General features: G+C 52.0%; 15 protein-coding genes across 15 annotated transcripts in view; 6 read left to right on the top strand and 9 right to left on the bottom strand.

The window, feature by feature from the left end:
• Positions 1-1,304, top strand: part of BDW70DRAFT_153509 (uncharacterized protein) — a gene marked incomplete at both ends in the record, with an annotated part of 1,650 nt that extends 346 nt beyond the window's left edge. The window contains 4 exons of the mRNA XM_073739654.1: positions 1-99; positions 216-450; positions 518-631; positions 717-1,304. The exon at positions 1-99 is cut by the window's left edge and continues 134 nt beyond it. Of these exons, the coding sequence (XP_073592053.1) occupies positions 1-99; positions 216-450; positions 518-631; positions 717-1,304 (1,036 nt within the window). The remainder of the gene's footprint in view (positions 100-215; positions 451-517; positions 632-716) is intronic.
• A 1,807-nt stretch (positions 1,305-3,111) lies between these two features.
• On the bottom strand, positions 3,112-4,419 carry BDW70DRAFT_163722 (uncharacterized protein; the record flags this gene model as incomplete). Its single annotated transcript, XM_073741350.1, has 3 exons — positions 3,112-3,501; positions 3,610-3,780; positions 3,844-4,419. The coding sequence occupies 3 exons, from the start codon at positions 4,417-4,419 to the stop codon at positions 3,112-3,114; spliced, it is 1,137 nt and encodes a 378-aa protein (XP_073592052.1).
• A 486-nt stretch (positions 4,420-4,905) lies between these two features.
• Positions 4,906-6,704, bottom strand: BDW70DRAFT_114359 (putative C2H2 finger domain protein). Its single transcript, XM_073734610.1, has 2 exons — positions 5,318-6,704; positions 4,906-5,251 (listed from the first exon to the last, which is right to left on the bottom strand). The coding sequence occupies exons 1-2, from the start codon at positions 6,464-6,466 to the stop codon at positions 5,174-5,176; spliced, it is 1,227 nt and encodes a 408-aa protein (XP_073592051.1). The 5' UTR covers positions 6,467-6,704; the 3' UTR covers positions 4,906-5,173.
• A 2,348-nt stretch (positions 6,705-9,052) lies between these two features.
• Positions 9,053-10,791, top strand: BDW70DRAFT_143690 (dienelactone hydrolase family protein). Its single transcript, XM_073738134.1, has 6 exons — positions 9,053-9,076; positions 9,134-9,331; positions 9,394-9,516; positions 9,566-9,636; positions 9,686-9,733; positions 9,805-10,791. Exons 3-6 carry the CDS (start codon positions 9,488-9,490, stop codon positions 10,413-10,415), a joined length of 759 nt encoding a protein of 252 aa, XP_073592050.1. The 5' UTR covers positions 9,053-9,076; positions 9,134-9,331; positions 9,394-9,487; the 3' UTR covers positions 10,416-10,791.
• Positions 10,792-14,383: 3,592 nt separating this feature from the next.
• BDW70DRAFT_114288 (uncharacterized protein) lies at positions 14,384-15,320 on the top strand. Its single transcript, XM_073734609.1, has one exon. It carries the CDS (start codon positions 14,612-14,614, stop codon positions 15,146-15,148), a length of 537 nt encoding a protein of 178 aa, XP_073592049.1. The 5' UTR covers positions 14,384-14,611; the 3' UTR covers positions 15,149-15,320.
• BDW70DRAFT_163719 (uncharacterized protein) lies at positions 15,170-15,810 on the top strand (the record flags this gene model as incomplete). The annotated part of the gene is made up of 2 exons (XM_073741349.1): positions 15,170-15,543; positions 15,600-15,810. 2 exons carry the CDS (start codon positions 15,170-15,172, stop codon positions 15,808-15,810), a joined length of 585 nt encoding a protein of 194 aa, XP_073592048.1.
• Positions 15,811-18,333: 2,523 nt separating this feature from the next.
• On the top strand, positions 18,334-19,564 carry BDW70DRAFT_163718 (putative C6 finger domain protein; the record flags this gene model as incomplete). The annotated part of the gene is made up of 2 exons (XM_073741348.1): positions 18,334-18,451; positions 18,513-19,564. 2 exons carry the CDS (start codon positions 18,334-18,336, stop codon positions 19,562-19,564), a joined length of 1,170 nt encoding a protein of 389 aa, XP_073592047.1.
• Positions 19,565-27,947: 8,383 nt separating this feature from the next.
• On the top strand, positions 27,948-31,087 carry BDW70DRAFT_114173 (nitrogen regulatory protein area). Its single transcript, XM_073734608.1, has 3 exons — positions 27,948-28,004; positions 28,069-28,701; positions 28,762-31,087. Exons 2-3 carry the CDS (start codon positions 28,262-28,264, stop codon positions 30,950-30,952), a joined length of 2,631 nt encoding a protein of 876 aa, XP_073592046.1. The 5' UTR covers positions 27,948-28,004; positions 28,069-28,261; the 3' UTR covers positions 30,953-31,087.
• A 1,743-nt stretch (positions 31,088-32,830) lies between these two features.
• BDW70DRAFT_171513 (permease for cytosine/purines, uracil, thiamine, allantoin-domain-containing protein) lies at positions 32,831-36,544 on the bottom strand (the record flags this gene model as incomplete). Its single annotated transcript, XM_073743240.1, has 5 exons — positions 32,831-32,926; positions 33,685-34,428; positions 34,553-35,187; positions 35,254-35,440; positions 35,777-36,544. The coding sequence occupies 5 exons, from the start codon at positions 36,542-36,544 to the stop codon at positions 32,831-32,833; spliced, it is 2,430 nt and encodes an 809-aa protein (XP_073592045.1).
• A 1,428-nt stretch (positions 36,545-37,972) lies between these two features.
• On the bottom strand, positions 37,973-40,435 carry BDW70DRAFT_114035 (putative G1/S-specific cyclin Pcl5). The gene is made up of 2 exons (XM_073734606.1): positions 39,773-40,435; positions 37,973-39,720 (listed from the first exon to the last, which is right to left on the bottom strand). The coding sequence occupies exons 1-2, from the start codon at positions 40,200-40,202 to the stop codon at positions 38,072-38,074; spliced, it is 2,079 nt and encodes a 692-aa protein (XP_073592044.1). The 5' UTR covers positions 40,203-40,435; the 3' UTR covers positions 37,973-38,071.
• Positions 40,436-43,579: 3,144 nt separating this feature from the next.
• On the bottom strand, positions 43,580-44,957 carry BDW70DRAFT_114151 (uncharacterized protein). The gene is made up of 2 exons (XM_073734607.1): positions 44,739-44,957; positions 43,580-44,672 (listed from the first exon to the last, which is right to left on the bottom strand). The coding sequence occupies exons 1-2, from the start codon at positions 44,754-44,756 to the stop codon at positions 43,965-43,967; spliced, it is 726 nt and encodes a 241-aa protein (XP_073592043.1). The 5' UTR covers positions 44,757-44,957; the 3' UTR covers positions 43,580-43,964.
• A 437-nt stretch (positions 44,958-45,394) lies between these two features.
• Positions 45,395-48,129, bottom strand: BDW70DRAFT_153500 (uncharacterized protein; the record flags this gene model as incomplete). Its single annotated transcript, XM_073739653.1, has 2 exons — positions 45,395-47,299; positions 47,359-48,129. The coding sequence occupies 2 exons, from the start codon at positions 48,127-48,129 to the stop codon at positions 45,395-45,397; spliced, it is 2,676 nt and encodes an 891-aa protein (XP_073592042.1).
• Positions 48,130-51,401: 3,272 nt separating this feature from the next.
• Positions 51,402-58,004, bottom strand: BDW70DRAFT_163710 (putative tRNA-splicing endonuclease; the record flags this gene model as incomplete). Its single annotated transcript, XM_073741347.1, has 4 exons — positions 51,402-51,509; positions 51,575-51,670; positions 51,727-57,904; positions 57,982-58,004. 4 exons carry the CDS (start codon positions 58,002-58,004, stop codon positions 51,402-51,404), a joined length of 6,405 nt encoding a protein of 2,134 aa, XP_073592041.1.
• A 980-nt stretch (positions 58,005-58,984) lies between these two features.
• BDW70DRAFT_113972 (uncharacterized protein) lies at positions 58,985-63,941 on the bottom strand. The gene is made up of 4 exons (XM_073734605.1): positions 63,310-63,941; positions 60,292-63,240; positions 60,012-60,241; positions 58,985-59,959 (listed from the first exon to the last, which is right to left on the bottom strand). The coding sequence occupies exons 1-4, from the start codon at positions 63,757-63,759 to the stop codon at positions 59,083-59,085; spliced, it is 4,506 nt and encodes a 1,501-aa protein (XP_073592040.1). The 5' UTR covers positions 63,760-63,941; the 3' UTR covers positions 58,985-59,082.
• Positions 63,942-65,519: 1,578 nt separating this feature from the next.
• Positions 65,520-66,384, bottom strand: BDW70DRAFT_143659 (uncharacterized protein). Its single transcript, XM_073738133.1, has 2 exons — positions 65,729-66,384; positions 65,520-65,664 (listed from the first exon to the last, which is right to left on the bottom strand). The coding sequence occupies exon 1, from the start codon at positions 66,358-66,360 to the stop codon at positions 66,145-66,147; it is 216 nt and encodes a 71-aa protein (XP_073592039.1). The 5' UTR covers positions 66,361-66,384; the 3' UTR covers positions 65,520-65,664; positions 65,729-66,144.
• Positions 66,385-66,689: the final 305 nt, after the last annotated feature.

Genomic DNA, 66,689 nt, shown 5'->3' with positions numbered 1-66,689 from the left:
CGTCGGGGGTTCCAAGACGCAGGTGCTGGGGTGGTCGCTGTATACGACACTGTTGTGGCTGCTCAAGGCTTGTATGGCGGTGTTTTATTCGCGGTTGACGTGCGTCTACTCTCCCCTCCAAAGACTAAACCCCCCAGCCCCCGGTCCTACGGCCGGGGGCGCTAAGGCGGAGAACCAAATATGAGACTTTAGTGTGCTAACGAGGCTGGGTGCAGAGCTGGACTCATCAACATGCGGATCCGTGTACAGATCGCTTATGCCATCATCGGCGCCACGTATATCGCCGTCATCTGCTCGATTCTGTTTGGGTGCCATCCCATGCACAAGAACTGGCAAATCTACCCGAATCCGGGCAATTTCTGCCAGCCTGCGGTATCGAAGATTGACGTCTACGTGACGGTGACGCTGAACGTTGCGACGGATATGTATCTGTTGACCATTCCGATGCCGGTGCGTTTGGCGAGCCCTCAAAAGAAGGAGACAAGTGATGATGGCTAATGCTGGCTTGGTACTGTAGATTCTATTCAAAGCGCGCCTCCCCCTTCGCGAGAAACTCGAGCTGCTGGTCCTCTTCTCCGGCGGAATCTTTGTCATGGCCGCTGGCATTCTGCGCTGCGTGCTGATCGTCACGGTACGTCTGGTCTTCTAGCCCTGCCTTTTCTATCCCCCCTCCTCCCGTCTCCTGTCATAGGCAACACTGACGGTGGAATATGTAGGCCGGCGCGAACGGCGCCCAGCAGGCAGGCTCCTGGGCCTGCCGCGAGACCTTCGTCGCCGTGATAATTGGCAATGCACCCATGATATACCCGTTCCTGCGACGCATCGCAAAGCGCGCGGGCATTTACATAACCACATACACCCATCGCACGGGCCAATCGCAGTCGTACCCGCTGGGATCGGCCGACGACAAGATGCGGAGCGCCGGAAACGGGCGCAGCATTGGGATGTCGCAGACGTCCAAGAAACGGCGGTTCAGACACCCCCTCAGTATCCCGGATACGCAGTGGCGCGACGACGGCGAGACTGCTTTGGGGGATGAGGACGGCGATGAGATGGCGATGTTGAGCAAGAAATTTAATCAGACGCAGGGTCGGTATGGAGTACATAAGCAGATGAGCCTTGAGGCTTTTCGACGGGATGCCGGTGCTGCAGAGGCAGTGGTCACGAGTGGGAACGGAAGTCCCGGTTCGGGGACGAAGGGGAATGGACTTGGAAGTCTGGGGAGTAGTCTGGAGTCGGATCATGGGGAGTTGAGTGGGATCAAGGTGGTGCGGGAGACGATTGTTGAGAGGAGGAATGTTTGACGCATCTCCGTTCCTTACCCATTTATTCATTTTTTCGGGGCCGTCTTTTGGTGCTTCTGGTGAGCATAACTCTCTTTGCTTTTTCTCATTTTCTTCACATCCTTTCCTCTTTCTCTTTCTTGATGTCGATATCTTCTCTATGTCTATATCTATGGCTAGGGCCTGTAGGGTGGGTAGGCGTGCATTACGGTAGGATATGGATGGATATTTCGGAACATTTATGGTTGCTATGCACGTTTTTTACAGTCTATCAATCAAAAAAGCGCTATTGTCCGCTGAAATTGCTCCGTCCAGTCCCTTGAGTCCTAACCTACAGATTCATCGAATCCTGGCTGCACGAGCGCTCCGGAATCCATTCAACCATCTCATAACAGGGCCTTCCTGTTCACCCATGAGAAGCCCATCTGCCTTGCGATGAAAAGCCTTCCATGCACTTTCCAGTGCCACGTGGTGAGCAGGCTCAAGTTCAGGCAGAGCTTTCCGTAAACATTCCTTTTAGATAAGGGTGGACCGATAGAATGTTTACCTACCCACAAACCTCCCCCATCCATTTTCCTTGCTAGTAACCACGCATTCACTCTACAAGTGCATCTTAGGTGACTCGGCTCGCTCGTCTGCTCGTAGCCACACTGAGTCCTGCTTCCTTTTGTATAGACTGCCACAGTCCAATTGTCCATCGAGCCGGAAGCTTAGGGCTCCTTCCCGCCTGAACAATAGCTACCTAACTCCCTACATTACCCATCCTTGATTCTTGAAAGATATGACGGTGGTTAGGAGTTCAAACAGGAGATTTACCCCACATCACCCGGTGTCTGGCCCGAAGGTCCGGATTGTACCTTGTCTCTAAGTATCCCCAGCCCTGGATATCTGTGCGGAGCCACAGCTCATCTAGTGGTCGCCCCCGCAATTACGCTTTCTGCGTAACATTTGTGCTTGTCCTGATTCCTGATCTCTTCAGCTGGTATGGATGCGTGAGTAAATCGCCGTCGTCAGGATAGGGGCCGGACATGACATACCTAGGTCTCCTGCCCCGGCCATTAAGCATCTAGTTACCGTACTCGCTCAAATACTTTTGGACTAGATGGTCCAGCCCAAGAGGCAGAACCATACATATGAAGCCAAGGGCTAGGCAGCGGTCTGTATCAGACTAGAGCAGACCAAGAGTGCATGTAGTACGCACATAGTCATTCACGGAAGAACAACTCTAGTTGAGATCTCCAATTCCGTAGGCACTACGACAGCGTCATAACAATGTTGTCCTCGGCGCAAATATGAGCAAATACTCTTATTTTGATCTTGATTAGGGCCCTAGGAGGAGGTCGCTGCGGGTCAGGTAGATATAAAGGTATTATAGTCTTCAGGCAAATAGGTCTCAAGGCACGTATATGTCCACTCATAGGCTAGAACAGCACGAGCTATAGAGTTTGTTTAGCAGATTGTTCCCATTGTATGCAGAGAATAAGTATAGGTCCAGGTCTAGATACACTACGGAAAGCCCCCCCAGACACCCGGCCCAGGAAGCGCAAAGTACTTCGAATATTGGGTATGTCCGTACTTGTACATATAGGCAGGTGAGTAGGTGGATAGGTAGATGGATAGTGAGATAGAGCACCTACAAGTACAACTACCTAGGTTTGCCCGGTCAAGTTCACGTATTCTATCCTATCTACTCCCCTCCTCTGGTTTCTTTTCTCCTTCTTATAGTCCGTCTTCCATCCTAGCTTCTACTCGCAGACATACCAAAGTACGATGCAGTCTCTCCTCTCCCTTCCCTCCTTTCAAAGCGATGTGACCTCAGTCATTGCACCTAGTACTCAAACCTCTCGAAGATCGCACCACCCTCCTCTTCATTCCCCTCCAGCATCCCCCTCGCCCGCCCGACCCATCGTACATGGCCTCCATTGCTCTCACTTTCCTCCATATCCGTCGCAACGCTAACTTGCGCCCCCGGGAACGCAATCTGGAACCCACTGACCGGCCCGCCCTCAGTCTGCTCAGTGCCAGGGTTGATTCGGACAGAGCCCGCTTCACACCCCGCGCTCACTGTCGTCCCATCACGACTCAGGAATGAAGAGACAATTTGCGCATTAGAATTGGATGGCGTGTAGGAGAGCCAAAGCAGCGAGTACAGCCCCAGATGCGCGCGGCCGCGGGTCAGCGATTTCGTCGATGAGGTGAAGGGCTTGGAGCTCCATATCTTTTTCCAGAATTTCCATGGTTAGCATGAATTGTACCTTATCACCTATCTTCCTACCGCCAGAGAAATCCTATGCGCTGGGGTTGGGGGGGGCAAGGGGCAACATACTTTATCATGATACCCATAACCCTCAAACATCAATTTCTCACCGTTGACGCTGACGTCGACATGCGCAATCGCATCGGGGAGGATCCCCACCCATCCGAGTCCCTGGTTACCAAGGGCGAGATTCGTGCTGAAATTTGCAGCGTCGGAGCAGAGCGAGTGTGGCGGCGTGATCTTTATGGCCATATCAACATTAGCCACCCATCAGGGTTCACGTGCAGGAAGGGGAGAATATACCCGCTCCATACTGATCCGCCCCGTAACATTCACCTTCTTCTCAGGCTGCTGCATCCCAATCTCAACTTCGTACCCCTCCTCGCTCCCCATCCATCCGCCAACGCCATGCCAAATAGCAACAGACGAGTCACCAGACCCGTGGAGACGTGCAGAGTCGGCACGCTGCGAGTGGTGAAACTGCCTTCCATCAGGAAAGGTGATCCAAAGATGGGCCCAAAGGGCGTGGTCCTCCTGCTCTTCCTGCAGGTGCGCCTCTGCCGCACCGGTACCATTACCGGGGAGAGAGTTGTTGGTCGGAGGGTAAGAGAGTGGAAACCCGGCCGGCCCGCCGTTCGAGAAGGTAATGGCCACCGAGGCGTTGGTGTTCTCGAGGGCGATGGCATCGAAGTGCCACCAGTCGAAAGTGGAGGCGTTGCTGTGACTGAGTTTGGGGCTGTCCAGGTCGGATTGGTCGAGGCTAGGGGTGATGTAGTCGGCCGTTACGGGACCTGGAGTAAGCTTTGCGGGGAGATTGGCTGTGTAGCGTGCAGACGCTTCTCCTATTGTAAGGAGAGCGGCGGCCAGAAGGGGAAGCATTTTGGGTCGAGTTGAAAGATACTCCAGTTGCTGAGCGAGCGGTTGGTGAGCGGTTGGTGAGTGGAGAGGAAAGGGTGGTGGGAGGTATATATGTCTCTATGTTGATAGTATCGTAGAGAAGTGTATGTAGTATAGATTGGAAAGAAAAAGTAATATAACAGTGTAGTGCAGGAGACTTTGTCCGAGGTCATACAGACACAGAGACTGAAACACAACATAGGTAGAGTCAAGGCAAACAAATCCCAATTCCAATCCCAATGCCAGTGCAATGCAGTATTACTGCAGTTGCAGTGCTACAGGTACATACATGCGTACAACAAACATAGATAGAAAAGACGACACCAAACACCAACCCAGCCCATCGCAAACTAACAAATCGAATCCGAATCTCAAGTTATAGTAATCCCCGCCGTTCCACGTGTGGAATCAAGCAATTCGTCTTTGGAATAAACGCCAATCGAACAAACATGCCATCGACTCGGCATATCGACAACTCCGTGTGCTTGTGTCTGTGCCTTTTGCCTGTCTTTAACCGCCGTGCCCACCGACCCCTGTCATTGTTTCCATCGACGGGTTGCGGCTTCATCTCCTGCGGCCTGCGACCTGCTTCTGTCCTCTGTTCTCTGTCCTGTCGTTTCCCCTCCGTTGTAGGCATGGTGCAGTTTCACTTTGAACGTGGGGATAGCCGCGTCGTGTTCCGAGCGGGCACGGAGTCGAGTTCCGAATCTCGTTGCGTACAAGTGAGGAGAGAAGATTAATGCTCGCCGCTCTCGATCTTGACCGATTTCTCTGGCTCGTTCGCGTCCTTACAACCCTTAACCAGTTGATGGCGCTAAAGCGCGTTAGTTCAGGCAACGCTCTCAAAACCAATACAATGAAAAGGGAAAAATAAAGGTACCTTCAACGCATCCTTTCGCGAAAACTGCTTGTCGCAGCTATGACAGGGATACGGCTTGACGGCAAGATGGATCCGGCTGTGTCGCTTCAGGTCGTGATTCCGGTTGAAACTTTGCCCGCATTTGTCGCACTTAAACGGGCGGTCGTTGGTTGGGCCCACGCCGACGCCTACACCCACGCCCATTCCGTGCATCGCGTGCGGCGGATGCCCGCCGTACATCTGCTGCATGCTAGCCACCAACCCGCTATTGAAGCCTGGCAGGAGCCCAGACTGCGGCGGGCCCATCAGCGACATCTGTCCGCCGGGGCTGTGGACATTGGACATGACAGGGCCGGTCATCGCCGGAAGGCTATATGACGGCCAGGGCTGGCGCTGATGGGGATAGGAAAGGTGCGTTGGCGGCGGCGGTGGAGGCGGAGGATTCGACGCGACTCGGGGCGGATGGTGCATGGCAAGCGGTGGCGGTGGTCCTGATGGCGCAGCCGGCGGGTATTGGTAGCCCGGCGGGCTGGAGAGGATGGCTCCATAGGCCGGTGCTGAGCTGGACTTGGCCATATATGGATCGTTCGACGGGACGGACGGGTGCGGATTTATCACTGGATGGCTGTGGGCAAGATGCGCAGCTGGCCCCGGTGCTGTTGCTGCTCCTCCCAGCTGCTGCTGAAACGGAGGGAGCTGGTTCATATCGTATGCTGACGGGATCGGGTCGGCGCCGGGGGTCGAGGTCGCCGGGTTACGATGGAGAGACGGATTGAAAGAAGGCGAGAAGGGATCTCGATTTGAATATGACGAGCCCAGGTTGGGCGTCCAGGATTGCCGGCCGGTCCCAGCGCTCCCACTATATGAGCCGGTGGCCCAGTACGAGGTGGATTCCGGCGACGAGGTGACAGCGGTCGCGGCGGTCGTAGTCGGCGCTGTGGCCGCTGCCGCTGTAGATGTTGTTGGGGGCTCCGGCTGGGATGCAATGACCGTCGGATTGGGAGGAGGGAGATGCGGATGGTGCAGCGAATACGGCAGCGGATGCGCCTGCGCCGGGTTCTTGCCCGGGGCCGCAGTGAACGTCGGCGCAGGCAGCTCAAAGGTCGGCAGTGGAGGAGCGCCGGGCCGTCGCGCGCTCAACGGTTGCTGGACCTCGAGGCCCGTCCCCATGCCCGGGGGGATCGCAAGGGTCGCCAGGTTTGCAGCGGCCGCGTCTCGAGTGGCCGCGACGGGCAAGACCGAGACGGGGACGCCGGTGAGCGTAGTGGGAGGAAAGGCAAGGTCGCCCAGCCAGAGTCGGTTCCCAGAGAGGGCGCCAGAGAGGTCAGGAGGATCCAGGGCGAGGAGATCGCGAGCGCGATCTTGAGGGCAGGCGGGCGAGGAGCGATCTCAAACCAGGAGACGATCTCAGGGTAGATCTCTGAAAGAGTAAAGGATCGGCCAGAGGGGCGGGAGAATGGAGAAGACGAGTGGCAGCTGGAGCTGGCGCTGGAGCTGGGCTGCTCGGCTGCTGGGCTGCTGGGCCGGCTAGGCTGCTAGGCTGCTGGGGTGGGGGAGTGGACGTGGATTAACACACACAGAGCATACCCAGTGATGACAGGAGCGCGATCAGGACAAAGGCATGGCGAGATCGGTCGGTCAGAGAGTCAGATCGCCCATGGACGACAGCAGACAAGAGCAGAAGCCAAAGAGCAGAGCAGCGAAGCAGAGGGGCAGCGGAGTAGGGGAGCAGAAGACCAGGGAGCAAAGAGCAGCAAGCAAGAGCAGAGCAAGAGCAGAGCAAGAGCAAAGCACGAGCAAGGCACGAGCAAGGCACGAGCAAGAGCAAGAGAGCAAAGAGAGCAAAGCAGAGAGACAAGCAGAAAGCAGAAAGCAGAAAGCAAAAGGCGAAAGGCAAAAGCAGCAGACCAGCGAGCGGTCAGATACGAGAGGAGACCGGCGTCTGAGTGTGAGGTTTGAGTCTGGTGCGGTCTGGGTCTGGCCAACGCGGGGGTGAAAAAATGAGAAACGAGAAACGAGAAACGAGCAACGCGAAATGGGCAATGGGCGAAAAAGCGAAAAAGGAGTCGCAAAAGAAGGAAAAAGAAACGAGAGGAGCAGGGCGACGGACGGGGTTCGCTAGAGAGTGATAGTAGGTACCAGAAGAGACAAGAATAGACCCCCATTATTACGGACATTAATCCATCGACGCTGAGTAGATAGTCTATCTTACTGCAGGACAGCGGACTGTCCATGATCTTGAGATCCTCCGCCGCCGTCTCTCTCTCTGGATTTTTCCCTGATGATCACTCGGCAACGTGGTTGACAGGGTAGTCCCACCGTTCACGGGCCTACGGAAGAATCGATAGACCTCGACGGTTGTGATACCAGTGATACCAGTGATAACAGCGACCGCGCGACGCTGCGACCGCGCAATGGCCGCAATGGCCGCAATGACTGCAATGACTGCGAAAACTCGAACGACGAGAATACCCTGACTACGTGACTACAGTGACCGCACCGCATTCCTGGCATGCTCGCAATGAGACCCGACAGCTGACCGAACGCAGGGCCAGTCTCGATCGATCAGCCAACGCTCGTATCCACGGTCAGACTCAGCGCGAACCAGGCAGGCCCAAAAGAATGGCATTCCCGCACAGCGAGAGAAACAAAGCGAGTGGTGACTGGCCGGTCAGGTGCCTGCCTGTGGGGGGACCATCCCGTGATCCGCGAATGAGCCAATGGCGGGCTAAGCCGGTTCCGGCTTAGCCCGCTTGGCCTTGCTCTTCTGGGCGGAGTGCATGGTTGGTTTAATCGGAGAAATGCGGGCCTGTCGGGTCTCGCCCGTCCTTCGAAGGCCGGCCATGATCCTAGCCCGCCAGACTCCCAGCCGGTTCAGTCTTCAGCCAATTCTCACGACCAACTCGAGAGTCTAGACCAGTTAACGGCAAGGCTCGCTCCGGACCATTCTGTCGGTGCCGGTGGGTCATGGCGGCCATGACAGCTCCTTTCTTTCAGGTTTCAGTCTCATCCCATGGTCGGGCCCGTCACTCCAGTCGGTGGTCGTCTTGGGTCGTCTTGTAGAAGGCGCCTGACTGCGCGACCCTGATCGGTCAAACTCTGTCGGTCGTTGTCTGAACCTTTGCTGGGGATACTGGTCGTGCCCGGCAGCAACGCAGCGCTGGCTGGTCGACGGCCGTCGATGGCCAGTCGCTGGCTGGCTGCTGGCCGGTTGCTGGTTGGTTGCTTTGTCCGGAGCTGAGCAGGCATTCTGAGACCCCCAAAGTTGAGCATTCCTGCACGTCGGTCTAGACCTGCCGATCTCCCCTTACTGAGGCGCGGCGAGCCTGGACCTCGACCACGGGACCGACGCAGGGAAATAAGATTAAACAAGGCCATGGCGGTGGCTGCACTGGGTGCACTGAGTGGCTGCGCTGGGTGGCTGTCTCATGGACTTCTGGGACGGCGTGGCGGTAGTTTATTTGACATTGGCTATGGGCTGGGACTGCACGTTCGACGTTCAGAGTGGGAGGCGTATAAGTACGCAGTGCGTAGTACGCAGAAGAACGCAGTAGTACGTAGAAAAGTACCAGGATAAGTACGAGGATGAGTACCAAGGTAAGTACTAAGAAGTACTCAAAAGTACTGGTACGTGAAGAGCGCGGTGCTGACGATCGCGGTAGTAGTTCTTCCTGGTCGGATCGAAAATATATATATCTGACAGCGGACAAGACTGTCAAAGCCAGCATGTCGATTGGGGATGTCGCTTTTGGAAGAACACTTTTTCTTTTATATGCTTTTGTATGTTTTTTTTACTAGAATACTGAAATATGATCGATATTGATACTAAGATCTGAGACCTGAGATACTGACGGCAATTCTACTCCATTGCGAGTTGTCGCATGCTAATGGACTGACTCCCGATAACCGTAGCCGATGAAGCCGATGACATCAACACGGGCTCTGATCGACCTCTCCTCTTCTTTCTTCTTCTACCACTTTAGCTTCTCTAGCTTCACTTCACTCGACTCACACTCACTCACACTCACAGTTCTCGTACGTCTCACTATTCGTCTTGGTCTCATGTTCTCCCGTCCGCTTCTAACCTACCCGCTCAGTAGGTCCATTCTCGCCTCGCTGAGACAACGTCCACTCCCGAGCTTCCCGTTCCAGTTCCAGACACAGTTCCAAGCAATTCGCTGCTCTTCCGCCATGTCCGGTGTTAGCAAGGCCTGCTGCTCGTCCGTCTCCCCCCAGATTCGTCGTCGGCTCGCTGACTCGTCTCGACAGCATCCCCCCGATCGTTGCCAAAGGCTACCAGCCGAAAGGTGAATACAAGACCATCAATGGCCTCAAGACATGTTCGTCCAGTCATCCAGCATGGAATCCGAGCATAGCTGACGAAAGCAGACGTGACCGGCCCCTCAGATGCCACTAAGGCCATCCTCGTCATCTACGGTACGTAAACCTTCAACCCCAAACCCCAATCCTTCAAACTCCAGGATCTCTCAACTTGCTAACGGTGCTAGACATCTTCGGCTTCTTCCCTCAAACCCTCCAGGGCGCCGATATCCTCGCTACCTCATCGAAGCAGAAATACCGCATCTTCATGCCCGACTTCTTTGAGGGCGAGCCCGCAGATATCACCTGGTTCCCGCCCTCCAACGAAGACCAGAAGAACAAGCTCGGCAACTTCTTCCAGACAAAGGCGGCGCCTCCCAAGACCCTCTCCAAGATCCCCGGCGTCGTGTCGGAAGCAAACTCCTACGCCCCTTCTGGTGGCGCCTTCGAATCATGGAGCATCCTGGGCTACTGCTGGGGCGGCAAGATTACCGTTCTCTCGTCGGGTTCCGAAAACAAGACGTTCAAGGCCGCCGTGCAGTGCCACCCTGCCATGCTGGACCCTAACGATGCCAAGGGCGTGAACATTCCTATGGCGCTGTTGGCGTCCAAGGACGAAAAGCCCGACGACGTCAGCCAGTTCGGCGCGAACTTGAAGGTGGACCACTATGTCGAGACTTTCCCGACACAGATCCACGGATGGATGGCCGCTAGAAGTCAGTTGGAGGATGAGCAGGTGCGGAAGGAGTATGAGAGGGGATATCAGACCGCGTTGGACTTTTTGGCAAAGCATGCCTAGACAGGTTGTTCTCCACTCAGCCTGGTAATAGGTGTAGTGCGCAGTCTACGTAGGCTAGTAATTGATCTACTGTCTATCGATCTGCATTGGTGAGAGACATGCGTTCAATGGCAATGCATGATGGACATTCGCTCTTCCATCGAGATCTGTGTATGGAGTCTGTGTACGGATCCAATCGAGCCTTTCACAATGACGTGATGTGTGAAACATTCATCAGAGATTGGAATCGGACAGACCACTTAAGCAAAAGGAGCGTCATGCCACGTCGACAACATGGTAGGCTCAACCTACCAGCCCTATAGATTACTTCCAAGTTACCTGGGGCCAAAACCTAAGCCTATCTGAACCTCGTTACGATGCTTCTCCAGCAGCTCCCAATGATTCTACATAGACTTAGGTACATCAAACTCCTGCAGTAGTTAAGCCGGTCGAGAAAGTTGGAAACTCTATCTAGCGCCTACCCCATCCAAACTCTTTCAGCGCCCGCTATCCTATGACAAACGTCAGCCGCCGTCTCCCCAAGACTAGAGATTGACGGTGTCAGTAGGCGTTTAAAAACTTGATATCAGCCTCAATTGACATGATACCAAAAGTCTATCTTCCAACGGTGGCCAACCCTGGCCTAGCCCCCCCCTACGAAAAATCATGCCTAGATCTAAAAGAGGGATCAGAGGAATGTTGTTGTGATTAGCATAACATCGAAAGAAATCGGGGAAATGCTAATCTGAAGGCTCCTGGTTGAGTATGAGATAGGGCAAGGGCGCGGTCAGCCCTGAGGTGCCACAGACACTGCCCGCCGGCCCTGCATGTGTTCGTTGGATTGAAGTCATGGACAGACGTTCGCATGCCATGCATATGCAGATGCGCATGCACATACGTGACCGTTGATGTTCGGTTGGAAGGTTGTTGTATATGTACGAGGACGAGGTGAGCCTGTTTTCTAAGTCGAGAGTTTACTATGGAGTATGGTATCATAGGAGGCAGCGACGCGCGAACAGCCTACTATGCCCTCACTCCTGGCTCTGCTCTCCGTCTAGTCCTGCCTGGCACCTGCCTCCTACATAAGTATCACAAGTACCTGGTCTTATGTGTCACAACCCGGCTCGGAACACTGCCGACTGCAGGTCCGCTTGAGACCGCTGTCGCTGGCGTCTACAGAACATTACGTCGCAGGCACAAGGGAGGACAGTTATTCCTGATTGAACAGGAAATGGGGGGATGAACTTTATGTCGTGCGTCATAAACGCACATTCAAGGCTATGCTATGTTATCAGACGCGTAGCGTCCCTTTCACCGGAGCATCTATCAGCAGCTCGAGGCCTTGCCACGGGTAATGCGTTGCTGCGTGCAGATATGGCACCAGTTCTGCTAGATTGCTCGGTCCTTGCTTTAAATATCTGAACCTGATAGTATGGCAGGTGAATGTGAGGGTGCTGCAGACTTCTCACGACACTCACATAGTTGAGTATCTTTGAATACAGACCAGGCCTTAGGTGAGAGACTTGAACTCAATCTCTGGAGTGGTCGATTGGAGCGAGTTAGTGAATACGGAAACAGTCTTACGACGATGCGCCGGTTGACCACCCAACGTCTCCGTACTAAATGATGAACGGTGCAAAAAGAACTGCGCGGTAGGGAGCTTCCAGCGCATAGAGTACCCCTGTAAAGGCATCGCATCCGTCCCCAGAACCGCGGACCGAACATTCGCACGGGTTATGGGTTGAGGTATCGAGCAGGTGCGATGGGACCCAGACAGACATTGCGTCTCTGACAGCCACATAAGCAGCGGAGAGCTGTGAAGCGGATCTTCAACAATTTTCTCATTCCAAGCACCCTTCCTGTACCCTGTTCGCCTATGACCAGCAGAGGGGCCCTGGCCGTCTCGCATCGTTATCTGTTTTGTATACATGGGAACCTCTCGCTATGAAGGCCAAAGTATCTATTATATGGCCATCGACAATCGTACCAGAGGGACAGGATGACGACGAGGGGCGGGTTTGTGGTTCTCATGAGCTGGAGGGACTGATAGACTGCCCGGGTGGTGACATCGTGCAGGGCCGTTGTGTAGTGTCGTTAAAACACGTATACGCAAGGCTAGCGGAGGGTTAGACGCTTGGAATCGCTCGTCAATTAGACCTGGGCTGGCTGAGATTGATTTTATGCAGCGACATTCGGGTCCAATCTATCCATATACCCGGTCCAAACAGCCTCGCATTGCGCTGAGCAGGAACGGGGTAAAAAATCAACTCGACGCTCAGCAAGTAGGACGGCAATCCCGGCGACGCCAGCGGCTAACTGACTGCAAGCCCAGATGTCTATAGGCGAACGCGCTCCGGCATTTCATTGCTGGTAGATCTCGCAGTGTACTGACTCCATGTCGCAAGTCGCGCGACGACACCAGAGCCTACCAGATTAGACGTCGCCTGCCGGCTGGGGCTGGAGCAAGGATTCCATGAATTGGTTCACCCCATCAAGAAGACCACTAGAGTCAGTCGAGTCCGTCGATTCAGTCCGGCCTCGTCTTCTGCCGTTTCCGCAAAGCACAACGAACAGGTTCGTCCATTCAGCCGCCGACACCGTCCCAGCGAGCCAGCCGTTCTAGTCACCTCGCGCTGTCGAAGCAGGACATCTGTGCCTTGATCGCTCCACTTCCGACCGGCAGGCGACCGACCCGAGTTGAGAGCAGACAGCTGGCCGTGCACCGTTCAGCTAGGGCAAGTTCATTTCAACGACCCTCTCCCTGCAGTTGCCATTACTTGAAAGCCAAACGGCTACTTATCGGGCCCACTGTCTGCTCCTCGCACGAGATCGCTCGAGTCTGCGCTATTCGGCGTGGTCCTGAGTCAAGCAAGTCAAGCAAGCCGAACAAGTCGAGTAAGGGCGCACTGGCCAGGACATGTAGTCACTCGTCGCCTATCATGATGGGGACAGTCGCATCTCGAGTGAGACAGGCTGTATGAGAGTGGGACGACGCGGCCGCGATGTCTCAACGTTTATCCAACTTCGAGTCATGGACGAGCCTGAGAACCCTGAAGATTCTTCGACATCAATAATTAATTGATTATGGAGTCACTCCAGTCAGTTAGTCCCCCAATTCATGCAGCGCAGGTCAGTCCCATCTGCCGATGCGACATTCACGTGTCCGGAAAAAAAATGGGGAGACGACTCGGTTAAGAGGAGTTGAAGACCAGACGCATCTTCACCACAGCTAGCGAGGAGTGTTCGCTACCAAAACCAAGCATCAAGATGGACAAGATCGACCAAGGCTCATTTCGGGGACTGCAAGCGGCGCAGTATGATGAACGCCGTTTACCTACTCGAAGAGGCGAAGGCTGACAAACCTGAACCCACAGCAGTGGACGGTTCCCACGGCTTCTCCACAAAGGATACTGCCGAGTGTGAGAGAGTTCTTTGAGTTTTCCGGTCCAGGGCCACAGGCGATGGGACCAGAACTTGACATCTTAGCAATCAGCGCATCGAGACTAGCCCAGAAAGGCCGCCACGACCGAGGTGAAGCACTGAAGAGCCACAGAGCGCGCTCGCGCAGAGCCGTGGAGCTCGCCAGAGCAGCGAAATTTCCGAACAGGATGCACAGGGTCAGTATTCGTGAACGTAGTTATACTGCCTCCCAGTCCATTCGCACCGGGGATTTGCCGGAGAACAGGAGCCAAGAGCGCTGGCAAACGAACCAGGACCGCATCAGAGTCAGCACAGTCAAGTCAGAGTGTGATTCAGATTGATTGCTTGCGGGCATGGCTACGCGCATGGCAACGCGCACGATAGCTATGGTACAGTACAAAGAAGTGAGCAATGCTACTACGTATGCTAGACTGTCCGAGTCAGTCAGTCTAGGGCCCGGCAGGACGCGTAAGATCGGGTCGAACCGTCGGGTTCAGGCAGTGGAGCACCACATGGTGAAGCTGAAACAGCAGTGAAGCCGGGGGTCTGACCGTCTCAGTCAGGGCAGAGGATAATACGACCAGGACCTCGCTCCCTGGGCCTCCTGGGCTCTTGGGCTCCGTCCACTACACCGTAGACAGTTGGGCCTAACCGATGGTCCTCGGACAGACCCTGAAACGGCAACGGCTGCGAGGCGAAGGATCTCCGCTTGGCTGCCAGCCACGGAGATTATTTTCTGCTTCGGGGTCTGGCTGTTATCAGATTGCTACCTCGATGGTACTCCATAAGAACGTTAGATGTCACGATCTGGCGCGTCCAAGCACCCTGGTTCCAGACTCGCTCGGCTTATCATTGCAGGACACGCTGTCTCCTCGTATGCTCCGTATGCTCCGTATGCTCCGTACGCCTCGTATGCTCCTATACGCTCTGTATGCTGTGTATGCTCTTGGATGCTCTCGTGCGCTCGGGGAGGACACGCCTGCACTTGGTGCTTCCAGAACGGTACGTCGGGAAATTGCCGGTTATACCGGGTTTACTGGCTTTCCTGCTTCCTACTTCCTACTTCACTACTTCACGCGAAGCTGGCGAGTCGTGCGAAACATGCCGGCAGAGAGAAACTGCTAGGGATCGCCGCATCAGCATCCCAGATCTCGCGCCTTTGGGTTTCGACTATGGACGGTCACATCGGCTTTCGCCTTCCGGGGCCATTGGGGGAGGGTGCGGGTACAGTTTCTTCACGTAGCGTACTAGGACAGTCTGGAAATACGCGATCATCTAGAATCTGCGCAAAAGTGGAGTTATGCAGTTATTATGCATTTGCCTGTCGGGGTTAGTTCGAACTCCAGTATGGGAGAATGGGGATGAGGACCGAGCAGAACGGTAGCGGGTCCGCCGACCACTTGCCCTCTGAGAGCACCTTTCCGAGAGAGGCTACGGCTAAAGCTGCGAATGCGACGGGAAGTGCCAAAAAGGCGCCAAAAATGTCCAAAAAATGCAAAAAAAGTGCCAAATGCCAATGCAAACTCAAACCCGTTTCCAGACGCCCCGAAGAACAAATGCGTCGGTCGGCTGTCGGTGCTGGACCCTGGATTCATGCTGCCCGGTATGCCAGCCTGGCCAGGGACGCCGTCGCAGCGCCGCCGCAGCGTCGACTCGACCTGTCAGAGAACCTCACCTTCAGGCACCGTACCAGGGCTCATATTCCCGGGATCCGAGACGGTGGCTCCCAGTGGAATGCGCGGGTTTCATCGGATCCCATTCAATCTCATTTGCTGATATAATTAGGCCTGACGGTGGCCTGGCGCTGACTGGCGACTCGTCAGCCAACCCACTGATCGTGACCTGGGACACCGACTCAGCATTGAGGCGACAGATCGTCAGGCTGATCTCTCTGGTCGACGGTCGCCCAGAGCCAGAGCCAGAGCCAGAGCCAGAGCCAGAGCAGGCTCAGCAGGCTAGCCAGCCCTGCATGTATCTGCAAGGGGAAGTTGTCTGAATCTGCCCAGCTGCTGGGCCTGCTGAGCCCAGGCGAGCAGCCGGCCCACTAGGATGCAGAAATTGCAGAGAAATTGCAGTTGACCGAAAGCTGTCATCCTTAATTAAACCTTCCTGATGGCCCACTGACAGCTCGGCTTGTCCACCGGCGTCCCCACGATGCATCGCGAGATATTTCATGCGGCGTCTTGTACTCGATTCGTCAGTTCTACTTTCAGTAGAGAGCCACTAGATGCGATGGTATCGTGCTCCTCGAGGGCCTGGGGATGCCGATGATGGCATCATGGTGTGATGGCATGGGATCGCATGGATTGCATCAGAACATGGGTGGAGACGCTGACGAGTGCAGCCTTCGAGAAGACTGGAGGGTCTGTTTCATGTTTGCGCTAAACCAGATCGGGCTGCTTCTGCTTCAGCAACGGCTCGTGATTGGTACCGGCTAGCATAATTGCCCCCACTACCGGTGTCCAATCAGAGACCGTCACTGTACTCTCAAAGCACCGCAGCGAAAATCGCAGGAATAGTCGCCTCTTCAAGCCTCTTCAGGCTCCTGACTTGAGCCTGACAGGTCATGCCCTGAGGGGAAAAAGCACTCGGTTAATGTAACCCAAGTCCCACGGAGGTTCGCCCTCATCTGCTTGCACATCTTGCATCTGCATATTCTGCTACTTATACCTGCATACTCTAAAGATAGGTAAAAATAGGTAAAGATAGGTAAAGATAGGACGTGATGAGAAACGGTAGGAACTGGTAGGACAATGGTAGGAGGTAGAGGTAGGAGGTATACTCAAAGAGTAGCTACTCAGTAACTACTCAGAGAGTACTAGACTGAGATGATGACATCCAGTCAGTCATTCAGGGATCCCCCACGCCCGCTAGCCGAATCCAGTCACGTCACAGATCTGGATCCATGGACATGGCGATGGTTGGGGATCCCAATTATCCTCCGGATGGATTCGCTGCGCCAGCTCCCAGTCTGGCGTATGTAACTCGGTCGTATGTCGTATGCTAAGTCGGGCATAAGGTAGAATAAGGATGGGGGAGAGAGGGGAGAGAAGTAGAGTCAGATAGACAGGGAGAGTGTGAGAGCGAGTGAGAGTAAGAGTGAAAGCAAATAGGTCACTTCTGCCACGCGGCGTTCAGGGCGAACGAGCATGCGATTCATGGTTCCGCGGTAAACAAGCTCGCTGGGTCGTCCCTGCCGCATGTAGAGATACGGAATCGCTATCTATCTGGCGGTTCTAGCAGTTCTAGCAGTTCTGGCAGTTCTGGCAGTTGGCAGTTGGCAGATGGCAGTCCATTTGGCAGTGGCAGTGGCAGCCCGAGGAAATTACCTGGCAATGTCGTCCTGCGGTATATGCAGCGCCTCAACTACCGGAGCCATGCATGATCATCCCCGTTTCGTTCAGCATCCTCTTAAAAAGGCCAGGATGGAGCGCCAGATTCAGTAAGAGCACTGTAGCTGTGCTCCGTACCGGAATGATAACCTTCCTGTCGAGTCCCTAGTCTCGTCCAGCGCTGCTACCACTATCCACTTTTTTTCTGTGCTCTTTGATGTCATTTCACAGCCTTATTTCTGCCAATTCTGCCATTATTATAATTATTATTATCCTGGATTTTATTTTTTATTTTATTTGGTCATTTCCGGCCAAGGTGTATTCGTCCTGATCCCACCAACCAGCCTAAACCCCCCTTTCCCACGCAGTTCCTCACAGAACCGCCAAACGCAACAGAACCCAATCTTAATCGTCTTAATCTTAAATATATAGAGAGATTGGTCTGGCAGACGGACTGAGAAAAGAATCCCGCGACATTGTCCTTCCCTCATCTCTTCTCTTCGTCTTCGCTTCCTCGCCCATTCCTTCCTTCCTTCACTTTATAGACCTAATTTATCTGGTTTTCCCGGTGGATTGCTGCTGCTTGTTTCATTTTTCATTTTTTATTCCTTGGTTCTGATTCCCAAGACTCCAATACTTTCTAATCACTCCTTACTACATATTCTATCTATCTATCCTAATTAATCCTCCGCCAACACTTTCGAGTGAATTTCTCCGCTGGACGTCCGATAGTGGAATCGGCCACGACGACACGAGACCACTGCAACCAACCAACAACGACTGGAATCGCGAAAACAATATAGACTGCAGTCCTGTTCCCTAGTGCCGGGTCTCGACTTAATTCGGTTGAAACACCTGCGCTGCCCCTCGATTTGAGAGTCAGTCCATACAGTCGACGCTCTTACTGCATCGGAAGGGTGGAGTACCACTGCTGAAACGAGTGCCAACGATCCTCACGCCCACGCCCACGCCCACTCCCACCTCACCAGCCATCGCGCACTCGTCTTGATCGATGCGCGACTTTCTGTAGTCGAGACGACACCGATTATTACCCCTCGTCCGTCATTTCCTTGAATGGCGGCTTCGCTCGCCCGCTCTATCCTCCAGCTCAGCTCCCGCTCCCACATCTCCCCGATCCCCGGCCTTTTGATGCGCCTGCTCTAGGGCTGGTCGACTTCCCCAGAAGCATGACTACGGCTGTTGAGTGCATGACATCGATCACCGTCTCTCAGACCGCCGTCATGGATCCCTCCGCCGACAAGAAGCGCAACAAGCTGGGATACCATCGCACCTCTGTCGCATGCGGTCAGTGGCCCTCCCTCCCCCATTGTGTCCCCTCCATTGCCCGTTGCTTATCCTGCTCCAGTCCACTGTCGACGGCGCAAGATCCGGTGTCTTGTTGCCGCAGACGACGCCCAGGGCCGATGCGAAAACTGCATTCGTCTGCGCAAAGAGTGCCAGTTCTTCCCGGTGGACCAACAACCGCCGATTGAGAAGAAATCCCGTCCCAATTCCCGCATCGAAACGATCTCGAATGATCCGTCAACGGCTTCATCGTCGCCTCCGACTGTCTCGGGCGAGCAGACGGACGCTTACTACCACTACCAGCATATGCCCTTGAGCGCCGGCCAAGACGTCGCGGCGTTCAATGCCGCGCCGTACGCGAATCCAATGGCTCCATTCGCGCCAGGTGGGTATCATCAGATGGAATCAGGGTCAAGTGTCTCGCCACTGACGAGGTACGGCGCAGGTGTAGATGCGACATCGACCCCCAATCCGATGGACCCATCCGTCCCCTGGGACGAGTTCACCACCCTGCCCTCAGACCCGCAGATGCTGGCGACGATGTCTGCCGCAGGGAAGCCCATGGTCAGCGTCAACATGCCTCACCAGGCTCATGTCTGGAGCCAGCCTGCGACCCCGATCGCCGCAATGCCGCCCAACACCCAGCTCCCAGGCGCGCCCACCGTGCCCTCACAACCACAGCCTCTGAGCCCGTCGTCGCCCTACACGGTGCAACCCGACGGCTCCGTCTCGGTCTGGCAAATGGCGCAGACTCCCACTCGATCGATGACGTTCCCTGCCCAGCCGAACATGCCCGCGCAGTATCCCAGTCCCGGCGGCTTCGCACAACCCATGCCGCCCGACCTCAAGCGGCGAGTGACCAGTCCCGGTCAAGGGTACCCTATGCACCCGCAGAGCCCCCCGGCCGACCTCCAGGGCACGTCGGTTCCAGTCACATATGCCGCGCAGCCGGCAGGTATGGGATACCCCGGGTGGCAGGATATGAGTGGGGTAACACCGGTGAATATGGTCCCATACCCGGTATACACGGACGCACAGCAGGCACAGGCCGCGTACGGCAGCCCTCTGATGGGGCCTGGCGCTGGACATGGACACCCGGGGCAGCATCAATAACATCCGTGGGAAGAACAACATCCAAAAATCGGACTTAGACGAAGGAAGGGGACAATTCAGCGAGGAGCGACGGTTTCTATTCGGTTCGGTTTGGTTCCATTATACACTATCACCATCTATACCCGTTGGATATCTTGCATTATGCATTTCTTTGGGTTTCATACACTTCGTCTGGTGGGTTATCTATACACTGGCTGGCGGTTCTACCAGCTAAGCATTAGCGGGCGCAATGGGGTTGGTTATGTTTGGGTGGCTTTTTTTCCATATCCACTTCCATTTTCTGTTTCATATCATTCAGGTTTTGATTGTCATCTGTCTTGTCGGATTAGAGTTGCATTATGTTTAGATCTCCCTGTATTGGATCCATGCTATGCCGGTCTCTCTTTCCTTGCGGGTTTCTCCGTCTGATGGCGGTCTTATGAGCTAGAATGGAATTACCTTGTCAGCAACGCAAGGTGGGTCGTTAGTATGCTACTGCTCCTGTACTTACAAGCTCTATCTACACCATGCAAAGAACCCTATCTATTCTGTACGGTTAGCACCAGCTAGCGAGTATCCACTCATCCGAGCAGGTCTTGGGTTTCCTGTAGCACGAACATGCAATGTGGCAGGACTATATGGTATCTATATATGTGAAGGCCGTACCTGACACAGTCAAGTCATGTGAAGACTTTCACCATCCACCATGCTATACCTATCTGCTTCTCATTTAGATCTAACCCCGGGGCCAATACAAGATTGGGTCGTCCGCTGGATGCGAACGTGAAGGGCGGAATAGCTGAGTCCTGGTCCTGGAACTTCTACGTTGGTTCCAGGTAGGGCCCAGTCCGGCTCAGACTAGGAGTCAAGACAGGGAGTTAGGGCCGTATGTACGAAACAGGCATCTGTAAGCTCTGATTATATAAGGGTGCCACTGTCAGTTCTCCCAGCACAGTGTAAGTGCCTTCGAGGTCATGGATGCAGTGACTTGATGAAGACAAGACAAACTAGAAATAAGAAGAACATATGGGAAAACTAAACTAAACTAAACTAAAGTAAAATATTATTGCCCTGCTGGGATTTACTCACCTGCGACTGCGTTGTATCTATCTGCTTACCTACCTAAGCTCTCGTGGTACACCGGTAGAGACCATGAAAGTTATTGAGGTAGTGGCTTAGCAAAGGTAAAATCTCAACCCAGCTCAGCAATAATTATCTGGGCTCCTGAGATGTCGTAAAGGACACTAGGTATTGAGCACTGAAGGCGCAGCCGGGATACTTGATAGCTGGCTAGAAAAGATCGGTTAACCGCCTACGGTAAGTACCAGTAGTACTATCGTTCTCGGCTCAGACTGGTGCAGTTACTCTGTTTTATTCTTGATCTCGATAAAGTATAGACGAGAGGGTCGCGAGGCCGTGGGGGGTTACTGAAGGGTAATGCAGATAAGTAGGTCTCGTCGTACGTACATGTATTCTTCAAGGTCAGAATATAGTCTCGATAGTCATCCTCGCCGTCCCCAACATCAATGAATCTGGCCTTATCGACCCATAATCCCACTCAGCTTAGATTTTACACCAGTCGGGAAAATCAGGGCCACGGTGAATCGACAAAGGGCGTCTTGAGCACCGGTCGAAAGAAACCGGCACTGTCGAACAAAATCTAATCTAGCTCTCTGGAAAGCTTTGCGGTGGGAGGTGTAGGTCAATACTATGCTCTATCTTCAAAACACTTGTTATTCTACAGGGCACTACACTCTCAATTATTATTGAGCCGTATGGGCGATGGCCACGGCGGGATAACCTGACTACTACGGTGGATTTTCACTGCTCTAATATCCACGGACTCTCTATTTAAACATTCCCATATATTACGGGGGGAACCGGCAGCCAGCTTCCAATCAAACTCCGTAGGCTTGGATCAGACAGGAGGCATGGTCGTGTCTGGGAGTAAAGAGTGCATCTGGCAGGTGCAATATATATGCCCCGGGTAATGCTCTCCTGTCGAGCTCTCAGGAGATTGGACCAGGCACTACTTAGTCCCAAGCCTTATAGGAGGACGCATTAATGCTGTCTCAGCTATATGGACCTTTACTCTTGAGCAGATCTACCCTGTCTGATTTACAATAATGGTAGTTGCAGGGTTTAAGCTTCAGTGAGCACCTGTATTTCATGGATGTTGTGCCGTTCAAAAAAAGCGATATAGAGCACCAGATGGGAATAACTGTGCATTAGCAGACGCAGCCGGGTAGGCATCCTGGATGGTTGTATCATCGTGTACATGGATCACATACTTGATAAGCGATAAATCACGTAACCCATTCATGAATACAGAAACAGATACATATACAGATCAGTACGTTTGCCTCGGCCTGGTTACTTCATGTTCTCTTGCTCACAGGTGTTCTCGGTCTCAGTTCCTTACCCATCTTGAGACAAAAAAGAGCAAGAGCATATCTACAATACGATAGTTGGGCGGAACCTACTTGTCTCCTAATGGTGGCTCCCGGCTGAACCCACCGAGAGATTACCGCGTTCGCTATGAAGTTTTCCAGTGCTCTCAAGACGAAGCTGAATCGTATGCGTATCGGTGTAGCATAGTGGACTGGGCCACAACCACAAACGCAGTGCATGTTGAACTTAGCTTAGTCAAATGCCAGGAATCAATGTTTCCGATCCGTTGGGTCGAGGGGATGGACAGATAACCAAAAATGGTACAAGACATTTAGAGGTATAGATCCTCTTGGTGCCCAAAGGTGGCCGCGTCATTGTGCTTAGTGCGCCGAATCAGTGATTCTAGAGCCATTCAGCTCGAAGTCGAACTCCCGTCTGAAATCCAACTCGACATGGCATATGGTGATTGAGATTTGTCGAGTGAACAAAAAGTTGATGACCGGAGAAGCTCTTCAGATAATCCGGCTAGGTTGCTGCTGATTCTCAACATCATCCTGCTATCGTGGTCTTCAATATATCAAATCTTGAGCACCGAGTCGGCAACCCAATAATAGCGCAGTTGAAGGAGGGCCAATCAGGAACAAACAGACTAAGAACTAAACGCGATAGACCCTCTGACGTCGGCTCTACCAATTGGAGAGGGCAGGTCGAGATGTGTTGATCGCTGCGTTGGATCCGACCCCTGCTTATCTTATAACAAGCAGGGATGCTATGCCGGATGGAAAGACGGAATGACCACGTTTCTCCGCGGTGAAAGGCAGTGATAAGAATCCGAAAAAGGCAGGTGAAAAGCCTGAAGAGAAGGAGCCCTCAATGCAGCGATTCCCAAACGAGGAAACGAATGTGGTTTTGCAGTATTGAACAAAGGCACTGAGCTCTGGATGTCTGGGGTACGATTGCGGAGAGATCAACCCAACCGCCCCTACGCAGTCCGATTGGAATCCATCTCGGTACCATTGGTAGCAATTCGATAGGCCAAGATTGAGATTGAGCATAGATAAACATGCAAAGCATATCATGCACGTAATCGGCCCTGACGGTTGCCTCCAGGTCTTAGCAAGGGTCAGAGGGACTAATCTGACGTGGATTTGCTGAGGCTTATCTTGACGCTGCCGTTGGCAAATGAAGATGTCGAGTTGAACCGGTTATCTCGATAATCACGTCTTCAAAACGAGGGGCCGATACGCGGCTAGATAGATAGGTCCATCGCTCGCAGGCTTTGATAGTGATTACGCTGTCTTTCTCTCCCTGAGACTGCGGTTGGTTAGCGTTGCTTCTCTGACAGCTCGGCAGCAGTACAAAACCCGGGACATTCCCATTGGATTGGCGAGCGTTGGTGCGAGATACCAGGAGGGGATCTCTTCGTCCTCTTACCAGATCCCTGCGGGAGTAAAGGGCGAGCCGTACATATAAGGTCGCTTGATGGCAATGAGAGACACGAGCGACCTTCATCCTAGCTCAGATTGACGCCCTTCAGCAATCTGCTTTCTCCACCGTCTCCACGGATCATCCGCCAGAAGGACAGTCCGCTGTCTTTATACTAGGCAAGTGTTCACGCATACGCTACTCTATCTCCACGGCCTTCGGCACTCCAAGCTCCCACTGCAGCTTAATCAGGATCCTGGGCTCACCAACGGCACCGACGGCATTGTAAGACAATCTCGGTCTCCGGCTACCGTTACGAGAGCGCTTACAAAGGCGTTGAGGCTATGGCTCACCACGCCAGCGCCGTCCGTCCAGAACCCAGCTCAGATCTCACACTCGGTTCGTCGAGGTGCGCCTGCCCTTATTACTTTATTGCTGTCGTCTGCAGCGTTCTGCGGCCTGCTCCGAGATCCGGGCAGGGATGTGCCGTATTTCGTTTAATATCCGGCTACCGAGCTTTTTCCCCATACCCGCCGCAGCCGCCAAAAAAAAAAAAATCCCTGTACTCGATTTCGAAAACACTCCTGGTCGCCTCATCGAATCTGCAAGGCGCTCTGGTCAGGCAAATAGTGTGGGGAGTATCTTCCGTCGAGTGATCATGAAGAGGAATACGCTGTTGGCGAGATGCATTTGATCTTGGGGCGAAGATAATGCTTGTGATGACGATACTCGGTAGCCTACTGGAATGATTCTTCCCCATGGACAGCAGGTGGTCCAAGTGACGGCCCGCGTCAGATCCACTCCATTCGCATCCGGGGAATACGGTTCAAGCTGAGCCAACCCATCATAACGAAGGATTAATCATCCTGCTCCTGTTGGTGGACGTTGAATCTTGAAGGCAAAATACTGCCTGCGGGGTATGCGCCAAGGCGACCTCTCCAGGTATGGTCTATGATCTATGGTGGTCTGAGCCTCTCTATGGGTATTTCTGAGGGCTTTTCTTGCGGATGGTGTCCGCTCAAGCTTGCAGCGACACAGCGAGGCGGATGAGTCTTTGCGAGTCCACCACTTAAAGGTGCTTTTTGATGGTGGGACAACTTCGCCGCATAGCAGGAGGGATTTACACCGGCGAAGTTTCAGGCATGCGCACAACTGCTTTTTCGGTCGGTCTTGTTCTTGAAACTTAGAGAGCAAGATCAGCGTTCGGCTGGGGAAGGTAAAGTCGACTAGAATCCTGGTCCCTGAATCAGGAGACGGGTCGTGAAGGTACCATGTGGCGCCGTCGTGCGGCGGAGGAAGGTCATCAAAAGAAACGAGTGCGGACAAGCCGGAATCGCTACCGCTTGATCTTAATACCGCGATTCTGCGAAGTACTCCCCCCCTCCCCCCCCCCGGGCTGATATGGGCGATCGCGACCGCCACCTCATCCACTTTTGGACGTCTTATCGAATGCGCGGACTGCGTCTATTTGCCACCCGGAGCCTGGGAAATGGAAATTTGCCTAACATGATTCAGAATCTGACGCGTCCCTCTGCCGATGTCTGTCATTCCACCCCGTCCTGCACTTGTCCGGGGTTAGTCTTAGCGGTAGACAAAGTCCCCGGCCTGAACAGCTGCACCGTCCGGTTTCCTTCGCTGGATGGTTTTTGAGTCGTTGACCAAGGGTAATTACGCCGAGGTCCTTTTCCTATCAGCTTATCAGGGCGCCAGTGGAACCGCCATTACAACCGCGTGGGATAAGGTTGCCTGGCGAATGATCGAGTGTGGATTTTGACTGTGGACCTCATGCCTGGCTCCAGAGTGTGTATTTTGCGGGGCCGCCAAAGTTCGAAGGCTGCGATTTTGGAGTCGAAGACGGGCTTATCGAATTGTTCTTCCGAGGCTAACTTCTCCTGGACTGCAGTGCTTCACGCGCGGCTCGCCACCAAGTTTGTGTCGCAGGATAATAATATCGAAACGCCTCTAGCACTGTCAGCACGGACTGTCTCCGACTCATTTGCCCAGGTCCATTTCGTACTTTAGTGGCTAGTCGTGGGCCTGATGCTTCCTGGCTAACCTCACTTGGCCTTGGCAATCGCACTCTGCGCTCGTTCATTCGACCCCGTCACGTTGCCACAGCAGGAGCCGTCAGCCTGAGGAAGTATGGGGAGGCTCTTCCTGACGCGGTCGTGAATCCTCACCGGCTCAGTTTCCTCGAGACGGAAGAGGGATGGAAATCGCCGGTTCGGTATGGATGGACACTGAAGCAATCGTCCTGATACGACGGGATTACTGAACCCGGTACGGCTGACAAACACTGCTGGAGGACCCCAAGAATAAAACGAACCAAAAAAGGATGGAACAAGGCTGGAACAAGACTTGAGACTGTTGAAGCCATCAGTTCACTACTCAAGCTGACAAGGCACCCGCAATCCAATACGACTACTGTCAGCCTTGTTGAGGATTCGAATATGGATGAAGTTGTGGACTGTCAAAGCTAAAGCTCAAGGTTGGTTGTGTTGGTTGCTGAAACGGACTGACAGAACGGTTGTTACTGTACTTCATTACGGTTTTGTACAGATCTCGGGTAAGATAGGAACCGACTTCACTACCAACTCCATCAGAACCCAACCTCTGGCAAGCCTCTTCGCCTTCGAACACCAGAACATCCTTGAATAAACATGGTTCGATGATGATGTTACCTGCGACTCAAGGGACCAGCGATCAGGCTCCGTACCGTCTCCGCGAAATCGCCGTTGCGCGTGCCATCAAGGCGTCATCCATGCCTGGCTCCGCACGGTTTCGAGACTCCCGGGTCTACAGTCTGGCTGCCGGAGCCTTCGGGCATCAACACTAGCTCTGTTCATCTCGGCATGCCTCCGGACCAGCCGGACTGCCCGATATCGTCCGCCCCGCTGCGCTCTCTCAGAGTTCTCGAAGCCATGTGCCGTGTGGACTCTGTGCCCGTCCTATATCGGGAAGCTGGGGCGCAGCTCGACTCCGAGACCGCGTGCTCTCTGCTTGCCTAGCTCTGTCGTACTCTATACTACTTGTAGTTGACAGCCAATATATTTCAGAGAAGTGCCGGTTTCCTCCTGCATCCAAGTTTCACCCAGAGTGCCGGCTTGTCTAGACTTCTAGGGCATTGGGTTTCCAAGGGAAATGTGTGCATTAACTCAGGGTCGGAGCCAATGGAAGTAATACGGCAAAATTGCGGCTAATGGACCAAGCATTGACGGCTCAATCGCACGAGTCACAGACCGAGTCAGTCGACAGCTAAACTGTCAGTGCGCTAGCCTGAAATACCGTAGCCGACATGCAACTGCAGAGGCTTGGATCTGCTAGAGTGCCAGAGACAGCGATTTGCTTTGGAACGATCTAACGCCATTGGTGGGCCGTCCCCCATTGGTACCACCACTAGCAGGGGTAAGGCTGGGTACTTTTTGGTACTTTGAATCAACAGCGGAACACCAGAACACCAAGATGCTCGTGTACGGCTACGGAGTACAGATGTGCGGAGAACGGACCCAGACACAAGCATAAGGTACTGCGAGTTGCAAACGACCTAGACGACCTAGACTATGTTCGGTCACCAATTGGAGACGTCGGTCTGGGTATATATTAAGCTCGAATTAAAGTGGAATCGAACCCTACGGCGTCCACTCGAGTGCTCTCCGTCCGGGACGGAACCTTACAGCGCTCCCGGTCGCGACCGCTGTATTTGTATTACATTTACATGTTTCACACGGATTTATATCTCGTCAATAATGTATTGATGTCACTTCAGTCTTTTTAGTCCTTCACGAGGAAGAACGGTAAATGTGTACTCTGTATGTAGAGACAGACAGGTTCATCGATCGATCTATTAAGGACAAAATCAAGCGTCTGGTTCAGCATTAGCTTGGTGTCGGTGCGGCACTGACGAATTTCGCTTTCTTACGGCGGGAAGCCAAAAAAGAAAAAAAAAAAAAGACCGTCTGGACAAGAGAAGAATCCGGAGTCCAGTAATGCAACCAGCTGCTAGTACTGACATGGGTCTTTTTCTATTATTTTGTCTATTACCTGAATCCATATTTCATCTGTTTATCATCTGAATGTGATCCTCTCTGGCTGGCCGCTGGTCAACCACTCAACCACTGCATCATCCATCCATCCTCCAACTTGCTTCCTAATTCCCTTATTCCCTTCATCCCCGTAGTATAGACTACCCCTCTCATTCTTGTCCCGTCTCGCTGCCTCGCGCGAATCGCGATCGGTTGATTCAAATACATCGCAAGCCCAATGCGCTCCGTCTGTATCTACAGGAGCCTTGTTCGCGGTCCCGGCACAATCAACGCCAGAGCTGGAGCTCGATCCCATCCCTGCAAACCCCCCACCAAAAAAGAATAAAAAGAAAAGAAAGGCACAGATCAGAAGCTGATCAGAGGCCCCGAGCTGAAGCAACTGCCGAGATATACGACAAGAATTATCCCAAAATCACCGTGCTGCTGGACCAGAACTGGGGTATGCATCCTTTCCTCTGAAAGGGCTGTTAACCGGCCGTATTAATATTAATCATCGTGATCTCAGACTCGATCCTAGCTTCCGCTCCTGCACCTTCTTCGCTTCTTCCCTGCATCCTCGACCTTGCAACGCTTGGAGCCGGCCTTCTGGTCGTCAACGGCGGGTAAGCTGAATTTATTCCCTCTCCAGGCTGTCCGAGCTGTCCAGGCTGACTTTCCTCCGCAAAGGGGCCAATTACTGTGCTTCCATTTCCCCTCCATTCCTTCCATCTCACTCTCCTCGTCGCTCTTATCTACCACCATCCCCTTCCCTGTCCTATCTATCTCGCTTCCTTTCCTGGCCTCTCCCCTTATCTATTTCTTTTCTTCTGCCTCGTGGCCTTCCAATTAGAGGAGCCCACGAGATCTCCAGCCCACGGTCATGTCTGGGTTGACTCTCGGGGGTGGTTCTGGCCGTGTGCGACCGACACAAGCCGCTGCCGCTTTTCCCACCTCGCATGATTTCGCCGACCCTGATCGCTCGTCCGTCGCCTGCAATGCCAACCGGCCCTCCCGCCGTTTCGCTGCACCTCCGCAGCTGTCCGACGACTTCTCGCTCGAGTCACCCACCGATTCCGCTTCAGTTCAAGACAACCTCCTCAAGGACTCGTTATTCCCCGAATGGAAGGCCAATTCTCCTCGAGGGTTCGACAGCCCTGATGAGATGCAGAAGAAGGATCCGTTAGCGACTCAAATATGGAAGCTCTATTCTAGGACGAAAGCTCAGTTGCCCAACCAGGAGCGCATGGAAAATTTGACCTGGCGGATGATGGCTTTGAGTCTGAGGCGTCAGGAAAGAGAGCGCGCCCAGCAGCAAGCCCGGTACGTCATCATTCCGATTGGGGGTGTTTCTTTTCTTTTTCTCTTACTGATCTTCTATAGTGCCTCCAGCCAAAAGAGTCCTGTTCCTGGCATGAGTGGCATTGCCCAGCTCCGTCTGTCTGATCGTTCCTCCAATATCCCTGCCACAACTGCAGATACCGTCTCAGATGCTATGAACCTTGACGACTTCATCATCCCTTTCTCTCCATCTGACCACCCATCTCCCTCCACAACGAAAGCAACCGAAGCCACTACCGGCGCTATACCTATCAAAGCCCGCAGAGATCAGTTCACGTCTGAAGCCACCCCAGTACCTGCGTCTTTCCCCCACCCGGCCCAGGATCAGCGGAGGGAGAGTGAGTTTGGATACGTGCCGCGTCGAGTGCGCAAGACGAGCATCGACGAGCGTCAATTCTTCAACCTGCAGATTCCGTCCCGCAAGCGGCCGGCCGAGTCCTCGCCTCACGTACCGCCTGTGTCCACCAGCATGCTAGCTCATGACCCGGATTTCTCACATGCTGTACCGGAGTATACCTTAGACACTTCACATGGACTGTCTCTACACAGTCAGGTGAACGCTCAGCAACTCGCCAATGCTCAGAACCACACCTCCCCGAATATGGCGTTCGCACTGGATACTTTCAACCTAGGCGACGATCCCATCCTTCCATCTGCTGGTCCCTACCAGCAGCAATTCACTTTCTCGCCCAGCGAGTCGCCGATGACCAGCGGTAACCCGTTTGCCAACCTCTACGCTCAGACGCCAATTGCCTCTTCACTCAACTCAACCGACTTCTTCTCCCCTCCGCCGTCCGGCTATCAGTCGACTGCGTCGACTCCTCAGCCTGCGTATGATGGCGAACACTCCAAGTATTTTGATATGCCTGTCGACGCGCGGTCACAACGCCGAGTTGTTCCCGCTTACATTACCCAGCGATCATCTAACTTGTCTGCCTCGCTGCAACCCCGATATATGTACAACCAGGGTGGTTCGTCCCAGGATATTTCACAGCAGAATGCCCACATGGGGCCTCAGTCTTCTTCCATGCAATCCCCTGGCTTTTCTATCCCACAGCATGTCGATCCAACGCAAGTGTTGAATCCGAACGAGTTTAACGGTAACCACGCCGCAATGTTCAGTTTCGGCGCCGACTCGGATAATGAAGATGACGATGGAAACCAATTTTCGGCCGGAGGACTGGCAATGCCAGCCGAGTTTGGCGACGACACTATCGGTGACATGAATGGCAACATGGCGTGGGAAACATCATATCCCAACTCTTTCCAGTCGCTGCCTGCCTTTGCTGCACAGCACCGAAAGCATGTTACCATCGGGTCTGCGGACATGATGGATACCCCGAGCGAGTGGAACCAGGGCGGAAGCCTAGGTCGAACTCACGGGTCGGCTGCGTCAGTCAGCGAGGTACGCAATCGGGATCAAGATCCTCGACGGCAGAAGATCGCTCGCACCTCGTCTACTCCAAACACAGCCCAGCTGTTACGCCAGAGCATGCAGAACCCATCGTCCCACACGTCTCCCAACACTCCGCCCGAGTCGGGCCTGAACAGCGCTGCTCCATCCCGGCCCGCCAGTCCAGGTGGGACCAAGAACGGAGAGCAGAATGGCCCCACCACCTGCACGAACTGCTTTACGCAGACCACACCGCTGTGGCGGCGTAACCCTGAAGGTCAGCCGCTGTGCAACGCCTGCGGTTTGTTTTTGAAGTTGCACGGCGTGGTGCGGCCACTGTCGCTCAAGACCGATGTGATTAAGAAGCGTAACCGCAACAGTGCCAATAGCCTTGCCGTTGGCTCGTCACGGGTATCCAAAAAGTCAGCCCGCAAGAACTCGGTTCAGCAGGTAACTCCGACTGCGCCTACCTCGAGCCGGGCCCAAAGCAATACGACATCCGAGTCTCCCCCAGCAATGCCGGGTAGCTCCGGCCGAGGCTCTGGAGTCGTCCCCATTGCGGCTGCCCCGCCTAAATCTAGCTCAGCGGCGACAACGTCTCCGGGCACAAACAACGGTCGTGGTGCAGTACAGGTGGCCCCCAAGCGTCAGCGTAGGCTGGAAAAGGCCTCTGATGTTGATATGGCGGAAAGCCCATCCAGCACCTCGTCCGGTGGACGGTCCAAGGTTGTTCCATTGGCTCCGGCTATGCCCCCAGCGGCCGTCAACCCGGCCAACCACAGTATCGCTGCTGGTCAGGGCGCAAGCCAGGAATGGGAGTGGTTGACGATGAGTTTGTAGGCTTCCGAAGGGGCCAACTCGCGTGTGTGATCTCTTTTCTAACCCCTTTCTTTTGCGATGATATTTTATACGACATAGACCTGATGACTACCACTGAGCTGGGTTTCTCGCTGGAGCAGGCGTTTAGTGATCAAGCGGGACAGCTGGTCAAAATGGCTTCACGATGCTAATTGATGGTTACGAGTGATGCGCTTTCGGTTCGGTTTCGTCTATGGTCTACGGTCTACGGTCTTCGGTCTTCGTCTTTGTCTTCCGTTCTTCGGGTCTTATTTATGTCTTAATCTGACTGACGATTCGAGATATGCAACGTTTGTCAGGATCGTCACGTCTATGTTTTGTGCTTGACTTGTGATTTTTGCTTGATACAACCGCGTCTGTCCGGTACCTGGCCTTCGTCTGTCTGCTTTTTTGTTTGTGTTTCATGTTTTTATTTTTGTTGTTGCATTCGAGGTCAGGCCGGGCAGAAGTGCGCATCTCCTTGCTTTAGTCTAATAGATTATGATTGTTTATATTCGATCATCTCCTGAATCAATAGTATTGTAGTGTGTTGTAGAGAGCTGAGCGCCTACTGCTTAGTCACGTGGATCACGTGACAGTATAAAAATTTCCGGCATCTCGATCTGAGGAAATCATTGACCAACCAACTCAAATTCAAGATTCTTTAATTGAACAATCACCTCCATAACCATTACATTGGTCTGTTTATGCGAACTTGCTGAGTTTGTGGGTTCTCGTTTGCAGAAATTATTCTGAAAAGCTAGCCAAAATGGGCGCCAGCACCAAGAGAAAGAAGGAGAAGCAGAAGGACTTCCAGGTACGTTGTCTTACCCATCTATAGAGCTCGTTTCTAACGCACCGCAGAAACCAAAGTTGAAGGTCGGCAAGGCAAAAGCCAAGCCTGAAAATTTTACCGATACAAGTTTCAAGTCGAAAGGTATGCTCGCCTTTTAAGGCTCTTTCCCATATCCGGGCCGGATCGACTGTACTGGACTGGTGGAAGAGCATAGTACAGCATAAGATACAAGCCTAGCTGCTGTCTAGCTGCTCGCCTACTTCAGTCACAAACATCACCTTCATCTTGGGCCGTGTACTAATGATCCCAAAGCAATAACCCTAAACCAACAATCTCTAACCCTAACCGCCCCATCCGCAAACACCCAGTTCAACCACCACCTGTCTCTGCTCTCCTCAAAATCCGACTCTCAGCGCCGCGACTCCCTTGCACACCTAACAACGACTCTCATCAGTCAACCTACCCGCCTGCCACCCCCGCAACCAGTAAGTGTGATCCTACCGTCTCTCCTCCCCCTCATCCTAGACTCCAATGTATCAGTCCGCGCAAATTTGCTTAAGCTCCTCCGTGCGCTGCCGCAACATGATGTGAAAGACCATGTGGGAACACTCATGCCGTATATAAGAGCCGGTATGACGCACTTGGCGGCTGAGGTGAGGGTTTCTAGCGTTGAGGTTTTGGGCTGGCTCGTCTCTATCGCCGGGGAGGAGGTCGTCGGCGTTGCGGGGGGGTGGGTGAAGACGTTGAATTGTTTTCTGAGCGTGCTGGGGTGGCATGTTGCTGCGAAGAGCAAGTGGACCTCGCTGGCGACCTCAACTTCAACATCCGCGTCAGGTTCTGGCAATGGTACAGGATCAAGCACAAGCGGAAAAGCAAGTTACGGCAAAGCTGGCGCAAAGGGTCGGCCGCATGTCCGTTTCCTAACTATCCTAGCGGACTTTCTTGATGCTGGTATCGGGTCTTCCAATTCCCCATCCATGGACACAACCGCCGACTCTGTTTCCGAGTCTGAGAGCCAATACCACACTTTTCCCATAACGACATTCGCCTCACACCTGATACCCAGCAACGTCGCATCGCCGTATCTAACGCTGAATCTCTTCGGGGCACCGCGCGATGAGGAAGGCGAGATGTACGAGACGCGCGAAGACCGGTGGCGCGTGTTTGTGGCGCGCGGGTTTCTGGGCGCTGTGGAACGCGGTCTTGAGACGGCTAGGGGAGAGGGAGGAGAGGTTGGGCGGGCTAGTGCGCTTGCTGCGAAGGTGCTTAGGAATGCGAGGGAGGACTTGGAGGGGGATGGTTCTGGGGATGAGTTATAGGTAGGGCTAGGTGGCTTTAAGGGATAGATGATAAATTGGTTGCACCGGTTGTTATGTCTGGATTCATAGGTGTTTAAGGTTTCTGTAAGCAGGACATGTTATAATTATGTAGCATCAAAGGAGATTACAGGGTTTGCGCTCCTATGTACGAATTTTGTTTCCGGCAAGCAAGGCAGAAGGGCTGGCTAGGTAATGAACTCCGGCGGCATATCTCATGCCCTAGATAAAGGCTGTCAGCCTGCATGCATTCTGGCACTGGGATAGGCACTGGACTGGGCAATACATTTCGTGACCAATTCAGATATGTAGGAATCTCGTCCGCTTTGCATAAGGCAGGGATTGCAACACTGCGGAGGTACGTCTGCCTAAATCAAGCTGATCGACGCACACTGGACTACGGAGTATCTGCGAGAGTAGCCTATTACTGTCATATGGACATGGAATCAACCAAAAGCCAATATATACTGTCCAAATCACAACCATATTCTGGAATATGAAACCAAAGACCTTCTAGACTTACAAGACATCCGTATGTATCCCACTCAGTAAACCGCAAAGCCCTTCTCCTTCCCAACGCCCTCTCTCTTGCCCTCCTCCAACTCCTCCCTCCCTTCCTCAACACCCTCACCTTCTACCTCCCTGCCCTCATAAACCTCATCCGCCAACACCGCTCTCTCGATCAACGCCTCCCTTACTGGGAAACTATAACTCAGGGCAATATAAACAAGACTTGTGCCCACAAACCCAAGCAACCAGCCAAATTGATAAGGATGAATGCCCACGCCAGCCTGAATCCGACTATTCACGGAATTACTCAACCCCGGCAGAGACGGGATAACACCAACCAGAAACGCAACAACAGCGCGCCAATTTACCAGCCACGCGTTGAACCGGTAGATCGGCATGTCAGGCTGATACAAAGCAACGGTATCGTATTTCCGGCTCTTGATCAGCCAAAAATCCCACAGCATGATGGCGGCAATGGGCCCAAGGAAAATGGCATATGCAGACATGAAGTTCAGGAAATTGCTTGCGCTCTCCAAAATCTTCCAAGGGACCAGAGCCCACGATAAAACGCCGCAGATAATCTGGCCGCGACGCAGGTCAATATATGTGGGGAATAGAGCCATGAGGTCGTTTGCGGCGGAAATCGAGTTCGCGCTGATGTTCACGCCTAGCGATGCGAGGGCGAAGGAGAACGCGCCGAAGAAGCGCGCCGCGCGCGAGTCCCAGTGGGATATCAGCTCGATTGGATCCCAGGGGATGGAAGGCGTATTGTAGCGCGTCCATCCAGCAGAGGAGGCGGCGATGCCGATGAACGAGATGAAGGTGAAGATCACAGGGAGAAGAGGGATGTACAGGAGCTGCCATTTTGCGGAGACCCGCGAGTAGCGGGAAAAGTCGCTCTATAGATATAGGCATGTACATTAGTTTCAGGCCATTACTGTAGGATTAGGGGGTAAGAGGCTTAGGGTCGAGGTTCGGTACCTGGTTAACACTAAGCGTGGCATAATTCCCCAGCACGCTCGTCATACTCGCGAGCCAGACCCACGAGTACTGACTCCCAGACACGGTAGCCTTCTGCTCAAAGAGAGCGCCCTTCCCCTCTGCCACGAACGCCCAGATCAGTATCGCAATCCAAGCTGCAGGGACAAGCACGCTCTTGGTGACGAACAGCCAGCGCACTTTGTTCGGGTGGATGCAGAGGAACGGCATCTGCACGATCCAGAAGATCAGGTACGCGATCATGGTATTTGTCTCGATTCCCTGGTCTTGAGGGATGGTATTCTTCATGCTAAGGAAGGAGGGCCAGATAGCGCCGATCATGGCCTTGACGGCGTTTGCACCGTTGACATTCTGGATCGCAAACCAGAAGATGGCCAGGATCACGCGGGAGATGATTGCAATGTAGGAGCCCCAGAAACCCCATGAGGCGCGCGCAATTACGGGGAAGGGGATATGGTAGATGGAACCGACGGCGCCGTTGGCTGCGATGACGAAGGAGATGATGAAGAAAGAGAGGGCGACGATGCCGAGGGATTCGCGCCACGAGAGGCCTACTGCAATGATGCTGGAGGCGAATTGCCAGGTCGCAGCGTTGAAGGCGTCAGAGATCCAGTATGCTGTTCTATCAATCAGTTCTTGCTACATTGCGAGTATAGTGGAAGGTGGAGGGCAGTGGTGGGTACAGATGAAACTGAGCGGGCCCCAAACTCGACCGGCGCGGGGAACAGGGTCAAGATCGAGATTCGTCCAGCGTGCGTTGCCAGATGCGAAAGCGGACCGGGACTGCTCAACGCGGAGATGAAAGCGACCGAAACGCATCTTGGGTATTTCTTGATGAAGAGCGAGCAACAGGCAAGCACTCAATTGCGGCTGGAAGCCATGGGAAATCCAGTGAAGGACAGACCAAGTATTGTATGTCACTGCATGGAGATACGGAGAGATAAGCACAGATAAGAGAGCTACAGATACGAGACCTGGCGCCCGCGGCCATTGGACGCCTTATCTCGTTATCCTGGTGCAGTGGAATTTCCTGCTATAACTGTCTATCATAATATACGGGCAGACAAGTGGAAATAAATTCTTGGTCGCTAGCATATGCCAAACCCCGCTGTGTACAAGCCACGCGCCATCGTTCGCACAACCTTCACCCGCAAGTGTATCAGGTCGTTGCGGAGTACTCCGCTAATTCTCCCCTGGAAGCCTCACGTCCTCCCATCCCCGTCCATCCCCAACGCCAGGCAGACTCCCCTTACGTCGAATGCCTTTCCACTGATCCATATCTATCCACCCAATCTGCTGCAAACCACCAAAGCCCCCAATCCAGTAAACCTGCGTAACGACCATCTTGGCCCAGAAGCTCGAATGCGGCGACCCCAGCCGCCCAGGTAGCCAGACCTTCGAATCCGGGTGAGCAGCGACATAACAATCCGTCAGTGCTTTCTCTGTTTCCGATGGGATCGGCGTCTCGAAGGGCTCGATATACCCGAACAGCGTGGCCCGCGGAAGACCTGCTGCGCTGAGCGGGAAGCCAGGAAAGACGGGCGTTGTCTGGTTAAGATGATCCCACCAGTCAATAGATAGCGAGATGTTGGAACCGGCAGCGGTGTTGCGGAAGGTCGTTGCCACGTGCAGAGCGAGGAAGGTTGGATTGCCGTCGCCGCCGTTGCCAGACCCGGCAGGGAGTGCTTCGTCGCAGTCGGCGAAATATTCTTTCAGACTTACCGAGTGGCCGGCAACGGTGTCTGGAGTGCGGCTATAGGGTGGTAAGTGGTCAGGGAATATTGTTGAGGCCACGCCGGAGGTGGAGAGGGCGAGAAGTCGTCGTGCCATAAGAGTTGAGGTCCACCAAGAAGGCGGGAGGATCGACTCTGCATCCGTGTTAACGAATACAGCATCATCGCTTGGGGCGTCTACCGGCGAGTCATGGGATTCAGCGAGCGGAGCTTGGTTATATTCCTCGTTAGCCAGGCTCATCAGAGGAGTAGCCAGACTGCCTCGAGATAGGGTCCCGAGCATGCAGAGCCCGTAGGCCAACTTTGCGACCAGAGACATGTGTCCTTGGAGGGCGAAAGGGACGCCAGTTTAGGTAAGAAGCACGGAGAATACTAGAGAACAGACAGCTTGAGCAAGAAATCGATATTCTTTACTCCCACTGTTTACGAAGGAAGGAAGAAAGAGAAATGGTAGAAGAGAGGGGAAGCGGAGAAGCACCTGCCTCCATCCGAAAACACCCAGGTCATTACCCCTTTCGTCCTAGTGCCGTTATGGTCATGGGTAATGCCTTGCTTTGATCTTATCTGATTATGCTAACCCTAAAACTGCTAGCGTAGCTTGGAATTAATCATGTGACACAATGATTATTAGGTAATATATTGTTGCCTGTCTGCCTCGAAAGGCAGCAACGCTTTCTGCCTCATACTTCAGGCGAACTATCATCGCCACCTATCGGCATGACTCACCTAAGAGACTTTCCGAGTGATTCTTGATGAATGGATAAAATCCTCCAATGCCGGTTGGGGAAGCTGGGCGCAGTGCCGCAGTGAGTCATACGGCTTCAAGGCTCAAGGTTTGTCTCACGTCACCACGGATGGAATTTAGAGTGGGGAGACCAAGAGGCATCACCTGAGCGAGAGGCTCTTGCATGGACACTCTTGACCTCAGACTATCGTTGACGGCTCAAGGCGTACAGCAGACTCAGCTGAGCTGTGCCTAGCCTCTAGCCTCTAAACTCTGAAAGCCACTCCTCAACTCTGAAACCTCGTCTGAGCGGGAGAAGAAATCTCAGTTTACTGTAGAAACGATTCGAGATAAAATGTAAAACCTGTTGAACTATGAACATTTAGTTCTTGGCGTATAATTAAAGGACAAGATCAGAAACAGATTAAATCAAAACCTGTCAATACTCCGAGGGACCCCAGAAACTCCACTGAGTACGATGCAACGATCCCTTACTCCGTCCATCATGAGAATCAGAAACACCGCGGAGGATGAGATACTCCAGTCGAAGTAAGATCAGGCTGCAGACGCATGAACCAATCCATTCCATTCCCTCCCAAGCACTCCGATACGTATGATAGAGCAGATCAAGCAAGTAAGTCACATCAAAAGAAATGGCAAAACGCAGTAGTCCACTCCAACGTACATCATACACCAGCGAGCTGGACCAGGCTCGCCGCATATAGGTCAATGTCACTTGTGAACTCCCATCGCCAGAGCCCAACAACGGCAGTAGGGGTATATACAATGAGTAGAAAAAAAGACACGCTTTTTTCCAAACCAAGTTCTGAGAACTTTTCCGTCCCATGTGTCCCTTTCTTTGCGCCGTTAACAAGATGTTCAATGAACAACTTCGCCGACGACTTACAGAGATGGCACCAAATAGAAATTATGCAATAGCAGTAGGAGTAATAGCAACTTTTCCTTTTTCAGAAAAAGAAACGCGTTTCAAACAGGCTATGGGCATAGGGAAATGAGAGTCGTCATGACAGAAACCTCAGTTCGTCAGTAGTCAACGCGCAAGCTAGGGTGGAGTGCAATTTTTCTTGCTTCGCTACCGCAGCAAGCACGCTTCATTCCAGCTGGGCCAGACAAGGGCGCACCTAACCCAAGGGCGCTCAGCGATGGGAGTGAGGGAGAAGTGTTATCAGGCTGCGACATCCGAAGCAGCTCTGCCAGGTTGCCATCCGGAAGTACTGTTCCTTCAGCTAGATTGTCGGAGCGGATGAGGCTGCGCACATGTTGCTGTAGCAGCAGGTCGTCGGACCCAGTCCGGCCACGTTTGCGGCATTGCCGTCTTTGCCCTTGACCAGTAGATTTCTGACCCGACAGTTGGCACAGGCTCTGAGCAGCCTCGCGGGCGGAAGTCACGTCCACCGGAGTTTCCATAGAGAAGCTGGACATATCCGGAGCACGGCTGGTTGAGCCCAAGTAGCTTTCCGGGGAATTTGATCCGCTGAAAGTCATCTCATCTATTGGCGAGGCCATCGGCATGTGTTTCCGAGTTCCTTTGAAAGAGTTGCCTGTGCATCGGAGGGTCGCCTGCATTGCTAGGCTAGGCAGAGTAGGCGCAGAAGGTCCGGACGCGCTAGAGAAGGAAGAGCGGGATGACTGAGAGGACAGCGTTGAAACATCTGAAACCATCGACTCTGGTGACGATGCAGATGACGTCGAACGAGCCAGGGATGACCGACGCATAAATGTGGGGAACCCTTCAAGTGCGCTGCTAGCCTTTGAGCACAACGACGGCCGCTGGTCATACATTGACCGCGCCGTGCACATGCTCTGAGACATAGCAGCACACATTTGACGTCGGTAAGAGGGGCGGCAGCCAGCACTCGCGGCAGGAGTGGAAGCATTGCTCGTTTGCGGAGTCAACTGAGGCGTCGGCAACAGAGGGAGACGGGGTAGAGACGGAGGGGGTGGAATAGTGCTGTTCGGGCGGGTTGGTTCCGAGATCTGAGAGATAGAAGGAAGCGCAGTAGGCTCGACATTCACCGAGGGGTAAATCGGTGGCCGCGCGCAGGTGCTGCGAGGCGACGGGGAATTTGATGCGAAACTACTATCGTATCCTCCCACACTCGTAGGAGTCATAGGCTCATTGTCGATCTCGTCCAACTCAGGAGTTAGCCGAGGGATGACAGTACGCCATGACTGCCCATCGACGGGGAACATGTTACCCGCGCCCGGGGTATACTTCAGGACAATGTCCGTCCAGCGTTGGAAGGTCGCTTCGGTGATGTGAAGTTTCCAATCAACAGCTTCCAGAAATAACAGTTCGTTTTGATTAATTTCTGCTGTGTTCAGACCAGAAATCTTGCTCCAGGCACGAGCGGAATAGTTCCGGTCCTGAAGATATTTTGAGGCAAGGATCAAAGCCGCTAAGAACATGCGTCGGCCGCACTGCATGGCCCGGCAGACTGGCCTCGACCGCGACTGATCTTGCGTCTTTTCTGAACTTGGCACGTGCGCCTTGATCTTGATCAAGTAGTAGAGCGCTACCTGCAACGTGCTGTAGCTCGTCCGCGACCGGCGGAGTGTTTCTTGTATAAACGTACGCAAAGGCAAGACACCCTTGCATCCTGTAGCTGAATCACTCCGCAGTGAGACCGCGGATAAAGGCCAGATAGTTTCGACGATCATGGAGGCAGTGTCTTATATCACAACTTAGCACGAATTCTTCCTAGTTCCTGTTTCTTCACTCACCGACAAGGTTGTCGACAAAATTGACCTTCCGCTCGGACTGCCGTAAAAGACAGGGCGGAGGGCGCGCCCCAGATACGCCGGAAGGCTGCAAGCCACTGTTGGTCCGTCGGGGATGCTTACGCAACTCCGGCGGAACAGCGACATCGGCAGCTGTCGGGGCATTGCCCCTTGAACAACCACGCACACCGCCGGTGGTACCAAGTCTCCCCCCGGCCCGGTATTCACCTTCATTCTCCCAGATCACATCAACGGAATTTGTGGATGACGAAGAGATGGAGCTTTGGGTGGACACCGCATCTAGAGAGAAAACCGAGGAGGAAGAGGAGGAAGCCGACGATGAGATCGACGAGGCATACGGATGCGCATAGGATGCCTTGAACTGTATGCTTTGGTTTGAGTCTCTCAAACCTAACGCGTCAATCCCGTTCATATCCAGTGTTATATAGTCTCGCGACCAAGCACCTCAAAGTATGATCGTTTTGGCGTAAGATAAAAACAATAGAATATGGTAGCGATGTGGCGACGTTGTTGTAACCGTGAATTTGTCAGATATACCGTTGTGCAAGTAACCGTAAACGAGAAGCGATAAGACAAGATACCGTCTTGAGTTCGCAGGCGACGGCGAGCCTTAAGAACAATGGTACTCCAGTTTGTATTAGAGTATCAAGGTCAGAAGGTTAGGGCGTTAGATGAAGAGTCACCCAACGAGGTAGTGGCGGGTTAGGGTAGGTAAGTATAGGTCGAGGTAGGAGAACGTGGCAAGGAGTGGAAGGAGGAGTCACCGTCTAGTGTTCCGATCACCTATAGTAGGGTCCAAGTAGAGGCCGGATATCGTGAGGCAGTAAAGAGGCACGTCAATAGAGCTATCGTGACTCTTCTTTCAAGACAACAGTTGTATGCGATATGACTCAGTAAGAGACAGCAACCATGTCGGAAAAGCCTTTGATATCTGGGGTAATGGATTCTGCGATAGAGGTGACCGGAACAACAGACGAAACAGCAGGGTACATTTTGAAGAGAAGGCGAAATATGAAGTTATAGAGGGCCGATAGAACGGCGGACCGATAGAGCAAGCGAGCAGGTACAGGGTACGTCCGCGCTTGTCCAGGCAGTCAGCTGTTGTATCGGGAGGCAAACACGAGAGATCAAGCGACGAGGAAGAAAGTCGTTATGAGGCTCGAATAGGCTGATGTGAGAGAGAGCTAGTCAGCAAAGCGATTCCGCTAAATTTATGGAGCCTTTGCCGCCTGGTTATGACTCCTACTTGGAAGGGGAACGGGCAGAAACCAAGGGTCCGCCGTCTGGTGACTATATGGCGAGGGCGGCGGAGTTTAAGGCAAGTGACTAACTTTTGGGGGCCCAGTCAAAGCAACAAAACGATGCTTGGGTCGGGCAGAGGAGATGAAAACAGCAGTAGGGGGTGGCACTGAAGAGCGAGGAACAATAAGGGACGAGGAATTAGGATTACTTTTGCAAGCTGTTACTCACCGTGGTCAGTGGCAAGAGTGGCGGGACTGAGAAAGAGAGCGGATGCAGGGACCACCGAAGGCAAAAAAAAAACGAGGAACAGAAGTACAAGGGAACTAAACAGACGCCGGAATAATAATCATCGAGAATAAATATTAGAAATGAGGTTGTTGAGAAGAGGAAGAAGATAGAGATGTTTTGAAGGGCAGAAGAGTCACCCTGGGGAGGAAAAGAGAAGAGGGAGAGGGTCCGGGAGACAAGAGGCAGACGCAGAGGGACGCTGGGAGACGCTGAGCAGCGAGGACGGGAGCGGATATCGATGACTCTTTCGTCCTCTCTCCGGCGATAGCAGCACAGCCTTAGGCTTTTTTAATGGTTATAATGGTTATAATGGTTTCTAATATCCTTCCACACCTTTTGCTAATAATTCACTATGCTCTGCCATTCCTCATCTCACTGGATTATGACCTCCCAATCAGCAACGACTCTGTCCAACAGATTTTTTCTTAACAAAGTTAAAGACGCTCGACTACTCTGGTCAGACCTTGAGGTCCAGGGTTTCTAAGATAAGTCACGATAGCGGATATACAGATCACTATGGCTATCGACAGTTGTCTTGTGGAGTCTTGATTTGGGCGATATACAACTCTGGGGTCGACTAGAATGGAAAGTAGAGTAGCGCGATATGGGTTTGCTGGGCTGCGATGACTATGAACAAGATGTGCAGTTCCTAAGAGAGTAACGAGACTCCATCCGCGCGCCCGTCATTCGACAGAGGCCGCGCACCGCGACCGCATGAACACCGTGATGACCTGAAAGCGGCGAGCCAGTCGTCGTTGGAATGGCGTTGGCTCTGGTGCGGAGGTTGACGGCGGCCCAAAGAAAAATCAGAGTGGTCAGCCAACCACCACGGCTGGATTTGCCAGCCACGCCAGTAACGCCACCCCTGGCCATCCTCGTTGACGACGACGATGACCTCCCCAAGGCAGCACTTCCAGGCAGATGCTCAGCCTTAAGTCGTAGTGCTCTATCACAATCCCTGCTTTTAAGAAAGAGAAAATAGAAGGCCGAAGATGGTTTTTCTAGCTAGATCCACGACTAGAATTTCCGGTCGTACGCCCGCTGCATCACAACATCATGACAACTGGCTGTGGAACCAACCAGGCAGCATCATCCAGATGGCTAGTTTACATCCAATCGAATGTTCCAGGAGGAGATGCTTTGCAGGGCGCTTGACCTGACTCAGATCTTGGTCGGATGGTCCCAACTGTGTCAACACTCGTAATAATCACGAGAGCCTTAAGACGCCCAACTATACTTGGCCCGCGGTGTGGTGTGCGATCCAAAGAATGCAGTATGTAATAACATCCGACGCCGACAACTGGGCCGCGTTGCCAAACAGCATAAATCACATAGGTTTGATAGTCCGCAGATCTAAACTCCAACGAGACGCGCCAACGCAGGCTGAGCAAGGCGGGCAGGGCAGGGCACGGTATCCTAAGAATAACATCGAGCTCACTGCCACCGCATCATTGTCCCCTCTCCATCCCAGCATTCAAGCCTTGTCGGAGCCTGCTCGGGCGCTGGAGAAGGACTGACGGAGTAATTCGGAATTCCGTACATTACCCGCGCCCCACGTACTTTGAGTCATGCAAAAGTGCTTGAATCCACCTACAAAAGTCCCAGCCAATGGCAATGGATTTATTGGTTCTCTTAGAGATACAAGGTCACGTTGGTTCCCCGCGATGAGAACTGGGCAAACTCTACTCTGTACTCAGAGTATATATCCTGAAAATGTGACTGGTTATCAAGTACAAAGCAAGGGAGTAACTCAGAGTGGTGCTCTGTTCATCTCGTACCTTCTTGCGGCCGCGATATCGCGGCAGATGTTAGTCTATCGAGAATTATACTCAGGAGCCCTGTAAATACATGGAAATGGGCTAAAGACCTACTGAATCGCGAACCGGCCGAAAGAAGAAGCACCAAGGCGAGCCCTGACACATCAGTAGCTACGTCAGATCTAAAGGGTTGGCCAGGCCAAAGCCGCTTTGCGAACAACGTATAAGCCTAGGAGAGGGCGGAACCTGAACAGTACCATGAACACTCTCTGGAGTACAGAAAATCAAACCTCGACCCTACTACGTACTGCACAGTACTTCCGGTTCCATCCGGAGCACCGAGTCAAGATTACGAATCTTTCCGAATGCCGTTCACCGGGAGATGCTCCAAAAGCGGCCTAGATTCTTTCCGCATGCGGAAGGTGCTTATTGTGCCCAGGCCTGCCGCTAGTGGATCTTCATAAACAGATTGACGTCTCATGACTTAGTGGGAATTATGCATTTTGTTGTAAATTTGCATTAGGCCGGATATGGATAACACTGCATAACTGCCCGGATTGAAGGCAAGCTTTGCTTGAGAACACATTATGCAATAAATATGTTTCGAGTTTGGTTACGTTGAGAAGCTAGGAAGCCTACATAGTTATCGCGTGCGAAGAGACACCCTTATTCTTGGGTATTTATTGTTGCTCCAATGATAAACACAAGCCTGCTGTTTGACGATTATATATCTTCCGAACTCTTAATCCTTGTTACTTGATAGAAATTCTCCAAACCACACATCTTCATATCTACAATTACCTGCATTTCAATCAGGGTATATCCCACCTGGGCACATTAGGTCTCCTTCACATTAGGTGTCATCCACATTAGGTTAACCATTTATTCTACCTCGATAACCTCCTTGTCCCTAACCCGCTGCTCCCACTCCCACCCCCACCACTACCGGCAGCACTCGGCGTTGCATCCTGCACAACGCAAAGCAAGTACTTCCTATCCGGCACGATTACAACCTCATGCTTCTTCGTCCTAAGCCGTAGCAGCTTCACCTCGTCATCGTCCTGCCCTTCTGAGCCATCTGCTTCGCCCTCGTCTCGTCCACTCCCATTCCCATTAACCAACCCCGACTCAAGCACGCTATTCCCGTTCGCGTCTTCACCGGGCGGATTTGAAAGCGACAAACTGAGATTCGACGCGGCCGAGACGAAAGAGAAGATCTGTGCTGCTAGAGCTTCGGCCTGGGTTGGTTGGTAGGGCTTCGATTGCGCCTGGGGTTGACTTTGCGTGTGTGTTTGCGCTGAGGTGGTGCTGGAGGGTTGTAGTTGTTGGGTTTCTGCTTCTGTGGGAGGGGAGGATGGAGTTCCGGTGTCCGTAACGGTGTCGGTAGGAGTATCTGTAGGTGCGCTTTCTGTCCCCGAGGTTGGAGCAGGGGTTGATGCTCCGCTCGTTACGGGTGTCCGTTTAGGAGGAGCAAGGAGACCCGTCGTCTGGATAATTGAGCCGTCTTTGCGGGAGAGGATCAGGGTCGATTGGACGCCCGGGCGGGAGGTGAGGTGGGAGAGGAGCGCGGAGACATGTTGAGGGATTTGAGGGGCCTGAGTAGATATAAACGTTAGTCATATTTCATTCCCAAGAGCTTTTGTCTCGAGGAATGTGCGTACTGCAGTCGAGTTGGCCATGTTATGATGTTGCGGGGATTAGGCTTCGAAGGTAAGAGTCTTTGGAAAACTAGCTAAGGAAGATGCGGGCGCATTGAGAATAATTATGGCGCTGTTCGAAAAAGTCCGGGAATTGTTAGCTGTAAGCTTGACCCGCGGCTTTGGGGTCGTTTGATTTGTGTGAGAGTGAGGCTGTTTGTTCTTCTGTTGTCAACAAGCTTGATCGACCGCTGATAACTCAGCCTAAGTAGATGACTAAGCATTGACATGCTGCTAAGTTAGGGCAAAACGATGGGATTCTTCTACAACTATTGGACTACACGTGCCGCTAAATGGAAGAGCAATATGATACTTGTGGGTGAAATATTGCTGGCCTTGGATAATTTCGCCTATCTATTTGGCAGATTTGGAAGAATAAGTAATCTATGTACAAAGAAACTGGACGGTCTGCAGAGATGATTTATGGCTGAAGAAAGATAAAAAACACTATGGGGAGCCTACTAAAACGAGAGTCCAGTTGTCAGGGAAATATGGCTGTATGGGGGACACTAGTCATTCGAAAGCCAATTGAAGGCCGGGGTAAAACGATGTAAAGGATGAGGAATAGAATCGTGAAATGTAAAGGAGGAAGGGCTGGAGTATTTGGAGTTCACCAGGCTCTAGTGCTTGATGCTGGAGCGATCTGATGACCAGTCAAGATCGAATTCATCAATCATTTGCTCAAGCTCCCTGGTTTCAGCTGTATCGCTGTCATAGCTGTTTTTGAACGAATCAGGGCTTGCAATCCAGCTCTCCGGCAGGTACGGAACCTTCCCGTTCTGTGCGTGTCTATCCTGCCCGACCGAGGATGCCTCAGAGCTGGAAGTATTGGTTGTCGTTGAAAATGAGGTACCAGTGAGTGGAGGTGTAGTGGTGGACGTCGCCGATGCCCCGAGCAAGCTGGACAAGTCCTGTTTTACACCCACATCCAAGGCTGCAAGGAGAGCTGCTTGGAGAATTTTGTTCTGGCGCTCAAGATGCTCAATACGCCCTTCAAGTGTAGGATTAGGCTTGGACTCCGGTGAGTGGCGGCTACGGAGAACATAAGTGTGGTGATCATGCGAAGTGAGATGCGTCTGGGGAGTCTTCCCAAGAATACGTCTGCTGTAATTCTGTAGCGTTGCTGAACTCATGCTGCTTGTAGTCAAGTGTTTCTTCACCGATCGCCCTCGTTCCGGCACAGGCTTATCGACAATAATAGGTTCCGGCCTCCCTCGTCGGCGTCTTCTGGTGGTCTTACGAGGCGGGTTCCAGTACAAGTCCCCCACCGGCCCTTCATCGTCCGAGGATGGAAGGGGTGTTTCTTCTTCACACGGGGATGTTTGTTTCATGGGTTTCTTCTCTGGCTTCATCTCGAAGTTCCGTACGCTATTCTTCCGATATAATTGGTGCTTTCTGCTGGTAGTGGGGTTTGATAGGTTTTCATAAGTCTCAATTGCTGCCGCCATCGCAACGGCCGGTGGCGTACAGTATTGACGGCCCCGGAGAGTATGTCGCGGTGGGTCTTGTGGTGGAGGAGACGTGGGAGGCGGCGAGGAAGGCCCGGGGGAGACCACTCTTTGATATCGCCGTTGAGCTCCTGAACCAGAATCCTCACTCTCGCGAGGCTGGGATGCTTGTTCCTCCTTCTGTAAGTCAATGATTTGACCCTTACTTGAGCTCTTCAAATGACGACTTCTAGCGAGGTCTTTCATTATCAACGAACGGACCTTGGCTTCGCGGCTTCGTCCAGCTTTGCCTAGTGAGCCGCGCCGAGGTTGAATAGGTACCGGGGGTCCTTCGGTTGTATCATTGGTTGTCGCTGGATCCTTGTAGCCCAAGAGTCTGGGAAACGGAGAATCACGGCCACGTGAAGAGCTGTTATTATCCTCAGGACTGCTCGGAGATGAAATACTAATGCCAGGAGGCATACTTCCTGGAAGCTCTGCAATGTGCGGTCTCATATTAATAAGCTGATTTGTCTGTTGATTCGGAAACGTCTTCTTGTTGACATCGTCAATTTGAATGTTTGGTTCAGGCACTGTAGGCAAAGGTTTGGCTGGCGCGGGGATAGGAAAGGCATCGATAGCGCCCGGAGGCAGAGACGATGGACGACGAGCATGCTTGCTCTGTGAACCTTGCGGTTCGAGCCTTTCTCTAGAATTCACTGAAGGTCGTTCCGGCGCAGCTGAACCAGACTGCTTTGTACTGTGCGCATCCGAAACATGTTCTTGAATCTTGGGTAGGCTGTTGGACGAAGTTCGAAACTCGCGATCATTTGACTCGAAAACGGAAGGCAATGTTGGAGTACTTTGGGAGGCAAGGACTGAGTGAGGAGACTGCTTCGGCGTCGAAGATCTGCCGGTCGAGATACGCAGGGCCTGCTTACTCGAAGTACGGGGTGAGATGGTGTCAGGAAAAAGTTTCAGAACCGGCGTCGTCGGCGCTGAGGCACTCCTGGAGCTGATTGAAGAGCTAGACGGAGGCGGCTTCGTAGCGACTGCTCCATTACGCTTCGGTTTTGACTCCAGGTTTTGGGTTTCATACTGGTTGTCCATTAGCATGTTGCAGCCAGCAGGGCTCTATACCGGTAGAATATACTTACGCTCAATCCCTCGCTCGACGTCCATGGCTGGACTGATCGGTGGAAGCTTGAGGCAATAGGTAGTTCATTGGTGATCTTGCGTACTGAATCCTCTATGCCCGACTCGCCGGCCGAGACGGCGGAATTAGATAGTGCATCGGACTGTGGCATCCGCTCAGTGCTGGGTCCTGGGGTCGCAGTTGGCGTCGCGCACTGCTCTGTCAAAGGTTGGTATGGAGGGGGTTCGGTATCGTCTGCCTGAGAGAAATTCACAGCCGCTTCGACAAACGATGCGAGATCACGGAGATCCAGCGACGACACTTGACTACTTCCCTTCGAACCAGGTTCATCCCTTTTTTCAAGCGGGTGCTCCAGCCACGGCCGGCCAATGCCCTCAACATCTCGTTTTGAGCTTGATTTATAGCTAAGATCAGTGGCAGACCTGGAGCTCGACGCCGTTGAAGCTGCACTCTGCTTGGTGCCCCATCTTCGATATTGAGATCTCGGAAAAGAGCCCTGTTGTTGAAGCGCTGCCAGTTGATGGGATGCTTCCTCGGCTTTGAGCTTTGACTCCGTTCCTCTCTTGTTGCGGAGGGCCAGCTTGAGGCGCCTCTGTCCAGCCTTGATCATGTCCTTGGGTCCAGTCGATTGCGCAGGCGTGGGTACGTGGTATTGAAGGAATCGAACTATTTCTGTGACATTCTCGTTATCTGATCGCACTCTGGTATCCGTAGGCTGTATATCATCTGCCATTGACAGGTACTGCTGGTACTTTGGCGCGAGTGCCGACATGGTGTACGTGCGTTTGGATGATTGAGAACTGGGCCGGTATGTCGGGATGGTTGGACTCGGTGCCTCGAGGACCGTTCCGGCGTCGCTGCGCTTTTGCATTGGACTTCACCACTAAGCCTGAGCCTGAGCCGATGGCGAGGTAGAATGAAACCGTGTCAAATGGTATGGAGGCTCAGCGTTTGACGTTGTCGGTGGGGACCCTGCCTGTCAAGTCAAGGTGTCCAACATGCACGTTGTTCTTCTCTTGCAAGTGTCGGAAAAGGAGGGGTCGTTTGCCACAAAGTCCAGCGGGCCAACAATGCCCTGTAAGTGACTAAAGGAGGTCAAACGAATATCATGCGTGAAGACAGTCGAAGGAAGTTGGTAAATTGAAATTGAAGACGTTGGTATCTACAAACAGCTAGCAACGCGATTGCGGTCCGAACTTTGCGAACTACTAGTCACCGAGGGGAAAACGAAAAGCTCTCTAGGTGAAGAGGTACAGCAGATTCGCCCAGGTTTAAGAAGGAACTCTTCAAGAAATTGAGCTATCATATTCTCCCTGACTTCGGGGATATCTTTCGTCGAATGGGCGCTCGATGCAAAAATGCAGAGACGGTGCAGGACCAATTGGAATCCATACTAGCTGATTCTCAATAATGGAGTAATAATGTTGGACAAAAGAAGGGCCATTAATCTGTGCGCTAGGATTCGATGCCACCAGGGCAAACAGAGGGGAAGCATTGGCAATGAGCCATGCAGTGTCTACTGCACGGCGGGTGGATCTATTGATCGACCGCAAAGGAAGTTAGTCTCGAAGGGGACATGGCGGGAAAAGCAAAGACTGCTAAAACGACGATTGAGGGGCGATCCTGGATCCCGGTTAATTCATGCCTAGCGAGGAAGCTTCAGCCAGGGTTTCTTATGGAGAAGATCCCATGGAAGGTATTGCTAGATTCAATCATGTCCAAGCTCAAAGTGTTGCTCGGGAGTGATAGGCACGGAGAGAGACTGCGGGCTGGAGAGCGTGGACTCAGCCATTGACTTCAAACCTATTGTCTTTCATTAACATTAACGCCTTCCTTTGCAGATGCTGCCTGCCGTCTGCCCCATTATTCAGGTGGTGCAAATCCCAAAGGCAAAAAGAGAAGAGCTAGGAGCTTGAAGCCGCTCCATAGAAACGATTCGCCGCGCACGCGATGGGAACCGCATGAGTCTCGCAGTTGTGCAACGTTTGACTCGAGACGTCGTTCCTGATCGGGCTTTGAGAAGGCATGGATGTCCCTGGGCTCGACGTAAGGGACACCTGGAATAATTCCCGAACGCAGGCCGTAATGGAATACGGGTTCCCTTCGAGAGCTGTTTGGTCGTTTGCTACAATTGACCATTAAGGCTCAATTGATCCCATGGCTGACGCAGAACAGACGTGAGTTTTCACGGACATAACAGCTCGGAGGGACGGGTATCGATTACCGGGATAAAGATCAGAGTAACAAGTGGAGGGACTATGACAGCTGCTCTCATTGGAGTCATTGCTTAGCCAGCTGGGACTTGGAGCACCCGATGGACCAGACAGAGCCCCCCAAAAGAGGAAATGGGGAGACACGGCGCTGACGCTAACGGTAGTGGCAGACAGATGGAATTCTCGTCATGGTGCGGAGTATTTGCGACACTTGCATAAACTGGAGGAGCAAACTCTGCGGAGTGGATCCCCGAATCCTTATAAAGAAAGAGATAAAAAGGATAATTGAATCAATATTGGAGCGTAATGGAGTGATAGCGGGAGCGTAAGTTGAAGAGTGCTGGAGGGATCGAGATGCGGCGTGACAGATCACATTGCAGTTGGCAGTTGCTGACTGCTCCCCACTCGACCATCTAAAGACGCCTCAATTTTCAGACTCATCCCATTACGGCAATAATTGAAGATTTTTGGCTCGAGTCCAAAAAGATCAGTAGTTCGAGTACTATAGGAAACAATTCGCACTCAAGATATCGACAGCTAATACTGACTTCAGAGACAGAGTACCGGTGAGGGAGGCGGACAGTACAAACAAACAAATACAGTCAGCCTCTAGTCTGCTGTCTGGGCTGGTTGCCTAAAGCCTGGAGCGAACCTTAGGATTGCCGCCATTGGAGCTCATGTAATCAAGACAGCGAATAGGAACCAATAAACAGGGATTGGCCTGGATTCCTGCAAAAATGAAATGGCGTACAGTACTGATTGCTCAAAGGGGCAAGACAATGAAGACTCGACCCGATGCGCTGGCGAGAACAGGCCCCTTCCCTGCAGCGATCATTTGGAAGCCATTGATCTGTCTCTCTAACCATGAGATTGGTCCCCAGAGTTATATTTTTTCTGGCCCCGTCGACACATCGTACGACTCGATCATTTAATGGTCTCTTTGACTCCAGCTCTTCACAGTGCAGTCAGTGCAGTCGTGACTATGACATTAAATTGTTGTTTCATCGGCTAAACTGGCATTGGTATACGAGTCGTTCACTGCATTATTCTGCAGCTCGACCTGGTGTACCGTATAGTTCTCGGAAGATACGAGATGGTATAAGCTGTACGCGTCGAAGGATCGTCTAGTGCCGCTAGTTTCCTGTACCTCTTTTAGAGTCTCGAGCCTCTCCAAGAGGGGAATTCATAAGTGGTGACAAAGCAGTAGAGCCGGTTCTAAACTTGCAAGTCATACGCTCCTTGGACCAATAGCCTGTGAACGAGCCTTCAGCTACTTTGAAGTCCGTTGTCAGCCTCAATGTTGTGGCAATTGCCGAGCCACAGGACTTGGGCCATACTCTATCTACGAGAAAGAAAACCTCGTCTTGTTTAAGTAAAAATGGGTATATGCACATGGAACCCGCCTCCCTTCCCTCTCCAGGATCTGCCACCCAAGTCCACTGTCCCAGAGACATGCAATAGAGAAAGGATCAGAAAAGCAAAAGGATCAGAAAGCGACAACCCAAACGCCACAATATGCTTTTGCTGCGTGTATTTAATGATGTCATGTCCAACTGACCGTCTGCGCTGAGTTTACATTCAGCACAGATCCATGCAAGGAACGAATTGTGGAGCCTGCTAATTACGGGCGACGCAGGAGGCCGGAGAAAAATTCCAAGCAGAATGCGTAACGAGCCAAGTACGCATTGATGATTGACGGGAAAATCAGGATGCAAGATGTGGGTGGGAGAACGATGCAGCTCTGGGGGGTTCCGTTCCAACAGCTGCATCTCAGGATAGATGCATGTAAGGGGTAGTAGCATCAAGCGGGCGATATGCCCACCCACAATGTTTATCGACGCTTTGGCCGAATGAAGGGGTCAGCGTCTTTCTTCTTCCGCATGGGCTGGAGCGGTCGAACTCCGTTTCCTGGCCGTTGTTGCGGTGGACGAGGAGGAAGCTATGGGAAAGCGGTACATTAGCATGGCCCGATCTGTAACCTGGTGTATTAGTTGCTAAACATACACTTGCAGGACTTAGGCCTGTCTGTGGGCCGCCAGTTATTTTACTGTCAGTTAGCGGAGCATACGCTGGCCCGTCACGTGAGGGCTTCATCAGATTCTGAGTATGCGTCAGTTAGATCTGATGGAGTTTGGGGTAATGGTGTATGGACTCACCTCTTTGCTTGGAGGAGGAACATCCGCATCGACTCTCCGCCGCTGGGTCTTCGGACCGCTTGGTGCATTCGGCGGCGCACCTTGACTACCCTTGCTCGTTCGAGGGGCCTTGGAAGCATCAGAAGAGGGCGAGTCGGTACGTTTGCGCTTGCTAGGGGCGTCGGAGCCCTGGGTTTTCGGCTTGTCCATGGACACAGAAATAACAGGCACCTTTGGGTCATGACCACCGAGTTGTCTAAGCCTTTGCTTTTCCGCGCGCTGCTTCTGATTCCTGGAATGGTGGAGCTCCTCCCGCGAAATCTTCATTCTCTCTTGCTTCGACAACACTTTGGTAGAGCGACAAGTCTGTGAGGTATGGCCAAACTGTCCACATACTGTACAACGCTCTGCGGTACAGTTGAATTTTGTATGACCAACTTCTCCACATCTGAAGCAGTTACCACGAGCTATTTCTTTCGAATCCTCGTTGTCACAGTTAGGAGTCATATGGGCAAAGCTACCGCAAATGCCACAGTTGCGTGTCTCGTCCAAGCCATTACCGCCACCAGACGGTCCTTCAGGTTTTGTAAGTGGCGGCGTGTCCTTCCCTGACGCACCTGCAGAGACAGGCGACTCCGACGGAAGATTCTCAAGAGACACCGAAGGCGGTCGAGAAACAGACGAAGCAGAAGGAGGCCTTGACGGTGCTGGGGAATCTGACGCATCGGCTTCAGCCATCTCAACGTTTTTGTAACCGGTGAACTGAGGCTTCTCAAGGAGTTTCAGGATGTCACCATCGGTATAGACATTCCTCTGACGAGCATCCGTGACTAGACTGCGCCAGAATTCGCCCTGAACCAGCGACTGCGAGTTACCAAGAACCCAGAGGGAAGATTTTGCGCGGGTTAGACCGACGTTCATACGACGGATATCGGACAAGAAACCGATTCCTTTGTTCGAGGCCCGGACGCAAGAAAAGATGATGACTTCGGCTTCTCTACCCTGGAAGGCATCCGTAGTGTTGAAGTCGATCATGTTGAAGATAGCATTCCCGTACTTGCTAGCGAATTGGGTTTTCAGCTCCCTCAGCTGTCCTTTATACGGCGTGATGATACCAATTTTGCCGCTAAAGTCATATTCCTTAAAATCCACTAGTAGGCGCTCGTAGAGCTGCATCGCAACTTTCAATTCTGCAAAGTTCACCAATGAGTGACCTTTCGGCGCGCTCTGATGAAGACCCTGCACGTCGAAGAATCGATACGGGCTGAGGAGCTCGCTTTGATGCCATGGGCGAGTACGCAGCCGAGCCATATCAGGACCATCTTGTAGCCTGCCGTCATAAAATGCTGTACGCGGGAACATACTGATCGCTGGATGCATACGATATTGAATATCCAGCAAATGGACGTCGTTGGGGTGGTTCGCTTGCATGCGGACGAACAAACTCTGCTCATACTGGTACTTCGATGCAACCTTGGATAGAACCGTAGGTGGCAATTGTTTGGGGTCTCCGACGAGAATACATTTGGAGCATCCGTACTTCAGAGGGATGAGAGCGCTAAGTTCAATCGACTGGGCTGCCTCATCAATCACAACAGTCTCGAATTCAATGCTCAAGTTTTGGAACATCTCATGCCCGCTACCACTGAGCGTGGCGCAAATGACATGAGCTCCATCAATGATTTCCTGCTGAATCCGTCGGCGATTGAGGTCGGCGTCGCGGGCTGCAGAATGGTTTTTGTCTCTGGCGTTATCAATCTGGTGACTTAATTGCGTCTTTTTCTTCTTGAGCAGATCAAATTCTCGCTGTAACTCTTCGGGGACAGGAAGCCCTTGGGCCCTGCACTGGTCCATTTTCGAGCGCACTTCCTTAAACGCAGTATCTGCAGCCTTGTGCTCCACGTATATTCTCTGTAGGTCCGTTTCGCCAGATTTTTCCCCGGACGTTTGCTTTAATCTAGCATTCACCAGTTCGTCGAGAGTAACGTCCAGGACATTAGTATTGATTGCGTCGCTACGTCCCAGGCGAATGACTGATAGTTTTTCGTGACGACCATGAATCGTCTTGACGCCCTCTTTGAATCGCATGACCAATTCATCCACGGCGGCATTGCTGGGCGCGCACACAAGGAGCTTCTTCGAGGTTGTTGTCCGTGCTCCAGGCCGTGCATTGATTGCCGCTGTTGGGCGTGCTATCGCAATTCCTTGATCCTTTAAGGCATTAGTCAAAAGAGCTCCCACAAGAGCAACAATGGTTTTTGTCTTTCCTGATCCCGGCGGGCCCTGAATCAGGGTAAAAGCATCATTGTCCATAGCAGATTTGATAGCCTTTGCCTGGGCAGGGTTGACATTGTAGTTATCCGCCAGAGGCTTGAGGCTCGCATCCGAGTAGTTAAGAATAGGCGAAGGCTTGGCTCGGACGATCTCCTCGCAGAGGTCGTAATATTGAAGGGCCATAAGAGCACCGAACTCACGCTCAAGCGGCGTGAGCGAAGTTATTTTTGCTCCATAGATTGTTGCACCAGGGCCCAGGGAATTGATGAAAGGACTACCAGGATTAACCCTGTAGGAAACTTCAACCACGCCCTTTTTCTTACTGATATTAGCAACCCTAGCTAAGCAGTGAGGCGCCGATGGGTTCGTTGCAGGGTTGCTTGCTTTAGAAAGCAAAACCAAATCCGCTTCGAAGACACCAGTATCTTTGACGTCCATTCCTACCATATTCGTATTCACTTCCACGAACGCGTCCACAGACAACCGGGTTGCGACTTTGATCTCGAAAGTTTTGAAACCCCCTTCTTCTTTCGAAGCCTGGAAGCCCTGCCAAGCTTCAAGTATTAAGAGGGGCTCAAATGTCCTCTGATACTCGATGGGATCTCGAAAGGAGTTAGAGACAAGACTGTAATCGGTGCGTCCTGAACTCGGAGGGAGATCGCCGGTCGCAAAGAAGTCCCAAGAAAGGAGAGTACGGTGTAAGGAGGAGAGATCCGGAGCTAGTCGAGCACGCATATCCTTTGCAGAACGTACTTGCTTGATCTTTTTAACGGGGCCTTGGATCTTCAATGATTTCTTCTTGCTTTCTTCGTAGGCCTTCACGGCGTCCGGCTTCGAGCTTGCTTTAGGCCCAAAGAGTTCCCTATCTAGTTCGTCCTCGGTCTCTGATTCGGTCTCAGAGCCAGATGATACCATCATGCTATCAGCAGGAGCAGAGTGATCCTTGCCTCTTACCCCAAGTCCAGTAATTGCAGAGCCTTGCATGGCCGTTTGCTCGGCGACGCCTGTTGGAGCGCTCCTCTTCAGACGTGCCAATTCAGCCAAGTCACGCTTCTTCTTGGCTTCTCTTTCCTTCTCGCGCTTTTCTCGGAATGACTGAATAGCTAAACTCGATTTCATCGGCGCCGGAGTTGCAACCGGCTTGGGCGTAACAGAAAGTGGCATGGCAGGCTTTTCCGCCCGTCGTTTCGCCTCGGCTGTTGCAAATCTCTCCTTGCTCAATTCGACAGATCGGGAAAGTTGCAACAGGACATCGTCTGAGACATCGCTTTCGTTAAACTCGTCAGTCGCTCTTGAAGGGCTTGGCGAAGCTGAAGATTCGGCTGGCTTAGCAAATGCCGTGATCATGCTTTGCTTTTTGAGGCTGGCAGTTGACGCAGTCACCACAGGCTTCTTATAGTACGCCTCCAGTGCTCTCACAAGTTCGGCCTTCTCCCGAGGGGTAATGATCGTTTTAACGGTATTGTTGATTGCGACTCCCTCGATGAAGCTCAAAGCATCTTCTTTCAGAGTGGTAACATTGAGTTCGCCCAGGCGACGAAGAATCTTGGACACAAGGCCAACCAATGTTGTTGCAAGATACTCATCTTTGAGTCGAAGCCACTTGGCCATCCCGCTCATCGTCGCTGTCGGGGGCTTAAGGAAGTTTTCTCGAGCAGTGACCTCCTGAGTAGGATCTGCGTCAATAACTGCGCTCAAGAAGACGCCATACTGACTGAACAAGAGATCAGCAAACTGGATACTGTCACGGCAAAACTCCAGCATCACTGCTTTGTCATTACCCCGTCGGTGCCACTCTTCCGTTTCGTAGAATATGGTCGTCAAAGCTTGCCAAAGATATTCCCAGAGCTTTTGAAGAGATAATGTTTCTTTGCGATCCACAAGCTTCCGAGTTCTGAGGATACCGGTCTGAGTATCACAGAGGATATCCACAATATCAGTACCGGTGTGTATCATTCTCGGTGCCGAGGCAAACGTCTTCATATTAGAAATCCGTCGGAAGGACCAGCTGAGCCCGTACAACGTGGTAGTGAAGAAAGACTGCAGCAAGTGGGAGATCGCGTCTCTCCGAGCAGACTGGCCGCTAACATTCTTGATGAGGTCTACAGCAGCTTGATAGGTATTGTGGTCCGCCGCGAAGAGAGTAGACACAAGAGCACTGCCGGTATCCTGGCTCTTAAAAAGTTCATCAAGATGTTCTGGTTTGAAATCGGCCAACCTTTCAATGATCTGGCACGAGATGTGAGTAAGATGACCGTATATAGTGTTAAAATGTGTTTTTTCCGGCTTTGTCCCCTCTTTTAAGGAGAATTTCTCTAGACCGACCAGCGGTAAAATTCCTAGAAGGGCGGATGTCGAAAGAGCTAAATCATCCTCATGAAGGTGTATGATAACGGCATCCCAGATAGAAGACGAATATGTGCTCACACCATGCTGGAGGGAACCATGCTTGAGGATAACTTCATAATCACTCTTCAGAGACTGACACTCAAGAGCTAATGTGTTGCGAATGACATCCATGCAGAGTGATTTTATTGCACGCTGTCGCCCCTGCTCGACATTGAACTGCGGAGGCTTCAGGATTGTGTTAATGTATTCGCTCACAACCCCTAAGGTCTCAGAGAGAACGACACGTGCTACTGATTCTCTTGACGATTCATGGTCGGTAAAACTGCGAAGCGTATGGAGCAGGCTAACCAAACCGACCTCAAAGCAGTGATACCTCGCTAAGTTTGGAAAACGTGTATCCTGCAGTCGATCAATGAGTTGATAGACAAGCGACCTGCATGCTGTAGGTTGATGGGGTCCTTTCAACGACGACATAAACGGGTTGACCCATGAGAGCATATCCTTCATAGCCAATTTCTCATATGCCTGACCTTCGGTAGCTTCCATGAGGAAGGACTCGAGTTGGGGGTTATAGAAAACAACCTCAACGATCGCCTGTGGCGATATTGTTTGCATCGCATCCCAGAAATCTCCAGGAGTCTTCTCTAGAAAGATCTGAATGGTGTTGAGAGTCCACCGCAGACTAACTGTTTGAAACGCAAGATGTTCAACGGACAGGCGACAGGGGTCGATTTCCAAAGCACGTAAGTTGTGTGTTATCTGTTCCTTGTCCAGTCTCTTGGCAATGAACTGCATGCCACGCCAAAGTCGCTGAACTGCAGCTATCTGTACCGGCTGTTGAGATGTTGCCCTTAGTGCATCAAGGAGTCCCTCTTTGATTGCCCAGTCGAACTCCGCCGCAGTAGGAGCTCGCTGGTACCGCATCCAAGAATGAACGGCCCAGTGACTGCGACTATGATTTGTACTAAAGAGAAACCGAGTGACAGCCGGTATGTAATCTGAAACCTTGAGAGTACGTTTTGTCTGAATCAACCTGAAAGGCTCGTCGAAGTGTTCCGTCAACAAATTATCATTGCGCAGCATAGCGTCGCAACTCAGAGTCTCAAAAATAGACAGTAGTGACGCTCGGTCAAGCACATGCAGCCCAATCTGATCCGCTGGTAATGCTCTTAATGTAGTCGTCGCAGTCGCCAGGTTCCTCGTTATTCGTTTAATATCACACTCGTCTAGCATGCGAGAGAACTTTTCGATATCTTCATCGTCGTAGTTCTCCTTGAGTTGTTCCATAAGCCAGATTTTCCCCATATAATATTGTTTGATGCAGAGGTCACACTTCTCCAGCGTGTCGTCTATCTTCTGCCAAATCCACTTTTGTAGCTCCTCGACTTCCTCATTATAAGCTAGGATCCGCATGCAGGATAAGAATTCTTCTCGGCGTTCTTTCGCCTCTGCCACAATCTCAGCGACTTTTCGGCCGGACTCGTGCAATTCGTTCTCATCATCATATCGCGCATGGTCATCGTCATTCTGCCGGGGGCATAGGATGTGGACCTCATCCGGTAACGCGCGAAGCTTCCTAGCAGCAAAAGATCATTTAGCATCAAGGCCGGAACGGAAAGTAACGAAGCCAAAAGGCGGGTACTCGGCCCTTACGCGACAATTTTCATGAACTCCATGACTATCCACTAATAAACCTGAAGTAATATGTTCCATAAGCGGGCAAAAAGGGTTCACAGCACATTCCTCTTTGTGGAAGTGAGATACGAGGCGCGAAAATCAATTATAGTAACAACCCAAGAACATGGTTGTTTTTACTGTTGAAAGCAGCTTAGATGACCATCGTAGCTTATGGAAACTGAGCTTTTCGAGGTTGTTGCGATAAGACGCGCGCCCTCTGTAGGTTGGGAGTACGCCGCGGCGTGATGAAACCGATCCAGAGGCGAAGCGAGAATCCCTAGCGGATCATGAGACCCGGAGTGGTATACCTCTGAAGTGAGATGAGAGATCTCGAGAATCAAGTTCCGGTAGTTGACTGAAGAAAATAATTATTGGCAAACCAGCCAATTTACTGCCGGACCTTGATGGGGCGGTCAGACACGCTAGAAGGCACTTTACGCGCAGACGCGGCTTAAAACAGGAAACTATTAAAATCGCCGTCACAAAAAGGCTAAGCAGGGATTTAAAAGGCACAAGGTTTATAAAATGGTCGCCAACAGTTACAAGTGGCTTGTAGAATTGGCAGAGTACATTAACGTCAATAAACGTCTTTCTCACATGTGGCCTCTCTTGTCCAAGCCTGACTCCGACGTAACCAGACTCGCTATCGATCAAAAATTATGTATAAGAAAGAAAGATTATGAAGCGTAGCTGCAACAGGAGCTGAAGGCAGGGATGCGTTCGCAAAAGTGCTTTTTGTACAGTGGAAGAAGGTAGAGGAAAAGTTAAGGAATGCTGTATGCCGCAACATAGGCAAAGGGCAGGGACAAGGATGAATGTTGGAAAACGCGGGATGGAAATAATAGGCATAAGAAAAAAGTAAAGTTGCACCCAACCGCCCATATGTGTATACCGAACGCCTTCTATCGGGGAATCGACAAATGGTGCGACAAGCAAAGAAGCAGAAGACTACTCGTCAAACGAAGATAAGAAACAGATCAGAACGCAGTGGCAAAAAAAAGCCGACATGGAGCCGTCAAACATGATGTGAGTAAATGGAGGAGTTAAGATTGGGTTGGGGCGCAAAATGATGGAGGATCAGTTCGATTTGAGCGGGCTATGAGGACTTTGCGGCCGGTGAGCACCTGTAGTCAGGGACGATTCCACGCGCGTTAACGTGTTGGCGGAGGCGAAGCCATCGACTGCTTCGAAGCTCTGTCGGGCTCTATCGAATGAATGTCGTGTCCGATCAGCTGAGGATCGTACGTAGTCGACTGCCTGCGGTTGTGGATGCCGGGTGGTGTCAATACTAGAAGCATACGTGGTTCCGTTACTACCATTCTGGCCGCGCGGATTATGCGTACGAACCGTCGGGGCAACGGATTCCGCATAAATCTGCTGATCATCTGAAAAGGGATTATGCCTCGTACCAGAATCGACCGGCTTCCCCAAGTCAGAGGACGCCGCAGAATCATTTGCAGAGCCAGCTGCCTTCGGTACAAACGTCTCATACTGATCGAGGTATTTGAATTCGCCTTGAGTTATTTGCTCACGGATGATGTCGACGTCCAAGGGGAAGAACACCTTTTGGACGGACTTGACCACGAACCGAGGGAGAAGGCATATCGTGACCGTCAAGAGGAGGACCACCCAGAAAGAAAGTGTGCCATATGTCTGAGCGGCAGATTTGTAGAACTGCGCTGACGCTTGGACAGACGAGTAGACTCCAGTCCAAAAGAAGATAAGCAAACAACTGATTGCGTTGATAAGCACCGTCAGCCAATCCCACCTATAGCTGTTCATAAGGATGTAGGTGTTGCTGGCAATGACGGCACAAGAAGCAACAAGGATGCCCATCCGGTTGCGATCACTGACATCTTTCCCATTCTCAGTGACGAAATTCGCAGGCTCATACAGAAGGTATGGCATATAGAAGCATATCACGGATTGATAAAAGCCGTCAGCCATGTGCAGCCTGCATCAATTAGCTCAGTAATCCAAACGAACAAGTAGGGGCAAAAACACACCAGAACTTCGTCTGAGACCACTCCAGTCTTTCGATGCCCCTCATATACAGCTGAGGAACGGCGAGCGACACTTTGTCATCGACATCCTGATCGAAAATACCCATTAAGATGACGGGTAATGAAGTAAACGCAAGATTGACCAAAATGATATAAGTGTAGTCGAACAGGTATGAGCCATCAAAGTCGTTGTAGATCGAATACCAGAAGAGCGCGAAGGTCCAAACCAAGTTCTTCGAAAATCGTCAGCTTAATACTTCGAGAAGTATGCCAGGGAACGTACCTTGTAAAAGAAGTTGGCAGTCGTTTCTCCCAGGCGTCGGTAGGAATACCGTCCATGAACAAGAATAAGACGCTGGAGGAATCGAAATTGCCCTATGGCGTAATCTGCCGACATAGCGGCTTGTCTGCCCTCTTCGCCAATAATACCAACTCCGACATCAGCGGCCTGAATCATGGCAACATCATTAGCTCCATCACCAATGGAAAGTGCCATGATGTTGAGCCCGTCCTTCACAAGTTTCACGACAGCTGCCTTCTGAGCAGGACTAACTCGACAGCACAATACAGATTTGCATTGCTTGCAAAGAAGGAGGAATCGTTGCTTCATCTCGTCTGAGAGCATTAGCTTAAGGGTTTCTCCATCAATAACGACAGCATGGGTTGGTTCAGGTGGCTTGTGATTTCGTCGTGCCTCAATAAGCTCTTCATCAGACCCCGTCAGCTGGAATTTGCGGAGATGTTCGTCTAATTCCCGGGATGCCTGATGCCGTTGGTCTCCGGGAATGTTGAAGACAATCAGCTCCATCTCATTGGTCAAGAGGTTGCAAGAGAATCCAATGTTGATGGCAGTCTCGACCTTATCGCCAGTGAGAACCCATAATTTAATTCCTGCTCTGGCCAGCAGCGATATAGTATCGGGTACACCATCCTGCAGCTTATCCTCAATAGCAGTGCCTCCAATAAGCATGAGATCCTGTTCAATAGCGCTTGCAACGTTTTCAAGTTTCTCTTCACGGTCTGTGAGCGCAGCTGCAGCTATGTCGTGTTCCTTGCTCCATGCCCGATATTCCTCTTCGGAGAGTTTGCGGTCTGCAACACAAAGCGTTCGTAAGCCCTCACGCGCAAAAGTCTCCAAATGCTGCGCTGTTTTTTTCCGAAGTTCCTGTTGCTTCCCTGGCGCAAGACGCGAATAAATGATACTATCTGCACCTTTGCAGAATAGTCTTATGCTGCGATCAGGCATGCGGACAATCGCACTCATTCGCTTTCTGGTTGAATTGAACTCTAGAGTGTTCAGAACAGTGTACGTTCGCTCCTCGCCCATGACATTCACAATGAGGTCATCATTGGACCGTCCAAGCAACGTGAAGCCACAGTCACGCGCTGTGCCAACAAGAGCAGCCTCATCCGGTGACTGCGCTCGAAATTCAATTTGCGGAGGATCTCCCGGAGTATGCTCGGTTATGACCGAATGACACACCGCAAGTGCAAGCATGAAATGTTCTGTAGCCTGTTTTTGAGCTTCGCCGGACTGGCCACCCATATCTGCAACGTAATCAGGTGATATGAAAGTAAGGTTTTCATCACGAAGATATGGGTTATCGTGCATTTGTCGGAGCATCTTTATCATCCTAGTTGTATCCACCGCTATCTTTTCTCGAGCTCGTGCAGCTTCAGCATCGGCGTCGCCTCCTTCTCGCCTAACGAGACCGACCTGAGCTTCGGTAAATGCTTCACCGTATGAGACTCCATTTACTGTGCATTTCTTGAAGTCCATGACATTTTGAGTCAACGTGCCAGTCTTGTCGGAAAATATGTACTCGATCTGCCCCACATCATCGGATATGTTCCAGGACTTCGGTATGCAAGAAATACCAAGCTTGTCGTAGTACATGAAAACGTCACTGTGGATGAAAATAGCCTGGGCTGTGCGAACGATTTCGAGCGAGATGTAGAGCGAGATCGGTACCAAGTTTTGGAACAAGATCAGAGCAACCCAGAAAGTGATAATACCGGTCACTGCAGGGGTGCTGCCATATGGGGTTTCGAAATAGTTAAGAGACCCTTTATCTGAAGCCCATGCCACACCATTGACGATGCCGGAAATAAGGCACATGAAGAATAAGAGAATGAAGTTGTAGATAACGTTCCAGTTGAGATCCTTGGCGAGCTGAGGACGTTTGCTAGGCGTTTCACCTGAGTTGAGCATGATCTTTGTCTCAACGCCGGTAAAGATAACAACACCCAGAACCCACTCTGTATTACGGAGAGAGCAGCCACGTAGGAGCAGATTGTTGATCGTGATCGGCTCCACCATCTCCTTTCGAGGTGCTTCGGGATAATCAGGGTCGCGTTGATCCCAGCGCACGGCACCGTTGTATGCGTACAGATTGGGATGAGGAGCTTCGCTCTCAATGATGAACTCTGACCGCTCGCAGTCGCGCGCATGGCGGACTTTTCGACCGCAATGGAGTGCTTGTCGGACTTTGAGATTCGTTTCGCCATCAAGACTCTTGGTTTCCACGTAGCACGCACCATCCGGGTCGGACGTTGACAGCACCACAATGTCCGCAGGGATGGGGTCGCCATTGTACAATCGGACAAAGTCACCAACCTGAAGGCTTTTCCAGTAATCACGTTTGAACCGCGCAGTCCCAACTATTTGCTTGGACATATCGACCACGCTGCCAGCTTTCCTCTGAGCCCCTACCGAGATATCTGACGGGGCCACGCTAGCACGACGAGCCGCTTTATCAGGGTGTAAATGCTGGTTTGTTTCTGAGCTTGATAATGGCCAATCTGAACGAGCATCAGGCATCGGGGAAGAAACAGGAGTCATTTGTATAGCTTCCTCCTCTCCACGATCGCCATGTTCCGAGTCCATAGATGCTCTGGGAGAGACGGTGGTTAAGAATGAAGCACGCCGTTCCGCAAATGCGGATTCGTTGTGATTCTTGTTCTTCGAGAACCAGACCCTGAGCTTCCGGTATGTCCAAATGGTTCCCCGAGTGCAAGATTTCTTGAAGCGTCGCCACAAAGAAACGCTGTCTTCGGTGGAGTTCACGTTGTGCCAATCAACTAACCGATATACAGGTGAGTTGTTTAATTCCGTGTCGAGCACCGTCCGACGCCAGTCTTCAATGGCATCTTTTATGGCCGTAACGACAATGATGACAATTAGAGGCACCGTGTTGAGGGCAGGATTGTCGACACCGAATATAGAGAAGAACTAGCGGTCCATCAGTATTGGCTTAACTCGCAGCTAAAGCTATTAAGAGGAGAGAGCGGGGCGGCTTACACCCAAGATAATGATGAAAAGGAAATAAACGTTGGCGATGTTTTGAAACTGAAACCACAAGTTCTTGGGCACGAAGGTGATAGGCGTATACTTTGCAGTGCGGACCTTATTTCGGGGATAGTTCGCCAGAGGATGGCCATCCTCGTCCCTTTCGGACTCAGGGAGCGGGATGTTGACATAGACCTTTCTGTTTCCTTCGCTTGGGCTTACTGGTGATGATGGGCCCGCCGCCGAATGGGCCGAAGTAGACTTTCGCTTCTCATCTCTGTTCTCCATGCGCTTGTGGAAGCGGTCCATAATAGAAACGCGTTTCCGCATACCTCCGGCAGTGGAGGCTCGATGAGTCGCCCATCGTTGGCGGTTGGTCGGCGTTGAGATGTTGCTGTCCGTCTGTTGGATTGGAGGTGGCGGAGGTTCGAGCCTATTCGGGTGGAGGCTATCTGAAGCCATCGTGGGTTAAGACTTGTTCGTAGAGACGTCAAGGCGCGAAATCAAGAGATGCAAGATATTAAGGAGCCTCCGCTCCGACGAGCCGAACCCGGCAACGCAGCCAGTATGCCGGCGTACTCGTTATCAGTATGGCGCGACAAACGGTAAGGCGGGAGAGTATAAATTGTAATCCGCAGAGGCGCGGCCAACGAATGTCAAGATCGGATAGAGGTCGAGACGAGCCGGAGACGTTCGGTAGACACAACACAGGGGAAAGGCGGCTGGAATGAGAAAGTGAGGAACGAATGAGATAAATCAAACACCATGAGCCATGAATATGCTAAATGAAAGATATATTAAGGCAGGGGTATCGAGAGGAATAACCCTCATGCAGTTGGGAGAGCTGGAGGGGAAAGTGAAAGATTGAGGAGAGCAATTAGTAGAGGACAGTGAGCATTTCTGAAGCGCAGGCGCAGGCTGACATGCACTCTTCGAAGGCGCGGGAACGTGTACATTATTACTGAATTACCAGACAATACCCAGTCTGGGCGGCACAATTCTTTGGTCAGCACCGTTGTATTACTGTCACTTTCTTGCATAAAGATTATCATCCCCATCCTCCGCAATTTATATAATTTAATTAATCGCGAGAAGTTTTGATCTCAGTTTTTGCACTACACTTCTCAGTGTGACTGTAGAGTTTGAAACTGAAGACCGGCAATGGTCTACGGAGGACACTCTAGTAATCTGGCTGAACCCGGTCGCTGACACTAATCAGACATTGGGCTATACAAAGTTCGAGTCTCACCTTGGAGCTGCATGAGGGTTCATCATCCATCATCCACCACCATCCATCCTCTTCCGGTAATTTTTGTGTATCATTCATACCATTAATACATACCACAGGCTGGATCTTCCACGAGGCCCAGCCTCATCCGAGCCGGCAGTGGTAATGACAAGATATGTAAGGCTACGCGAAAACTTGAAAAAGGTGGCAATCGCCCGGCGGGCATTATTGTTCGCATCGGAACCGAAAGCTCGGTACAAATTGGTACAAACGGAGGCGACTGCCATGGACGTAGATGAAGGAATTATTCAGCAACGGTTCATGATCCGAGCTACCCAGGTGAGGTACTCCGTACGCTATTCCGGAATTCGGCCTCTTAATACTCGGTCGAACCAAAGATCTGAACCACTTGCTCCATAGAGTATCGCCATCGACCGCATTTCGTGTTTTGTCGAGCTCAAAACATTGACACTAGGACCAGCCATAACCTACCGATCCCACTTTGGGAACCGTTGTCTATCGCTATTTACGCGTGGTGAATAAAATACGAGGTTGCCGGCAATCGAACCCATCCTGGGAGTCTTCAGGCTGAAACTGACTAGACTTGTCCATAGTAAGATAAGCCATCGTGTATGGTCCGCTGAGACATTCGATTATTTGCAGCGGACAACTATTCGATCGCACAGTCAGTCGGGCAGGTTGTAGCCTTCGAGTATATCTTTCTGAAGCGCATCCCCCTAATACCTCAAGTTTCAACGTTCGGCGAGAGGAGGATTCTGGGGAATTATACGAGCTTTGAACGAACAAAAAGGCGCTCGAAAGGGGTCCCAGCCGGAACCCAGCTCTTGCTTGACAGCCCATTCCGGCGCCTTGCCTTCTACGGTTTAGTGGTTCTGGATCCATCGCTTCTAGAGGTTCTACGTAGTACCACTACTAGTAGTCCGTCATGCCTCATTATATAATATCGTACTTGTCTCGCGGGACTTCCCCCGTTACCGAGATTTGGGGTCTGAAGTACATCCTGCTTTTCTCCATATTCACTTCTAGAGTCACGGACTTATTTTGGTCTATCCATTCTATGATTCAAAGTGTCCAAAGTCTTTTGTATTAATTTATTTCGAGCGTGGATCCGCCTGACTGTACGTGCACAGACCAGGTTTCCCAATTACGTATAGCGTGGCTCCATTTAACGCGTACTCCTAGCACATCATGATTTTACCCTGGCTCACGAAGGCCGGTGTCGAATCGAAGACTTGTCTTTCTGAAACCAACTGCGCCGTCAGCACAACACTGCCTCGTCTCGTAAGCGAAACGGCCTCCTCGACAGCCTACCGGGGTGTCTTGTGGCCACAGCATGTTTTCAAAGGAGCTTCAGATATTCGTTCGTAATTAGGACAGCGCTATTAATCACTTTGTCTGTTAACCATTCAAGAGACCCAGAGAGACGGGGCAAGAACTAACCTCAGAGTATGGTGGAGATAAGAACTCTTAAAGGATCGACGTAAAAGAGGGGCCGACGCCAAGTTCCCGCGAGGCTGTTCCCAATCAGGGGGAGTCGAGATGGTTCCCGCGATCTTAGGCAATTGCCCTGCTACGTCTGCATCTACGGATAGACAAATTCATATTGTCTGGCAGCTTACAAGTGCCAGAACAATCACAGTTGGCTGAAAGTTAAAATACATGGATCTGGTAAGCGCCCATCTGCTCCTTTCCTGACGGCGCAACATACAGACGCAAGCGATCCCGCCGCCAACAAGAAGTATATATTTAGCCATTGTAAGACGACAAAGAAAGGGCAACCCGCTCCCTCGCGCATACCTCACGGATTGCTGCATTGCGCATCTGATGCAGAGTGGCCCATCAGAAGTACAGTATATTACAGAGACTTTTAAGGTTTCAGATTGATGTCTGCAAATGGAGCCCATCATTATCTATTTACTGTACAGTATGCTTCGCTCACGCATTTAGTTGAAAAGCGAGTCAGTGACGAATAAAGCCTATATCCAATTTTCATTAAGCTATGGATCTTTCACCAATGTCTTATATACATAGTCAAAATGCAATTTGGAGAGATTTGATTTGATTTGATTTGATTTTATTATTTAACGTCACTCGGCGGATCACGGGGCCCACGTGATCTGCGGCCTCCCAGGGGGCATCTGGA

This window comes from Aspergillus foveolatus (genome assembly GCF_047715535.1).
Source record: "Aspergillus foveolatus strain CBS 279.81 unplaced genomic scaffold BDW70scaffold_77, whole genome shotgun sequence".
Classification (NCBI taxonomy): domain Eukaryota; kingdom Fungi; phylum Ascomycota; class Eurotiomycetes; order Eurotiales; family Aspergillaceae; genus Aspergillus; species Aspergillus foveolatus.
The sequence above is the reverse complement of the archived record's forward strand: the minus strand, read 5'-3'. Positions and strand labels throughout refer to the sequence as shown.

Excerpts from the sequence above, each read along its gene's own strand:
- BDW70DRAFT_114173 (XM_073734608.1), top strand. The coding sequence starts at position 28,262 with ATGTCTGGGTTGACTCTCGGGGGTGGTTCTGGCCGTGTGCGACCGACA. Across the intron at positions 28,702-28,761 it reads CGCGCCCAGCAGCAAGCCCG|TGCCTCCAGCCAAAAGAGTC; the intron begins GTACGTCATCAT and ends GATCTTCTATAG.
- BDW70DRAFT_114035 (XM_073734606.1), bottom strand. The coding sequence starts at position 40,202 with ATGAACGGGATTGACGCGTTAGGTTTGAGAGACTCAAACCAAAGCATA. Across the intron at positions 39,721-39,772 it reads TTTTGTCGACAACCTTGTCG|ACACTGCCTCCATGATCGTC; the intron begins GTGAGTGAAGAA and ends TTGTGATATAAG.
- BDW70DRAFT_113972 (XM_073734605.1), bottom strand. The coding sequence starts at position 63,759 with ATGGCTTCAGATAGCCTCCACCCGAATAGGCTCGAACCTCCGCCACCT. Across the intron at positions 60,242-60,291 it reads CTGCCAACTTCTTTTACAAG|AACTTGGTTTGGACCTTCGC; the intron begins GTACGTTCCCTG and ends CGATTTTCGAAG. Across the intron at positions 59,960-60,011 it reads TGGTCTCAGACGAAGTTCTG|GCTGCACATGGCTGACGGCT; the intron begins GTGTGTTTTTGC and ends TAATTGATGCAG.
- BDW70DRAFT_143659 (XM_073738133.1), bottom strand. The coding sequence starts at position 66,360 with ATGCAGCAATCCGTGAGGTATGCGCGAGGGAGCGGGTTGCCCTTTCTT.
- BDW70DRAFT_143690 (XM_073738134.1), top strand. The coding sequence starts at position 9,488 with ATGTCCGGTGTTAGCAAGGCCTGCTGCTC. Across the intron at positions 9,637-9,685 it reads CATCAATGGCCTCAAGACAT|ACGTGACCGGCCCCTCAGAT; the intron begins GTTCGTCCAGTC and ends TGACGAAAGCAG. Across the intron at positions 9,734-9,804 it reads GGCCATCCTCGTCATCTACG|ACATCTTCGGCTTCTTCCCT; the intron begins GTACGTAAACCT and ends TAACGGTGCTAG.
- BDW70DRAFT_114359 (XM_073734610.1), bottom strand. The coding sequence starts at position 6,466 with ATGGGGACGGGCCTCGAGGTCCAGCAACCGTTGAGCGCGCGACGGCCC. Across the intron at positions 5,252-5,317 it reads CGCGAAAGGATGCGTTGAAG|CGCCATCAACTGGTTAAGGG; the intron begins GTACCTTTATTT and ends AACGCGCTTTAG.
- BDW70DRAFT_114288 (XM_073734609.1), top strand. The coding sequence starts at position 14,612 with ATGTCACGATCTGGCGCGTCCAAGCACCCTGGTTCCAGACTCGCTCGG.